The sequence below is a fragment of the Mchenga conophoros genome, linkage group LG6 (assembly GCF_057382185.1).
Source record: "Mchenga conophoros isolate Kocher_MC1m ecotype Shallow Benthic linkage group LG6, M_conophoros_male_GT1.1, whole genome shotgun sequence".
Classification (NCBI taxonomy): Eukaryota; Metazoa; Chordata; class Actinopteri; order Cichliformes; family Cichlidae; genus Mchenga; species Mchenga conophoros.
In genome coordinates, this window is record NC_140531.1 from 27,950,812 (window position 1) to 28,022,900 (window position 72,089).

At 39.4% G+C, this 72,089-nt stretch overlaps 4 protein-coding genes across 4 annotated transcripts in view; all 4 read right to left on the reverse strand.

Moving 5' to 3' along the window:
• Positions 1 to 1,769: 1,769 nt before the first annotated feature.
• Positions 1,770 to 6,300, reverse strand: LOC146572816 (uncharacterized). The gene is made up of 6 exons (XM_085278507.1): positions 6,234 to 6,300; positions 5,798 to 6,151; positions 5,127 to 5,519; positions 4,017 to 4,124; positions 3,425 to 3,457; positions 1,770 to 2,253 (listed from the first exon to the last, which is right to left on the reverse strand). The coding sequence occupies exons 1-6, from the start codon at positions 6,298 to 6,300 to the stop codon at positions 2,210 to 2,212; spliced, it is 999 nt and encodes a 332-aa protein (XP_085134633.1). The 3' UTR covers positions 1,770 to 2,209.
• A 15,049-nt stretch (positions 6,301 to 21,349) lies between these two features.
• On the reverse strand, positions 21,350 to 37,926 carry LOC146572817 (CD276 antigen homolog). The gene is made up of 6 exons (XM_085277232.1): positions 37,681 to 37,926; positions 31,990 to 32,063; positions 31,545 to 31,898; positions 30,495 to 30,815; positions 28,740 to 28,844; positions 21,350 to 25,511 (listed from the first exon to the last, which is right to left on the reverse strand). Exons 2-6 carry the CDS (start codon positions 32,051 to 32,053, stop codon positions 25,369 to 25,371), a joined length of 987 nt encoding a protein of 328 aa, XP_085133358.1. The 5' UTR covers positions 32,054 to 32,063; positions 37,681 to 37,926; the 3' UTR covers positions 21,350 to 25,368.
• Positions 37,927 to 60,592: 22,666 nt separating this feature from the next.
• Positions 60,593 to 62,193, reverse strand: LOC146572818 (cell surface A33 antigen-like). The gene is made up of 4 exons (XM_085278508.1): positions 62,142 to 62,193; positions 61,589 to 61,921; positions 61,034 to 61,173; positions 60,593 to 60,712 (listed from the first exon to the last, which is right to left on the reverse strand). Exons 1-4 carry the CDS (start codon positions 62,191 to 62,193, stop codon positions 60,593 to 60,595), a joined length of 645 nt encoding a protein of 214 aa, XP_085134634.1.
• Positions 62,194 to 69,845: 7,652 nt separating this feature from the next.
• The window catches only part of LOC146572819 (uncharacterized), a 2,431-nt gene continuing 187 nt past the window's right edge, over positions 69,846 to 72,089 (reverse strand). Inside the window, exons 2-4 of the mRNA XM_085278690.1 lie at positions 71,663 to 71,995; positions 70,554 to 70,669; positions 69,846 to 70,094 (exon numbers count right to left, since the gene is read on the reverse strand). Coding sequence (XP_085134816.1) covers positions 69,969 to 70,094; positions 70,554 to 70,669; positions 71,663 to 71,995 — 575 coding nt within the window. The 3' untranslated portion in view covers positions 69,846 to 69,968. The remainder of the gene's footprint in view (positions 70,095 to 70,553; positions 70,670 to 71,662; positions 71,996 to 72,089) is intronic.

The following is a 72,089-nucleotide window of genomic DNA, read 5'->3' on the forward strand; positions in this document are numbered from 1 at the left end:
ACTTAATAGTTACTATATACAGTAATGGACTTCTATTCCTTTTACATCAGATTAAAACTTTGGGTGTCAGATAATTATTTATTAAAAGCTCGACATTTTAAATGAGAATAAGAAAGAAAAGTATGTCTTTGTGCCCCCTTTTCCCTGTTAATGCCCTATCGGCCCCCCTGGCTAAACTTTGCTAGATCCGCCCCTGCACAGTTACCAGCCGTCAGCTACGTAGAAAAAGATCCTCGAGTAGAAAGTAATATTAAATACATTCTAACAACAGCTGATCAAGCTTAAACGTGCTGCTGTTGTTCAGCCGCTGGTTTCCTCTTTCTGGTGCAAAATGGGCCAAAAGCAAACTAGAGACACGGACTCGCGACAGAAAAGCCGATCAGCTGATCGTTAAGCAGTTTCATGATTGAAGTAGCAGCGAGAAGAGGCAGTCGCTTGTTAAGCTTAACGCAGGAATGCTTTACAAACATTCAGAGATGGACTTACACACTTGCTTTACTTCTCTCGGGGATAACTTTGTCGGAGATGAAATGCCGGGTTGCTAGCGAAGCTCCAAATGCTATCCAGACCACCGACAGGTCCCGCATGCCACAGCCGCTCTATCTCGTGATGCATACTGCGCCGACGTGCTAACGTTCTGAGGTGAGTTACGGCGTGTTGCAAGTTTTGTGAGGTGCTTTCGTGATATTTAATGGATCGGATTACATTTTTTTATTTTTCTCCGATATCCGATCCAGTAATTTAGGTCAGTATCGGACCGATACCGATACGTAATATCGGATCGGTCCATCTCTAGTTGACATCAGCTCACCGTACTCAGATTTGGGATTTTCCTCTGGCTTAATTTTGTTAGCCATGTTGCGCACCTGTTCCTCCTTTACGTATAAAACACAACAAGAAGCTAAAACTCATAACCAATAGCTGAAGAAATCTTTTTTTTCCCCAGGCTGCTGTAACCAGGGAATGACGCGGCATGCGCGCCTCCATGGTTGACCAAAGATTGTTTATTAATAAGAGGGCTCGCTCTGCATAGCTTATAGTAACCCGGTCTTTAAGTCTGACGACATTAGCCGATTCCGGGTCCAAACTCTGCTTCAGCTCCCAAAGTCAAACAAACACTGCGGTATCACTTAGCATTACAAACTGTCTAAATTATTTCATCTTTAATAAAATGGTCAGTGTGGCTGCTCTACCAGGTGTACCAATTAAGTTCAAAATCCAGGCATCCGTGAAAACAGAACTCATGAAATTTAACGTAATGGGAAGTTAGCCTGGCGTTAGCTTGCTAGCTTCCAGCTAAACATAATATACCATGTTCTGACTGATGGATTTCTGAAAAAATCATCAGAAAAGTTTGCAAAAAGACCCCAACACTTACCCGTACTTTCTGTTTAGTGCGCCAGCGTCAGGTAAATAACACCCCAATGTAATCACCTGAGGTGCAGGAAAATCTAAACACCTGTGCCACCAGAACAAATAAACAAAACATAAACATTCAATTTGGCTCTTACAATACTGGCCCCTAATTATTCTTCTTCAAATCATAATTACAAAATAATCAAGTCTTACAACTTTTGCTGGTTTATAAAGAATTCCAATTACCCTGTAGTGCAAAATTGACCAGTACCACTACTTATAACACCACGGTTCACCATCTGTGAAGTTAATAACCCATAAGTAAAAAAAGTAAGCCACTTGGAGATGATTAAGTAATTCAAGTTTGTTAAAGTTCTCTGCTTCCTGCAAAAGACAGACTTTATTTATAGCTCTATTTAAGAACAAATCCTTTTTTGTCCTGAATTGTCTCTTCAATTTTTCCAGTTATCCAGGAATTCCATTGTGCTGAACCATCAACAATGAACACAATGTGTCCTGGCATGAAGTTTCGTCTTGGATTGCACCATTTCTGTCTTTGTTGCAGTTGTGGAAGATATTCCTTAATCCACATTTCCAGAATAAATCCAACATATATTGGACTTATTTCCATGTGCGGTGAGCATATATGTCATCTTTCTGAAAACATCCTGGTGGTAGTAATGGTGCAGTCTTAAGAAGCAACAGGTGGTTCTGGGTAAGTGCTTCAAGGTCATTTGGATTTGTAGAAGCCTTTGTGGGACGAGCATTCAAAAAGCTTCAGCTTCACATAAAGCAGTCCTGAGACCCTCTTCATCAAGACTTTGTACATTTAAGGTGGAATTGAGAATTTTTCTCACAGATCCTGTCTTTCCCATACACCTCCATGAAGGGAGCGAGCTGGGGGATGGAAAGTCCATTTAATGCCCTTTTGGAGAAGTGTACATCATATAACAGTAAGGCCAACATTTCTTGACTGCTCTGTCAAGCCACAGTTCAAACATACAGTTCCATCAGTTATTCAGGCTTTAGACAGTTCTACGTATTCCGTATCATTGTCTAAGTGACGTTAATATATATTTTGTAAAGCATTATAAAACCATAAAAAGATCATTGTATGTCTGTATGTGTTGGGAACAACAGATTTACACACATACCACATAACAACGTGGTGCTATCCCCAAAATATATAATAAACATGAGAAGTGGAAGTGAGAATAAATGCTGTTTAACTGCAAATAAATGCTGTTTAACTGCAAAGCAATACAATTACTGTATGGACAACACATGATTGTGTTATATGTACACAAACATTTCCTCAGTCAACCAAGTGAAATCAGAAGTCTTCACTTTCTAGTCTGGTGTGATTGTTTGTAAATGACTTGGCTGTAACGGTTCCCTGCCTCGTTGATCTTGGCTTGATTCAAAGATGGGTTTTTTTAAGCTCAAGACTTTATTCTTTATATACAGAGTTTAAGTGAATAAAGGTCTTATGGGTTGTCTGCTAAATCGCAGTAATACAGGGTATGTTTGGTTATACACTGTGTTTGCAATAGGTAAATACAAATAGCGCAAATAGCGAATAAGGAAGTGTTGCATTAAATTGATACAGTATAATCATCTGGTGTGTGGTGCCTCCTGCTGAGAGACAAAGAAACAGCATTAGGGCATTAGACTTTTGATATGTATTTGTCTTATACATATTTTGATGCATGTTGGTATTCTTATCAGTATATGGTGGCCTGTAAACATGTGAGAAGTGCAATCTACAGAAAGATTTAACATCACAATCTGAATGATGTCTTAAAACCAAGTGTTAAATACAGACAGATTACTGTGATGTACATACCTGCCTACAGATTCACTTCAGGTCTGTAAACTGGAATGATTTAAAACACTGTTTAAGATTTTACTTATATAGACGTTCAGGACATACAAGCACAGACGGATATCCTGCTGTAAGTGTCTCAAACAGAAGTCTTGGCCTTTTGAAAACTGGAAATGTTCAGTGTGATACTGGAGGAAGGAAGTAGAAGAGCAGTAAATCCAGTATATCCAAAGATTTACGTACCCGTACGAGGTTCAGTAGAGCACTTCTGGACCTCTGTCAAAAAGAGAAAAAAAAAGTTACAAGACAGTATTTGGTAAAAAAAAAAAATTACTGTAGATATCTATACTTGTATTTTATCACCTGTATGAGACAGCTTATGATGCCTATTAAGAAAAATTATTGAAAAAGTAACCTGATTAAACTTGATTAAAGTTTACAGTAGCCTCATTTAATCCAATAAAATAACAAAAGGAGTGCATTTTCCCATCCTGAAAAAAAGGTGTTACAGGTTTTTCATCTTCACTTTAGCATTTGCCTGTAAGAATTTTCCTTCATGAGTAGCAACATTAACAGCTGAATAATGTGTTGATTAGTGGCATTTCTCAATGTTACAGTGGATACATCTAGCGAGCACCTTGTGGTAAGTTAAATTGTAAAGGAGTTTTTAAACAGTGGGTCTTGATTCTCAGAAAAACTAAAATATTAAATATGTTCAAACATCAACAATTCTGGATAGTTACATTTATTTTCTATATGTGATTCTTCTTAAAAAGACAGTTCATTTAAACAGGTGTAATCCATCAGATAAGAGAAACGAGGAACGCGTACTCACGTTGAGCTCTCCATCTGTAGAACAACAGCACACACAGCAATCCTACCATCAGTGAACCAGTTACCACCAGACGGACAACTATTTTGCAGATCTCTATTGGCTCTGGACCTTGTCCAACAACAGAAAAAAATAGTGAGCTAATCTCTAAAATTAGGAAACACAAGAATACATGATAATTGTTGGTCTTTTAGTTCTCCCTGTTATAATATACTAAACTACATTCAATGTCTCTTTACCTGTCAGAGGGGAATGTACAAATTGAGCATTTCCTTTATTTTGAAACAATAATCATGTAGAAGTAGAGAGTAAAGAAGAAACAAAATGGCAGGCATTACTTGCAGTATTGTGACGGATAATAGGATTGTGAGGAGAGTGCCTGGGATAGTTAATGAACGGGTGGGGGAATTTTCTATAAAACAACAAGCATTAGCCAGTCTGGTCTGGCCTTTAACACCAGACTGTTTTAAGTGTTCAATACGATGTTGGTCAGAAACATCTGTTTTATTTTTTTAGACGTAAAAAAGAGAATTGAAATACAATTTATATTTTTTTAAATGTGTAAACCCTTTACTGTTTTTCCCCCCTAGTTGTATATTGGTTTCTCTTCTTCTTACTTTTGCACCTTTGTGGTCCAGCTAGCCGATTTCACTGTGCAAGAAACTGCACAATGACAATAAAAAGCTCTAAGTCTATTAGAGTTTATTGTTCAATACAATCTGATGTGACACAAATACAAACTTATTCTACAGATGAATTCTCATATTTGATTGTATATCCCAGCAAATATCCCCTATCAGAGCCCTGGGCCATGCACTGGAGGCACTGTGGGGAGCCCCACAAGAACTCCTCACTGTAGCTACTCTTCATGAGCTCCCCATAGGTTTCTGTCATTAACTGTGGATGTCCACAGAATTCCCTCTTGGGAGCCCCAAAGGGCAAAACTGCTTTGGACCCTGTATGTGCACACTCACTTGAGATCCACATAGAATGTGTGGATTTGCCCTGCTCACACAGCTGAACACACCTACCAGCTGTGGGCATGGGCATCTTTGCTGGGAATATGATATAAAGTATCACGTGTGGTGCATAATTTTGTGTAATAAAGTATACCTGAAGGAGGTGTTAGTCTTGGTGGTGCTGGCATTTCAAATATGATCTCATCCTCTTTGACTCCACTGGCATTTAACACAACACAGGTATACCTCTGGAAAGTGGATCCTCTAAACAAATGGAGTCTGCCTGTGAGTTGAAACAAACCATCGTCTGACTGTGTCACCTCCATTTCAGAGCTTCCTGTCCAGTCATGTTTCTCTTCATCAAACCAGTGAATTGTTCCCTGTGGGTAGCCTCCACGAGACTCACAGATCAGGGTACTGTCTGTATTTGGGACAATTTTCTCAGGGATGGAGTATACAGTCAAGATACTGTATCTGGCTGCAGAGACAAAATGGGAAGCACAATCACTGAGCTGAACATTGCACCTTGACATTAATAAAATAACATCTTTAAAAGATGTGATTATTATAATAGCTGATATGTAAAAGCTGTCAGCAGTAATTTTCTCAGGTGTAGTGTGCTGTATTTGGCTAAAGAAATAAAAACGTAATTACAAAGATGAAGACTGCACTTTGTTTTTAATTAAATAAAATAAGAATAATAATAATAATAATATGTAATAGCCATAGTCCTTTATATGTGATAAAAAATGTAATTCAATTTCTTATTTAAAATCTTGATTGAATAAGTCTGTGCTAAAATGTTGTAATATATGTCAGTTTTACCTTGGACTTCAAGGTTAGTGACTATGCTGTCATCACCACTATCTGTAATCACCATGCACTTGTAATCTCCATCATCTGCCACTGCAGTGTTGGTGATGAGCAGAGATACATTCATGTTCTTCTCGTCCCATGATGGTTCAGCAAACCTGTAGCCTCTCTTTGGCTGGTCCAATTTCCCTCTATTAAAACCCAACACGAGATCACCTTCGTCTTCTGGAGAGGTCAGTTTTTTCCAAGCAACCATACGAATATTTGGATCAGTTACAAACTGTCCTGTTTTAACGACACACTCCAGCAGTGACTGTTGGCCATAGTGTCCTACATTTTTAGTTTTGCATTCCACTTTTATAAAATCTGTAGAAACAGAAAGTAAAATTAGATGTGACGTTACATGAGTAGAGAGCACACTAAGTTCTCAGATTATGAATAAACTTACCATCAATCTTAACTGCACTGATGCAGAGGACAATGAAAATGAATAAAGGAGTGCCACCGTAGGCCATGATTATTTACCTGAAATGACAGTTAAAATTAACAGGCTCAGTTTGCAACTGTTTTACATCAAAGGGATCTGCTTTTTTTTTTCCATCCATCCATTCGCTTATCCTTTTCAGGGTCGCGGGGGGCGCTGGAGCCTATCCCAGCTGTCATAGGGCGAGAGGCGGGGTACACCCTGGACAGGTCGCCAGTCTGTCGCAGGGCCAACACACAGGGACAGACAACCATTCACACTCACTCGCACATTCACACCTAGTGGCAATTTGGATTATCCAATTAACCTATCCCCACAAGGTGCATGTCTTTGGATGGTGGGAGGAAGCCGGAGTACCTGGAGGGAACCCACGCAAACACGGGGAGGACATGCAAACTCCACACAGAAAGACCCCGGCCTGATGGTGGAATTGAACTCAGGACCTTCTTGCTATGCGGCAACAGTGCTAACCACCGTGCCACCGTGACGTTTTTTTTTGGTTTTTTTTACAAATTAAACAACAGGGTGCAAACTGCATTTAAGTGATTCAAAGTAAAAGCTACTTTTCCTACTCTCTTATCCAAGAGAAGTGAGAGTGTGTAGCTCTACATATTGGATTTGGCAGAATTTTGTATCTAATGGTGCATCATGTCCTTCTTGATGTAATCCCCAAGTTATTTATGGGGCAGGGATAGCTCAGTAGGTAAAGTGGTCGCCCCATGATCGGAAGGTCGGCGGTTCGAATCCACTTAACGGCTACCCTGAGGTACCCCTGAGCAAGGTACCGTCCCTACACACTGCTCCCCGGGCGCCTGCTTAGTGGGCTGCCCACTGCTTCACTGAGTGAATGGGTCAAATGCAGAGAAAAACAAGTAATTTCCCCATGGGGATCAATAAAGTATCCATTATTATTATGTGTCCTCTTGCACTCAAACCAGGGAAAATTGTGTGTAAGCATACATTTAAACAATATTGATGCTTCTGGTGAAACAGAAAAACTGTTAAATGACTCTCTAACTATGCTAGCACTCCTCTTTATGCTTGTGTCACTTCCACACTTGCTCTTTCACTAACCTCACCTCCCATCTTGCCCATCTTTTAAGCAGAATGAGCAGATGTGGATAATTTCTTTGATTAAACCTGGTCAGGTCAAACCTGTCATCATAATATGTATGGACTCAGAAACAGAAACCTAAGAGTAAGTGAAAGTTCTCATAATGTTCCCCTGCCACTGAGAGTATACCTCTATTTCTCTGGTAAACTTTTTCAAGCGGCTAGCCAAGGCTGTGAGTCTTTGCTTTGCAGTTTCCAAGGCCTCAGGTATGGACAGCTTGCTGTACTTCTTTCTGCAGCTCCCATAGCTGGCTAACCTCCCTCTGTTCTACCTTGAGTTTGACCTCTGGTCTCCTTCTCCATGGAGGGTACTGCTCCTTGTGGCTGTTCAACTTGTAACCAAGCATCTCACTGTTCACTGCTGCCATAGTGTAGATCAGCTGGGTAGTCTTGGTATTGGTCGTGGTCCATAGTGCTGCATACACATCATCTAAGGCATAGGTGTCAAACTCTGGCCCGCGGGCCAAATTTGGCCCGCAGCCTAATTACATTTGGCCCGCGAAGCCATACCAAATTACTATTAGAGCTGGCCTACTGGTATTATACAGCTAATATATATATTGTTTAGTATTAAGCTTTGCTTGTTCCATATTCAGTTTTTCAGCAAAACGTGTTTGAGTCCATAAGAAAAGATTCATTCTTATATCTGGAGGAATAAATATATTTCAATAAATATTAACATTAGCCCGCGACTTTGTTCCAGTTTTGAATTTTGGCCCACTGTGTATTTGAGTTTGACACCCCTGATCTAAGGGTACTTCACGTAGCCTTGGTAACCAGCTACGAAGTATCCAGGTTTCAAGACCTGGATACTTCGTCCTGGCTCCCCCTTGCCATAGCATTTGTGTTGTACCTTGTCGATCTCTAGCCGTTCCTTCTTCTGAATTTTGGAACGCTGAGCTACTAGTTGTTTCAACGTCAGTAGTGTGGTATCGTGTCTACAGCAGTGACAACATATACTGACTTTTTTTTAAACCACAGAACACACACACACACACATATATATATATATACACACACACACACACACAGGAAAGACAGCGAGCACGGTTTCCTGAATGATTTAATATGAAGTGATGATGTGTTTATTAGAAAGAGCCCTTAATTTATATGTGTAGATAGTTTGTGTCTGTTTAATTTGTTTTTTGGGTTTTGTTTTTTTTTTCAGTTTTGCAAAATTCCAAACACCACAGAGTAGTGGTCATCCCCACACTAACAGGGTAAGTGGTGTGTATATGTTTTGTTTTGTTTTTAACAAAATCTATTAAATCATTAAATCTGTGAGCTTTAACATAGCACATTCAATCTCAGAGATTAAAAAAGGTAAACATGGAATCATGTAATAAACTACATGATTCCAGCTAAGTTGGAATCTAAAGACAAGGAACTGATGTTGTGCTGAAGTAAAGTAAGTAAAACCTTATGAGTTATTTTTTTCATGTGATTATCTCATAGAGTTGAGAACATGATGACACCTATGTTTAAATTCTGTAGAAAAGCATTTTCATAATTTTAAAGAAAATAGGTTTAGTGATAAGGATAACAGTGCCCATGCAGTTATATCCATTAGAGGGCACTATAAGTATGAACATGTCCTAAAACATGTACAAGAACATGTGCTTCACTTACTCTTACTCTTCACTTACTCTCTTAGGAATACCAAAGAGTAAGGCAAGACACAGAAAACAAGATCGTTGGCTATTTTAAGAAGGTGGTAGTGCAAGCTGGTATGAAAAAAGTTTCAGATTTACAGTGTTGTGCAAAGTTCTGAGGCAACTCATGAGTGACGTTTACACCTGACGGCATGTCCGTGTGGGTGCCGTCGGGTGCTGAAAGCAGACATCTCACATTATGAAGCAACAACTTTAGTCAGTTTCCAAAATTCACTGAACCAGAAAAAGAAGACCAGAAAAATCAATTCAAGATTTCATCAATCGTTATCGCATTATTCAAACTAAAATCAATGCAATTTTTAAAACCCACCCTTACTGACTAAATATCAGGTTTTTGGAAGTACTCTGTGAGACACATACCAAACATTAAAATTATATTAATTTAAACCACAGGGTCATTATGTAAACAAGGAAATCAAACACAAAATAAACTCTTAAATATATAAATATGAAAAGTACATGTAAGAAAAGTAAATGGACATACTACCTGAATGTCTGCAGCAGTGACAACATATACTGACTTGTTTTTTTAAACCACAGAGTATATAAATACACACAGAGACAGGAAAGACAGCGAGCACAGTTTCCTGAATGAACCCTTTAAGACCTACCATAGAACCAAGTTCGCCAGAGCTTATATTATATTTTTACATGCTGTGGAGCCATTTTTGGGAGCATTTCAAGTTGCTATACATCAATACAACCATTATAGCCCAAACTTTAATAATATGTCTGCATTAGGTGCATAGTAATTACATAAATTGCAAAAAAGTGCAATAAACTACAAAAAAATTGAAAATCGTTTTTGTTTTTTTAACATATATTTCTAGTTAGAGAAATTTAAGAGGCTTATCCCTCAAAACTGTAAATACAAAAAAGTTACACAAACTAGTTTCCCACCACAGGAAATTTATTTTGAGTGTCTTCATAGTTTTATTTTTGAAATACACCAATTTTTATATACTGCAGGAAAAACGAAAATAAATATTATAGTGCAAATTTGCAAAATAACAGCATATGCATCAAAATAAACTATTTCCAGCAGTGCAATATGAGTCCTAAGCATCCCAGAAACGACACAGAAAGTCATAAACTCAAACATAACTTTTTAAAACACATAACAAGTAAAACACAAGCTCATAAGGGCCCGATCGTAAAAAACTACATTTCCGCAAAATGACGTCACTTCCGGTTTCGGGCAGGTCATGCGGTCATGTGATAGTTCGCGCTGATGGACATAGGAAGTGTTACAAACAGCTGATGGATCGGCGAAGCGTGTTTCTGGAATATCATGTTTTTGTTGCTGCAAGTGATTTTTATGCAGTTTTTGCAAAGCTATATGTGGAAGGAAACTGTGACCTAGGACAAGCTGATGGCATAAGATGTAAGTACAACTCCTCCAGTTTCATATGCAAAAAAAAATTATTGTGCTAGCTTAAGTGGTTGCAGAGCTACCGGGATTTAAAAATAGTTACGCAAAACAGAGCGTGCCCGCTCCGATCGGCTGTAAAGGGTTAAAATGAAGTGATGATGTGTTTCATCATGCAAGACAAAAGAGTTATATTACTTTTGGCTGTAACCAAATGACACAAAGTTTAGCTGTAAGCACTGTGGAAGTCAGCATAAGCCGAGAAATCCTAAAAAGAACGGAAGGAATTTTATTAGAAAGAGCCAGAAAGGGACTTATTTACCTGGACGATTGAGCACGCATCAAGAAGTGCCCATGTAGTTATATCCATTAGAGGGCACTCTAAGTATGAACATGTCCTTAAGCAAGTACAAGAACATGTACTTCACTTACTCTTAGATAAGTGAAGGAAGAGAAAACAAGACTGTTGGCTATTTTAAAAAAGTGGTAGTGCAAGCTGGTATGAAAGGAGTTTATGTCTAATCATTGTCAGAGACAAGACAGATACAATGAAATGTGTAGATGAGGAAAAAAGATGATTAAATGATTTAAATTTTTTTTTAAAAAGGAAATGACTAAAATGTGTCAAACAATATAAAAGCAAAAACACAAGAATCAGATCACCATCAATTATTTTAATTCATGTCATTCATTCACATTATGAATTACGTAGAGTGCAACATGGATAATAATAAGGCCAAAGAAGTGAGGCTATTTTAGTTAATCTTTTAATTTACATAGCTTTAAGATCAGAGTTACAGTACTGTGCTGAGTTCTGCATCAGTCTTTTTTTATATTTTGCTAAGATACATATATATGTATATGGAAATACAGTAAACAAAGCAAAAAAAAATGTTTAAACATTTCTATCGATCTTGAAAGTTATTTTTGGTATGACCACTTTTACTCTTCAACACAGCCTGAAATCTCAGTAAGAAGTAGAATTGTTAAGTGATATCAATAATGGAATCGGAATTGCTAAATTCTTATTTATTCCCATCCCTTGATATAACAGTTCAGTATGTGCATCTGGAATCTGGTGCTTCCTGCAGAGGGGGGGGGGGGGCATTACAGAGAGATATTAAAAATGTATATGCCTACTATTACAAGTGTCTTACAGAGTAATAATGGAAACATTAATAAAACAAAATGTTATTTTTACACACCTGTTTCATCTTCTGATTCAGTTGTAGGAATCACACACTGATCAGTAGGGATGGGTATCGTTTAGGTTTTATCCGATACCAGTACCAAACCGGTACTTTTGAAACAGTGCCGGTGCTTAAACGGTGCTCGAACCGGTGCTTAAAGAATGGAGAGCACACACTTTGTCCAAAAACCTCTCATGTTTAGCTGTTCTTTTTGTAAAAAGATAACAATGTTAGCCTTTTCTGCAGCTATAGGGCATATATGGTATCACTCTTGGCTGGAAGCAGTGCTTAAACAATGGAGAAAAACCACAAACTTTAATCAAAAACCTCTCATGTTTAGCTGTTTCCCTCTTTTTCTTTGGTCATTTTAGCCTTTTTGGCCAGGGTGAAGGGAGCATCTGCCATCAAACAAGAAGACAGCCGCATGTAACTACGACGGTGTTTGCTAGTTCACCTTACATGCATTAATTTAATAACGTGGTTAGCCTACTCAATGTAAATTACACACAGACAACATTAAGCTAGTCACACAGAGAAGAACGGCTGCTAACTCCGGGTCCGATAACAGACACGACACACGAAGTAGATGTGCTCGGTGTGAGGTCTCGCAGCAAGCTATCAAATACGGCGCATTTCTCGGCTTTTAAAAAAACGCTATGCGTCGCCAGGTGTTTCATCAGATTCGAGGTGTTACCTCCTTTGCACAGTATCACCTTAAAGCACTTGTTGCAGGCTGCTGAGTTTGCATCTTTTGCTGTGGAGTACAGCCAGACTTTTGACCGCTTCGCCTTGGGCATTTTTAATCTGTAGCTCTGCTCTAAAAGAACGTACGTACCTGGGCCTGCCTACTACCCTTGGAAAGGTAAAATGATTGGCTAGAATTCAAAGTGTGTGACATCTCAGGGAAAAAAAGCACCGAAATGTGCACTGCTTTTCGGTCTGGTTACTACCGTTTATGTCAGAACCATAATGGCACCGGATACCGGTACCCATCCCTACTGATCAGCTTTAAAGATTTATAACACTATGTAAGTGTTTACCATAGGGAGATGTAAAAACCATGAAAAAACAAGTTCATGACATGCAAAGTGACTGGATACCCACTGTAAGTGTCTGAAATGGAGCCAGATGACCTTTAAGTGTTCATGATATGTGACCAAAACAAAATGTTTTCCCAAGATCAAGAAAGTGGATGTCCAGTGTGAAACTTTACTTTCTGAAAGGACAAATCAGAAGAAACAGTAAAGTTTGTTGCACAAATGGCTTGTTAGTCCATAGTGTCAATCGTTGGTAATGAGCAGCATGTAAAGCTGGTGAATTTAGGGGCTAAATTCCAAACACTTATTTCAAGAAGGTCAAAAAGATTTGAGATCATAAATCTTTCACTTGTGAGTTTAGCTATATATCTCAAAGTGTTACTGAACTAGTCAAACATTTCATGATGTAAAACTGTTCTGAAAATCAAATCAAGCAAAAGACTTTAAATAATTTAAATTACTTGTAGACGGATAAACCCAAACACTGGTGTTGAGATCTGTTTGTTTTTTGTTGTTATTCTATAGGTTTAGTTTTGTTTATTATTGTTGGCTTAATTTTGTTCATGCGTTTATCGTTCTGCGTTGAATAATAGTCATTTTCTGTCTTGAGCTCATTGCAGAGGTGGCTCTCGGGTGTTGTTGTGTATAACTGTATAATTGAAACCATGCTGGTCATGGCACCAACATGAGGAGCCATGGGTGAACACGGCTGGTGGGGAAAATCACCAGGCTGAAGAAAAAAGGAGAATTTCTGCAGGTTTGCTGCAGGTTTAGTCTTTGTGGAAGCAAAAACTCATGTGTGGCAGGAGTTCAGGGAGGGAGGGTAAAGGGCTTTAAGCCTTAAAGGAGTTCTCGGAATTTGTCTGGTGACTTCAAAAGGGAAAATCAGCGCTTGGCTCAGGCCTTGTTTGGTCAGGGAGGAGAAGTGCTGAGTGGGGATATTGCCCATTGTATATGGGAACACCTTGCTTAGCCTTATGCCAAAACAACCAGATTTCAGATAAGTGATGGATGGATGGATGAATTGTTAAAACATCAGTAGTTCTACATGTGGTTTTGTCTGTCAGTAGATGCAGTTCATTTAATGACATACAACGCATCAATTCATTTTAACCAAAACAAAGAACAAGTGATCTGTACTCACATTGAAATCACCTTCTATAGGAGGGTATAATGGACATACAACTGTTCTGAAATCAAGATTGACTTTGCTGTTGCTAACTTTGTATGTCATTGTTGAAATCAATAAAACAAAGTTGGAAAAAGAAAAAAAACAGAAATCACCTTCTATAGAACAGCAGTGCAACCAACCATTCTACGATCAACAATCCAAAGCCTGTTAGGATGCCTGGGTCGTTGACCCAGGGTTTTTGAGTTTATTATATTATTTATATTTTCTAGTCTTTGGTTTCTTTGAGTTCTGTCTTATGGTTTATGTCTCTGTCTTCTTTAGTTGCTCTGTCTCCCCTATCACCTGTATCCCCCTGTCTAGTTCACGTCTCTGTGTATCCTTAGTTCCTATATCCCTGTGTTCAGTCAGTGTTTGTGTCTGCCCTGGTCCCACATCTCTGTTCCCTCTGTAGTGCCTGCATGTGTCTGTGTTATGTTTCCTGTTTTACTTTGAAAGTCCATGTCTGATGTTAATGTGTCTGGTTTTGCTTCCCCTTGTCTCGTTAGGCCTGATTTGTCCCAGCTGTGTTTCCCTCCTGTTACCCATTCCCTGATTGCTCCCTCTGTGTATTTAAGCCCTGTGTTTCTTAGTGTCTGCGTCGCGATCTACCGTTTATTTTGCTGTGTGTTTTGTCAATCTGCCGGTGTTAGTTTATTTTTGACCTTTTTCTAGTTATGTTATGTTTGAGTTCAGCATTAAAGCTGTTTTGGTTTAAGTTTCTCTCTGGAGTCTGCATCTTGGGTCCTATCCCTGTCCGCACACAGCCGTCACCTAACAAAGCCAACCAGAAAAGCAACTACTCTGGGTGTGTCTGTGGGTTTTAAACATTTAAAGGAAAGACACATGGACTGCTAACTCTGAAAGGAAATAAAGTGTGATTTAAGTCACTCATTAACTCACAATAATACATGAACTCAGGAGACTCAACAGAAACTCACCTCAGCTGCCACCCCATGTGGGAGTGAAGGTAGGTAATGGAGCAGGGCTTGTCTCTGGCTGGATTTCTACCTCTTGGGCAAGATCCTGCAGCCCATCTGTGTCAATATGCTGGCATTCAGTTTGACTATCTCGAGATAAACCTTTTAACTCAACTTTAAAGCTATTCTACAGTTGAATTATGAATTATGGCATTTGATTGTTCAAATCCTTAACCAATACATGTCTATGCAACATGTTTCAAATTTAACTTAAAGCATGGTCTTGAATTTAACTGTGGCTGAAATTATTGAACAGTATTTCATTGTATTACTGAACATTGCGTTGTCTATTATATTGGACACAAAATCCCACTGTCTCTGAAATGTGTTATCAGTGCTGTTCTCCTGTAATGCTCGATTGTCAGAGACATTTGACGATGTCACGGTTTATTGCTGACACAGATCAAGCGCATGGAGTGGCCAGTGGAAAAATGGTTATGGAATACTGTATGTATAAGTAGAAAATATTTAAATGTTTCTTTCAACTATTTAGTAGCTCATAAACCTAAATATAAAGGCAAATAACACAAAAAAATCTGATCGTAACCCTGCACTGTAACAACATACCTTGCAGAAATAACTCTGATCAGAAATATAATGCTGAAATACTACATTGACACTACTAATATGAATAATATGAATACTAGCATGTAAATACCATTGAATACTAATGTGAAAACTAATATGAATACTAATACTGAAACACAGTACACACAAAGTTAACTTATAGTTCCATGCCAGCATCAGTCCGACTCTGCCGGAAAATCCAATAAACTTGCTGCAGCTCCGTTACCTACAGACTGAGCAATCAGTTGCCAAGCAGGGGAACATATGACAGCCAGGGCTTTATAGCAGTGTCAATAAACTGAACATGAAACCTTAAAAAGATGTGGGTTGGACTGGTAATCTGGGATACCCACTGGTGGACTGACGGGTCAATATCATTTGCCAGTAATCATACAGGCTTAAAGCCTGTTTGAAGAGGCACTCTGCACTGGTGGAGAATATGTGCAGATATTTAAATGGACTAAAAAATACCAGGACATGTCCCAGCCCAGACCTGGTGATAGCGATAGTAGCTGACATGTAATAAGAAGTTGTCACCAATCAAACTTCATTTCATCTGAAGTTGTTAAAAGGTTTAATTTCTTGTATAAATTATTCATTTAAAAAGATAATTAGTCTGTGCTAAAACCTTGTAAAATGTTTCAGTTTTACCTTGAACTTTAAGGGTGGTGACCGCTTTGTCATCACCGCTGTCTGTGATCACCATGCAATTGTAAAGTCCTTCGTCTGCTACTGAGGTTTTGGCGATGAGCAGAGATACATTCATGTTTTTCTCGTCCCAGGATGGATCAGCAAACCTGTAGCCTGGCTTTTTCTCTAATTTCCCTTTGACAAAAGCCACTAAGGGAAGGCCGTCTTCATCTTTTGGAGAGGCCAGTTTTTTCCAACTGACCACACGTATAATTGGATCATGTACGTCTTTTGTTGTCCGGATGATACACTCTAACAGTGACTGTTGGCCGTGGAATCCCACATTTTCAGTTTTGCATTCCACATTTATAAAACCTGTAGAAAAAGACAGATGGGGTGACATGAGCAGGACACACCTTTCATGCTTGTTCTCAAATAATGAAAGAACTTACAACCACTCTTGACTGCAGTGACACAGAGGGCAGTGAAACTGAAAACAAGGATGCCACTAGAAGCCATGTTTCTTTACCTGAAATAATAGTTTAAAAAGTAACAGTTATCATATGGTGATAAGTTCACATCTGTTTTGATGTACAGAGATCTGCCCCTATGAATCAAACTGAAGGGTGAAAAATTACTTTTGATGTTTTGTGTCCTGGGATTTGGAGAGATGGAGATAAATCTATTATAGTTAATTAATACTATCTTTTGAAGACTAGTAAAGGTCTAACAAATGCAAGTGCATAAACACACACACACGCACGCACGCACGCACGCGCACACACACACACACACACACACACACACACACACACACACACACACACACACACAAAGAATATAAGGAATTCTAACTTTATTCCTGGACTCTACCTGTTTGCTGCTACCTCAGATTTCCTGATCCCTTCTAAACATCACAGGTTTCATTGCAAGCTCTGAAAATATGTTTCAGTAACTTCATTCAGCTATTGCCTGAAATTTAGCTGATTCGCTTGGTTATCAGGAGCAAATGTTTTTATGCATGTAACACAATGTAAAACTTCGCTTTGAGGTTAGTGTGAATGCACCACCAGCCATTTTCACACCTTGAAACCATGAAATGTGCAAAATGAGTTTGTCTTTCATGAAAGAGAAAGACTGTTTGAACAGAGGGTGTAAATATATAATAAGATAGACATCTGTCCATCAGAAAGATGTCACTGATTAAATATCAGGTTATGGAGCTACTATGTGAGACACATGTCAAACATTAAAATGACATTAATTTAAACCACAGGGCCAGTATGTGAACAAGGAAGTCAAACAAAGAGGCACGCTTTAAAAAATCCCTGTTGGCTGGTCTTGTGAGGATTACAAGTACACTACATTTAAAAAGTACATGTAAGAAAAGTAAATGGACATACTACCAGAGAGATATCGTAGCTGCAGCAGTGTCAACATATACTGGCTCTTTTTTCAAACCACAGAGTATATATACACAGAGACAGGAAAGACAGCGAGCACGACTTCCTGTATGGTTTGTGTAATGGAAATGTCTTTTTGTTTTATAATATTGGTTACTTGTTTTGTAATATCTCTTTTGGGTCATTTAAAGGGTACACATGTGGAAGAGCATTGAATTTTAACTTTATTGCACACACAGCTACGCCTCTGAGAAAGCGGGTGACACCCCGTGTGGGGGAATCCCACAGGTTGTGAAGCCTCTTGATCATGTATATGAGGATGGGAGAAGAGGCAAGGAGCAGTCTCTAGATGACCCTGTAAGAGGAGACAGGGGACTGTAAAATCTCCCCTGTTTCTATAGAGGGTCAAAGGTGTAAAAAACAGGGGGCGCCAGTGAGCACCGAATAGAGTAGACGTGTTTCTGTGGAGCTCTTTATACTCTCTTTACATCTTGGACTTTTATTGCTTTATACTTCACTACTCCCAGTTTTACTGAAGAATACTTATGCCAAAATGTTTGTGCCTCTATTCTAAGCTCATGAAAAAAAACAACAACATTTGCAATGGGATGGCTGTAGCTCAGGAGGCAGGGTGCTCAAGTAGAGTAGAAAAGCACTATGTAAGAGTTAGTCTGTTTACCAACTACATTACTGCTAGATTGACCCCCGATAATCAAAGTCTTCAATATTTTTTAGCTTGAAGATAAGTATGACAAAGTCATTTAAATGTTTGATTCTGATATTCCCTCATGACAGAGAAGAGTCATCTATAAAAGATGCATTGAAACCATAGTTCTGTGTAAAGGTCTTGGTAGCAGTTGTTTAACTCGCTCTGTAGTCTGTTGGTATGAAACACAAGCAAGACGATGAACAAAATGGATTGTGACAAACATTTAGATGATTGGCTTTTAGTTGCTTTCTGAGTTTTGTGTTTGCTTTTTCCTCTGTCAGCTCGGCTCTATGGAGATCCAAGTCATCTTCTTCAGGCAAGAAACTCAACTGACTGGTTCGGTGGAGTCAACAGCTTGAATGCTAAGGACATCGCCACCCGAATCTTTGAAGAGTTAACATTGTCATATCCGTGGATCATCATGTGTGAACTTAAGCTCTGAAATACTTTATCACATGTTCTGTCTTAATAAGAAAACCAACAGAATACATTCACTGACAATCATTCTTCTTAACATGCGAATATATGAGTATTTTAGTATACTTGTCAGTGATTTCAGATAATGTGTTTGTTATCAAAAAGGTCCCAAGCTATTATCTAAAACATGTGGTTATCAGCATATATTTACCATCCTCTTCATAAGGAACACCTGCACAGTGTAATTAAATTCAATAAGAACCTTGACACGAATTCTGCTTTTACATGATCTCTGCATTTCCTTTTTGCCATGTAGGTTAATAATTTGGAGTAAATATTAAGAGCATTTTTCAGTGCAAATACTCTACTGCCCTCACAATAACCTCAGCAGCCAATATAAAATGTTACCTATTGGACAGTGCTAGCGAAAAAGTAAATGGTACCAGTAGAAATTGTGGCAGAGGCTTTGTATGAGATTGCATAAGTTGGATACATGTGAATGAATATAACATCTTTGTTATGGCTTCATTTTCTCTTTAAAATTGATGCTGTAATGTCTTATAAATGTCCTAACTGTCCCTCCATCCTGTCCACCTGTCCTGTCTCAGTGGTTTGGTGAAAGCCAAGCTTGTCAGTCTGTTGTATGCGCTGCTGTTGGGGTGCTTATCTTTGGAGTGTCGGCCGCTGGGGCTTATGGTAAATACTCACCTGGATACTCACATGTGTTTAAATCAGCCACACAGAGATGCAGGGATGTCTGGATGCAAAGAGGAACTAGTTATTTTATCTCTTGAAATATAAACTGTCATGGTCCTAGGTCTTTTAACCCAGTGTTTTGAGTTTCTTGTGTTTTTTGTCATTTTGTATTATGTTAGTTTACTGTGTTATTCTAGGGTTGATTCTGTAGTCCCTTGGTTATTCTGTTTAGCTTTTGTTTATTAGATTCCCTTTTGTGTCTTTGCTCTCTGTGTTTCCCTGTGGGCGTCTGTATTTATTTAATTGTGTGAGTTCTTGTGCCGTGTTTCTCCTTGTGTTTTATTACGTCATGTTTATCTATGTTCCCCAGCTCGTCATGTCCTCTCTCTCCCTCGTGCTCCTCCGTGTTCTCTCTCCCCCTCCAGTCAGCATCTCCGTGTACTTCCCGTATAACTATGATATTCTCCCATCAGTCACATGGCGTTTGCTCTTCCCCTTTCTCGTTATGACTATTTATATCAGCTGTGTTCCCCGTGTGCTCACATGTCCCTCGTTATCTTTCTGTGTATTTATGTCAGGGTCTCCCTCAGTTTGGTATCACGCCCTCCCTCATGGCTGTGTGTCTCTCTCTATGCTTCCACAAGTGTATTATTAGTAGAACTTTCCCAGTTTAGTTTTGTATCGCCTTTCATCCAGCAAATAAAGCTCAGATGTTTTGAGTTCATGTTCTGCCTCAGTGACTCTGCTTTTGTGTCCCATTCCTGCTTGCACACAGCAGATCATGACACAAAGTGAGTGGAGTTAAATGAAATAATTTTGTCTTCAGATTTTTTTTTTCCAGGAATATGGCACTGCTCTTGGGAATATCAAAACTACAAAGAAAACTCTGCTGCCATCGCTACAATTGGATTGACCACAATTTTCCAGAGTTATCTGGAAGTCCAAGAGACATTCTGTCAGTGCCATTATAATGCTATATAGTTCCAATCTTTGCTTGCTTTCTCAGTCTCGTCTTCTTAATGTACTCAGAGGTTGAGAGAGAGAGAGAGAGAGCTGTGTGTGCATTAATAAGCTAATTGGGTCAAATGCTGGATATAAAAGTAAATAATATAGATCTGGAAATGATATATCTACACTAGAAAATAAAGCTCCCTTCTTTATGCACAGCAGCTATACTGTGGTATTTTACAAATAGGAGTAAAGAGGAAATGAGATTTAGGAAATGGAAATAAACAAGAACCTTCACAGACAAATAAACAAGGACAATATTGGCACATATTGTGTGTACTGAAATCTCTGCATCTAAAACTAAATGCAATAAAACGATTGTTGGCATGTAGGAATTGCATGTCATGTTTACAACATCTCTTGATTAATGACATTGTAAAACAGAAGTAGTTACATAGATTAATAATACACATGATGAAATATTTAATAGCATAATAGCAGTTTTCACAGTTCCAAAACTGTTGGTTTTTAAACAACAATTAACTTTAAGGTCCTCCAGCTTGTAGAGATGTTGCATCCAAATAATCCGTTCCTGCATGACTACATTAGGTAATGCATCATCCCATCCAATCTTTCTTCGACATAGTTTTTGCAGAATCTTCTTAGCAATCAAATTACTGGTGCCAATAGGGGGTCATAATCAGAGCTGACCGCAGAGAGGATCCCAGAGAGAGGATCCCATGAGAGAAAGAAGATCCCATGTCAATGTCAAAGGTCAATCTTCCAAAGTGATTCTGAACTTTGGGCTCAACACACCATTGCACACCCAAAACTCTTTCCCTTGGAAGCCCATCACTGTTACGGGCAGGCATCAAGTCTAGACCCTTTATTTCGTTTGCTCTGTTAGTTCAGGTATTACAGCCAACACATTACGACTGTTACTTATCCACTTGTTGAGTAGAAAGCCAGCTTTCAAGCATATTGCACAGAATTCATGATAGGGAGCTATTGCATCCTCTTCTGTGGCAGCTGAGATAATCGTCGACGTAAAAGTTGTTCAAGATGGTATCCACAGCTTGAAGGTAAAACTGTAGTTTATGATCTTCAGCACATTTCCTTAGTGCAAAATGTGAGTTTTGCACTAAGATAAAAGATGATGTTGCTCCAAACACATGTACTGTCGTTCTATATTCAACCATTGTTTAAGTGAAGTCTCCAGCGGGCCACCAAAGGAACCTTAACACATCTCAATCCTCCTCTGGCACTTTAACCTGGTGAAACATTTAAACGTTTAATTGATTTAATGTCTGCTGCAATGACAATAGGTTCTCTATGGAATCTTGTTAGAACTCTGATCAATGTGCTGGTCAAGTCAAGACCTTCTAAAAGCTGGCTATTTAGTGACACTCCTCTGCTTCACAGTCAAACACCACTCTAATTTTTTGTGGATGCAGAACACCATGATGTGACAAATATCATTTCCTGCCATCATTGCGTTCCAAGTTTCTGTCTGAGACTTTTTCTCCATAATAATAATAATAATAATAATAATGGATTGGATTTATATAACGCTTTTCAAGGCACCCAAAGCGCTTTACAATACCACTATTCATTCACTCTCACATTCATAACCTTTACAGATTATATCTGACATGAAGCTTTTCTTCAGATTCTGAAGGCATTGTTCAGCAACACTTCTATTATCTGGCATGCAGACTTTTAAATCTTTAAATGGAAATCCAATGTAATACTGAACATTAAGTAGCTTGGCAGTACTGGAAACTTTAATCAAAAACTGCTGGTCTTCCTTAGAAAGTTCCTTTTCATCTCTGGCACACTCTGGAAATCAGTTTTAAACTGCTGATTCCACAGATTGTCAAGTTTCACCACAGATAGAGGCACAGAGCAAAGAAACAAGCTTGTAGACCACAATTTGACCTCTAAGAGCAGCAGTAACAATGAGCAACTTGTTTAGCTTAGTAAAAAGTAAACAGCTGGTCACTTAGGTGAATGTAAAAAAAAAAAAAAAACTGGAACAGGATATCATCACAAGTTTAAGCTCTAAGATAATTTTGAACAGTACCATATCACAATTATTCTGCATGCTGGCTAAAGACGTATGCTCCAATCATAAGAACTGAACAGGAATGCAGTGCTTTTTCAGATACCAGCTGCAAGAAGTATTTAAAACAGATGTGGAAACTTAAACCAGAGTAGAAACTGGTGGCCCTAGTTTTAAACTTAGTTATTAACTTTGAACAAGCATGTGAGCTTTACATTACAAAGGGTCCCCACACCTTCAATTACGCTTAAAATAAATTATATGGCACAATATACATATAATATGAAACAAAGCACAAGGGTTCAACAAATATTGGCAACACATTTTTGTTTTATTGTACAACTTTATAGTCATTACATTGCATTTTTTAATGTTCTGAATTGTTTTCTTATAAACTGTTTTGAAACATGACATTTTACAATTTTAATTTTATATACAAAAAACAAAACGAAAATAAACAAAAAACAAAGACACTTAAGGCTTAAAAAAAATAACAAATGCATTGCAATAAAAATCCAAAATAACAATTAAATGTTGATTTAAACAGAAAGTACAATAACAGCAAGGCCAACATTTCCTCACTGCTCTGCCAAACCACACATCAAACATAGTCTCAGACAGTTCTACATATCATTGTCTAAGTAAACGTATTATATTTTGTAAAGGATTATAAAACCATAAACAGATCATTAAGCTCCATTGGTAACATTTGAGAACAACACACACAGATTGACACACTGTTAATGGAAAATTGTATTTAGTAGTCAGTATAATCTTTTAGTGATATAAGTTTGCATATGGTAGAATACTGCATGTAGTTATTTGTATTAGGAAATATTCAACCATGTAGACTTAGAGGCATATAATCAATTGTGTGTGATCTCTAACAGGCTGCAGGCTTGGGGTGCACTCCAGGAATGCGCCCCCACACCCTGGGAGCATGGGAAAGTTCGTACCTTGTTTTATTGTTTTATGGTAGGATTAACGTAGTTACGTCTGTTTTAGTCTAAGTGCTTTAACTGTTTGACTTCCTCACCAATGTTATCTAGGGTGAGGGAGGTCTACCCTCTTCCTGACCAAGGATGTGCCTTTTATGACCCTTTGATCACACACACACACACACACACACACACACACACACACACACACACACACACACACACACACACACACACACACACACACACACACACCACTGAAGTATAAATAAAGACCAGGGCAAAGCTCAGCGCGAGTCTCAGTCTGGAGGCTGCCCTTGCTAGCAAGAAGTTCTGTGTGTTTCTCTTCTCTGAGTCTTTACTGAAGAAGTGTTTTAGAATATTGTCCCTAACACACACATACATAAACACATAACAATGTGGTGCTATCCCCAAGATATATTATAAACATGAGAAGCTAAAGTGAGAATGAATGCTGTTAAAGTGCCAAGAGTTACAATTACTGCATGGACTCAACACAACTGTGTTATATGTACACAAACATTTCCTCACTCAACCAAGTGAAATCAGAAGTCTTTCATTTCTAGTCTGGTGTGATTGTTTGTAAATGACTTGGCTGTAATGGTTCTCTCATTGATCTTGGCTTGATTCAAAGATGTTTTTTAGCTCAAGACTTTACTTTATTCTTTATTACAGAGTTTAAGTGAATAAAGGTCTTGTGGCCTGTCTGATAAATCACAGTAATACAGGGTATGCCTGGTTGTCTTATACATACAGACGCATGTTCTTATTCTTATCGTTATACGGTGGCCTACAAACACGAGAGATGTGCAATTTACAGAAAATTAAATTTGAGGGGAGAGAATGAGAGAAGAAGAGGCAGCTGACAGCATAAAGACGCAGAAAAATTCCAGCTTTGTGTTTTTTTCCATTCTAGCTGAAGTACGGGACAAACTGCATTCCTTTTCAGCTCAATACGAAACGCGTAATATTTTCTCTAATTACGGGACGATTCCGTCTTTTACGGGACGGTTGGCAACTCCCCCCCAGCTGTATAGAAACTCTGTCATGCTAGCTAGTACGCATTATTGTAACTGACTGTAAAAAGTCAACGCAACGAAAATAAACTCCACCTAAACTTGGTTTATATCTGACCCAGATAGACTGCAGGTCATAACTTTTTACCTGAAGTTCAATTCACCTGACACTCGGACCGGGGGCCGCCTCGGGTCTCTCCTCCTCCTGCCTCCCCTTTCCCTCATCCACCTGCTGGCCTCTGTGGAAGCTCTGCCATAGCCACCACCAAACAACTGAGTTATTTTTACACATCTCCCAGCATCTGGCCAATTCTCCACCTTTCATTGTTTATACCGTTACAAAAAATCCCAAAACAACAAACAAAAAACCAAACCATCGGCCCATAAATACGAAAAATCACATCGGCCCACTGGGCATTTGCCCGGTATGCACGATGCCTAGTCCAGCTATGGTCGCCGGGCATAAAGGCTGTGGTAACTGGACTCCACTTTCATACCTGACTGCTTTCTATCCATCAGCATCCCCTGAGTTAAAGGCAGAGGTCCGCACCTTGAGCTTAGCATGAATGTCTTACCCAGGGTTTCTGATTTGGCTATTTGCAGACGGTGGTTTTGGCGATGATATCATCTATGCATTTTCCAATATATCCATTGACAGAGTCTGTGAGTTCATTAATGTTGCCATCAGCTGCATCCTCAAATATCTGCCAGTCAGTGGTCTCAAAGCAGTCTTTAAGTATCTCATTAAAGTTTGAAAACAGTTTTCTGAATCTGACCACATAACAACTACAGCCACTCACCACTGATTATCCCACTTTCTTTGCTTTAAAATTACGAATGGCAATATTAACACTAGAATAACAGGTGAATAATGTGTTGATTAGTGGCATTTCTTAATGTTGCAGTGCATACATCTAGCAAGCACCTTAAGGTAAGTTAAATTGTAACTGAGTCTTTAAACAGCTGGTCAAACAAATAAAATGTCAAATATGTTCCAACATCAACTATTCTGGATAGTTACATTTATTTTTCTATTCAGTTCAATTCAATTTTATGTATATAGCGCCAAATCGCAACAACAGTCGCCTCAAGGCGCTTTATGTTGTACAGTAGATCGTACAATAATAGATATAGAGGAAAAACCCAACAATCATATGACCCCCTATGAGCAAGGACTTTGGCGACAGTGGGAACGAAAAACTCCCTTTAAACAGGAAGAAACCTCTGGCCGAACCAGACTAGGGGAGGTGTAGCCATCTGCTTTGACCGGTCGGGGGGAGAGATGGAAATTAATTGAAAGATCGTCTGTGGAAGAGAGACAGAGATTAATAACAGCTATGATTCAATGCAGAGAGGTCTATTAACACATAGTGAGTGAGAAAGGTGACTGGAAAGGAAAAACTCAATGCATCATGGGAATTCCCAGCAGCCTACGTCTATCCGGTTGTTCAGTGATGACACGACGAATCCTACTTCCGGGCCTAAAGTAGTCTGCGTTTAATATGGCTTTTGTGTTGTTAACATGTTTAATGTTTTGTACTTTCTTCTATTTAATCTCAAAAAGCTCCTAAAACAGTCAGTGATCACTGTTGACCTCCCTCGGCTTTTATTACCGCTAATCATTTATTTAAGCTCAGTTTTTAAAACCTTAGGATGTAACTACAGCACAGCCCATGCAGCAGTATATGAATGACTAACCTCGTATTATGGATGGATTATCTCAGTTGTTCTCCTGGCTGAAGTTTGGTCCTTTTACAGCATCCTGCCATGCAATTACATTTGTTCCTGACCACCGAGAACACTCACGTTAACTTTTATCGAGTGGAAAAAAAAGTTAGCTTGTTTATATTATGCTAACATAGAATAGAATAGAATAGAATAGAATTCAACTTTATTGTCATTGCACATGCACAGGTACAGGGCAACGAAATGCAGTTTGCATCCATCCAGAAGTGCTTTAGTGATATAGATATATTACAATATATATTAGCAATAGTATAGATATGTAAGTATATTCCAGAAATGGGTCTATTATGGTATGTTATAATGTACACGATATGAAGTATGTTGTGAATGTTCTATAACTATAAGTATGTACAGGCTGTAGTGAGTACAAGCTATGTACAGGCTATGAACAGGATATAAATATGAAAAACTATACAGAATATGAAATAAATAACTTTACAGAATCTGAGATATACAGCTATACAGAAATGGGAACTATGCAAGTTGTAAACAGTTGTAGGATTAAAAATTATCGAATGTACAGAATGATTATTTACACAGAGCTATACAGTAGTGCAGTTAAGATAAGTGAGGGTGTAGATAGTTTCTACAGAGGCTATATAAAGTGCTAGTGGTTGAGAGTGGTGGTTCAGTCCATGTTATTATTGTGTGTTTGAGGGTACAGTTGTCCATTGTGGGTGTGTGTATGTTCAGTCCGTGTGTTAACGTGGGTCAGATGTCAGGAGGCAGAGTTCAGGAGTCTGACAGCTGTGGGGAAGAAGCTGTTCCGGTACCTGGTGGTCTTAGTCCGGAGGCTCCTGTGGCGCCTCCCAGAGGGCAGGAGGGTGAAGAGTCCATGTGATGGGTGACTGGGGTCTTTGATGATTTTCCCAGCCCTTTTCAGACACCGCTTCCTGTAGATGTCTTTTATGGCAGGAAGTGGTGCTCCGGCGATGCACAGGGCAGTTTTCACGACCCTCTGCAACGCCTTCCGGTCCGAGGCAGAGCAGTTCTCGTACCAGACTGTTATACAGTTGGTCAGGATGCTCTCGATGGTGCAACGATAGAAGTTCACCAGGATGTCTGAGGACAGGTGGTTCTTCCTCAGAGTCCTCAAGAAGAAGAGGCGCTGGTGAGCCTTCTTGACCAGCTTGGAGCAGTTGGTCGTCCAGATGAGATCCTCGGAGATGTGGACTCCCAGGAACTTGAAGCTGCTCACACGCTCCACAGCCGTCCCCTTAATGTGGATGGGTGGATGTGGGTCAGCATTCCTCCTGTAGTCCACGATGAGCTCCTTGGTCTTCTCGGTGTTAAGCAGCAGGTTGTTCCTGTCGCACCACTCAGCCAGACGATCCACCTCCTCCCTGTAGGCGGCCTCATCGTTGTCACTGATGAGGCCGATCACCGTGGGGTAATCTGCAAATGTAATGATGGTGTTGGAACCATCAGCAGGTCTGCAGTCGTGGGTGAAGAGGGAGTAGAGGAAAGGGCTCATCACACAGCCTTGTGGTACACCGGTGTTCATCGTGATGGTAGATGAGCAGTGGTTATCCAGCCGGACATGTTGGGGGCGGTTGGTCAGGAAGTCCAGTAACCATTTGCAGATGAGGGAACTGATGCCCAGGTCTGTCAGTTTCCTGATGAGTTGTGAGGGGTGGATTGTATTGAACGCTGAACTGAAGTCTATAAACAGCATTCTGGTGTAGGTGTTGTTGTTGTCCAGGTGTGAGAGGACAGAGTGCAGTGCGATGGAGACTGCATCCTCTGTGCTCCTGTTCTGGCTCCTGTTCTCCTGAACATAGCTGTGTCGCTAGTGGTCATGTAGCACATCATTATATACCAGCTAGCCCAACTTCAGTAACCCTACAAACATCACTGCTGTTTAGTTTTCTGTCTTCATTTATGCTGGAAGTGATAACGGAGCTGTACGTTTTAATTTGTTTCCAAAACCCGGCAGTCAGGACATGCTATATTGTATTTAGATAGAAGCTAGCGAGCTAACTCCCTGCTAACTTCTAACTCCGTTAAATGTCATAAATTCCGTTTTCATGGATGCCTGGATGTTAAACTCAATTGTTACACCTGGTAGAGCAGAACGCTGATCATTTTATTAAAGATGAAAGACTTTAGACAGTTTTTCAACTCTCAGTAATGCCATAGTGATCGTTTGATATATGGACCTGCAGCGGAGTTTAGGTCCAGACACGGCTAGTGACGTCAGACTGAACAACCGGATTGCAGGATAACTAAGGGAGGATTCAGGGTCACCTGGTCCAGCCCTAACTATATGCTTTAGCAAAAAGGAAAGTTTTAAGCCTGATTTTAAAAGTAGAGATAGTGTCTGTCTCCCGAATCCAAACTTGAAGCTGGTTCCACAGAAGAGGGGCCTGAAAACTGAAGGCTCTCCCTCCCATTCTACTTTTAAATACTCTAGGAACAACAAGTAAGACTGCAGTGCGAGAGCGAAGTGCTCTAATAGGGTGATATGGTACTACAAGGCCATTAAGATAAAATGGGGCCTGATTATTTAAGACCTTGTATGTGAGGAGCAGGATTTTGAATTCAATTCTGGATTTAACAGGAAGCCAATGAAGGGAAGCCAAAACAGGAGAAATGTTAATCCAAAATGCTGCAGCATTTTGGATTAACTGAAGGCTTTTCAGGAAGTTTTTGGGACTTCCTGATAATAATGAATTACAGTAGTCCAGCCTAGAAGTAATAAATGCATGAACTAGTTTCTAAATGATGAAGACAGGATATTTAAAGAGGTATAATCCATCAGGTAGGAAACGAGGAGCATATACTCACCTCGAGATTGCCATCCGTAGATCAACAGCCCACATACGATCAGTGAACCAATGACCACCAGAGGGACAACTGTTTTGTAGATCTCTACCTTATTTGAGAATTGTCCTATAAAATAAATAAAAGAAAAAAATAGTGAGTTCATTTTTAAAATTAAGAAACACAGGAATACATGATAACTCTTTGTCTCCCTGTAATACTACAGTGAACTACATTCAATTTCTCCATTAATTTTAAAACAATAATCATGTAGAAGTAGAGTGTAAAAAAGACAAAGGGCAGGCAATACTTGCAGTATTGTGACAGATAATGAAATTATAGATTGTGAGGTGAGTGCCTGGGATAGTTACCAAGAGAACCTGAAATTCTTTTCATCAGAAACATTAAAACATGTATGTGTGGGGGGATTTTCCATAGCACAGCAAGCATTAACCAATCTGTTTTTTTTCTTGTTATTTACAGATGTAGAAAAAAAAAATAGGGCACACCTGTGGGACCCAGTATTGTGGGCCTGTTAGGGTTGAAAATTTTTCATTTTTGATTTCAATTATTAAATAAAGCTGTTTTAATTATTTTATTTATGCACAATGCAATTGTGCTTATAACAAGTTGGCGCTCCGTGTTTTGAGGGTCATGAGCTTCGTCTGGTGTTATGACTAGGCTGAAATATTGCAGGGACACGTAGATTTTTGCAGCAACGCTTACATACACACTGATAATGGTTTTCTACAAGTCTCTGTGTCAGAGAGGCCGAGCAAGATATACTGAACCAGACCGTAGAATCAGTAGAAGATAATATTATTATCAAGGTTCGGCAGGGGTTGTTTTTTGTTTTGTCTTTCAGGTTCCAGGAGGAGCAGATAGAGGCGAGGTCAGACTGAACAGAGGAAGATTTGCAGCAGACTGCCACCTCCGTGTGGGAGCAAGATAGCCATAATAATCTTTGTTATTGTCATAGTTCATGCTGTCAAAATCAATGTGTTAACGCAAATGAATGTGTGATTAAATTAGTGCATCTGGAGCGCAGAATGACTCAAAATCTCTGAAATGTCTCTGTCAACGCATTTCGGGCAGTTTGTCCAAGTAGAGTTACATTTGCACATGCGCAAATGGGCAGTAGATCTGGTAGTGACGAGCAGCTGAACCCATCAACTCAATTTGGAAGACGATAAATGCACAGTGGCCCTCTCGATGGGAAATTTGAGTATTAAAAAAATAACAAGACGGAACAATCAACCGATAGAAAGTATTATGCACATTGTGCAAGAAGGAATTTTCTTTTCACCAAAGCACTTCCAGCTTAAAATATCATATTGACACGACGTATGCGTTAGTCAGGGATGCTGCTAGGACGTTGGCTAGCGCGTCACCCAGCTTGCAACAAACTGCTCATGGAGCATTGGGGACTCAGTAAGTCTACCTCAGACATATTGACTGACACAACGCCAAGTGGATTGCAACAAACTTCAGGACTTTTAATATCGTTGAGAAAACGCGCTTTACATAGCATGGTTCCTCGTTTCAATTCAGCCCCCATTAAATCTCCCATATGCACAAACAAAGTGTTTAATGGTTACATAATATTTATGTAACTCTGACATCTTTTGGGGGTGGGGTGGTGGGGGGCTGGTTCAGATTTAAATTCTCTCTGATTCCACTTTGGCTGAAATTACTAAACAGTATTGTGAGCAGTAAGATGGTGCCTGCAGGCATAACAACTATCATGTGTGGTGCATAATAGCGTGTCATAAACTATACCTCCTTGGGATGATGGTGATGGTTTGTTGGTTTCAAATGTTTTCTCATCCTCTTTGCCTCCACTGGCATTGAACACAGCACAGATGTACTCTGAGAAAGTGGATCCTCCCAACAAAAACAGTCTGCTTGTGAGTTGAAACAAACCATCGTCTGACTGTTTTGCCTCCATTTTAGAGCTTGCTGTCCACTCATGTTTCTCTTCATCAAACCAGCGAATTGTTCCCTGTGGGTAGCCTCCACGAGACTCACAGACCAAGGTAATGTCTGTATTTGGGACAATTTTCTCAGGGATGGAGTATAGAGTCGAGATACTGTATTTGGCTGCAGAGACGAAATGGAAAGCACAATCACTGAGCTGAACATTGCACCTTGATGTCAAATAAAATTACCTCAATTAAGTATCTTAAGATGTGATAATCATAGTAGTTCACATGCATTAAGAAGTTACAAGTCAAACAGTACAAGCTGCTTAAGTAAATGGCTGCAAGTACTTGTACAACTAGTATTTAGAGACAGGACTCTTCCAGACACTAAACCAAGGCACAATGTACATTTCAATTCCTTTCAATTCCTTTAATTTTAAATATGTTTATATTGTCTATCCTGTAAAATAGTCAGATTCTATTCATATTAATGTACAGAATTCACCTGCTTGCTGCTACTACTGCACATTCACCCAATGTATATACTATATGTATGTATATATATATATATATATAATGTTCTTCCTCTACACCCCCCCCCCCCCCCCCCCCCCCCCCAATTTTTGCACATGTCGAGGAGCGTGTCAGGCTACATTTCACTGTGTGTTATACTTGTATAACTATGCATGTGACAAATAAAGAACCTTGAACCTTGAACCTTTCTAGATGTTACTGCTGTCACAATGAAGTGAAAGTAAGCAGACAAGCCTAGAGTTGCTCAAGGGGAATACCAATCTGATTGGCCTGGAAAGTCCCCACATCTCTAGGCAATCTTGATTGCTTACAAGGTGTTTAAAAAATGTAAAAACATTCTTGATTTAAAAATATAAAAATGTTTCAGTGTTACCTTGGACTTTAAGCGTAGTGACCATGTTGTCATCACCACTGTCTGTAATCACTATGCACTTGTAATCTCTATCGTCTGCCACTGCAGTGTTGGTGATGAGCAGAGATACATTCATGTTCTTCCTGTTCCATGATGGTTCAGCAAACCTGTAGCCTCGCTTTGGCCGGTCCAATTTCCCACTATTAAAACCCAACACGGGATCACCTTCGTCTTCTGGCGAGGTCAGTTTTTTCCAAGCGACCATAAGAATATTTGGATCATTTACATCTGATGATGTTTTGACGACACACTCCAGCAGTGACTGTTGGCCATATTGTCCCACATTTTCAGCTTTGCATTCCACTTTCACAAATCCTGTAGAAAAAGAAAGTAAAAATAGATTTGAGGTTACATGGTACCAAACACCATTCCATGCTTAAAGTTCTCAGATTATGAATAAACTTACCACTCTTGACTGCAGTAACACAGAGGGCAGTGAAAATGAATAAAAGAGTACCACCGGAGGCCATGATTATTTATCTGAAATGACAGTTAAAATGAGCAGGATCAGTTTGCAGCTGTTTTACATCAAAGGGATTTTTTTTGCTTTTTTACTAATCAAACAAGAGGGTGCAAAGTGCATTTAAGTATAACAAAGTGAAAGCTACTTTAGCTACTCCCTTAACCCAGAGGAGTCAGAGTATGTAACTCCACATATTGGATTTGACAGATTTTTGTAGCCAATGGTGCATCATGTCCTTGATGCACTCCCCAAGGGATTCAAAGCTGGACTCAAAACAGGGAAAACTGCGTATAAGGATATATTTAATCAATATTGATGCTCATTGGGGAAACAGCATCGGTCTTAAAAAACATTAGAGCCTCCTGTTATCGTAGCACAGAGGTCCAGTTGACATGAAGAAAGAAAATGCTCTCAGTTATGGAAACGGCCAGTGGGTTTATGTTCTGTTTGATGCATGGTGTACGTGTGTGTTTGCTGGCTGTTAATAAAGTTGCGCTCTCTCGGGGGGCGTGTTCATTCATCAAAAATGGCTGAAGGCTGATGTGTGTTTATTCCTCCTTAATCATTGTCAGTGCAGTTTACTATTGATGTCAGACTTCTCTGCCCATTTTCATACTTCTGCTGACGGGCTATGGGCCCAGATAACTACGACGTTTCTAAAGGAGTTAAAGTATTGCCACCGAGAGAAGCGTCGCAATGTACAGTGTACTCGTTGAGTATCAGTATACCATGCTAGCGCCATGAGTCGACGAGCCACTGAGTCAAACAGCTGCTGGTTTTGGCTAGTTTTTGATGGGGACGAAAAGAATTATGAACTGTGGGAGACAAAATTTGTGGGCCACCTGTGTTTGCAAGGACTAAGAGACATTATTTTGAAGCAGCCTACCAACATGGAGGGAGAAGAAGACACCAAAAAATGCAGAGGTATACGCGGAGCTGATCCAGTTTCTGGATGATAAAAGCCTCGTATAATTAGTCTGTATACAGAACTGACTTCGCTCCAAAAGTCCAGCAGTGAGAGTTTGACTATGTTATAGAGCAGAGACAGCTATCACTGCCCTGAAAAATGCTGGTGAAACACTGAGTGATGGGTTATTGGTTTTGAAGGTACTGCCAGAATCATTCAAACCACTTGCTATTCATATTACTGCTGAACGAAATTGGCGCACACTCTTTGATATGGCCAGGTGTATGCTAATGGAGAAAGAGTTACCAAAGGAGTTGTGGACCTATGCAGTGCAAACAGCAGCTGTAGTGAGGAAGAGATGTTTTAACAGATGCAAAAAACAGACATCATATTTAATGCTGACAGGAAGAAGGACAAATCTGCAAAGATCTGGGTCAGTGTGTTATGCCTACAAGCAGAACAAGAGAAAACTAAACTCACGGTGTGAGAAAGGAATCTTTGTTGGATATGACAAAAACAGTTCAGACTATATGGTCTGCTACCCAAACAGTGGACAAGTACAGAAGCATTGACTCATGAAGTTTGAGACCAAAACAAGAGCAGAGAGACAAACACAACCTGACATAATGCCAGATGATGACATTGACTTTGAGATACAAAACAGGTCCAGCAGGACCAGAGAAATGACTGATGTGAGTACAGAACACACAGATACTCAGGATCAGCTGAAAAAGTCACTATATGGGCTAAAACAGTCCGGTAGAAATTGGGACAATGTGTTACATGAATATCTGAGGGAGAACAACTTTGTGCAGAATCCACTGACCATTGTGTTTACGCAAAGATGACAGAAAATAAGGTGATTTTGATCAAATGGGTAGATGACTTTATCATTCCTGCCAGTGACGGAAGTGAACTGTTTTGAAGAAAATCCTTGCAGCAAAATTCAAAATGAAGGATTTGAGTAAACTTGGACATTTCATTGGTATATATTTTGACCATGATGCTTACACAGCATGATAACTGTGTAAAAATGTAACAAAACAAAATGTAGAAAAAATACTTCAAACGTTCAACATGCAGGATTGCCAAGCTAGACTGACACCTTGTGAACAAAAACTGAACTACACTGATGGTGCAGAAAAGATGAATGATGTCAAAAGGTACAGAGTGGCAGTGGGTAGTGTGATCTACCATGCACAAGACCAGACTTGAGTTTTATACTCAGTAAACTGTCGCAGTATTTTAGTGAGCCAACTGAAGACCAGTGGACTACAGTAAAACATGTACTGAGATATCTGAAAGGGGAATCTGAGAAAGAACTGTGTTACAGGAAATGTAACAATGAAGAACTGAGGTTGTGGGCATACAGGGATGCTGATTGGACAGGTAATGTAACAGACAGACTTAGTACAACTGGATATTGTATAAGTATGGCTGTAAATGGTTCTTTGATTTTGTGGAAAACCAAAAAGCAACCTACTGTTGCATTATCTACCTGTGAAGATGAGTTCATGGCTTTATCTACAACCTCACAGGAGTGCCTGTACTTAACTCAACTGTTACGAGGTATTGATGAACAGAAATATGCGCCGTGAAAAGTTTAAAAAGATACATTGATGCATTGGCTAAGAATCCTGTAACAGATGTAAACATGTTGACATAAGGTATCACTTTGTAAGGTCAAATGTGAGTTAAGGAAAAATAACTTCAGATTATTGTAAAACAGATGAGATGGTAGCAGATGTAATGACAAAACCTATAAGAAAACCTAAGTTCTGAAGGTTTGAAAAATGTATGTTTGGACATTGTATACGAACATGTATGTTCATTCATCCAAAATGGCCGAAAGGTGATGTGTGTTCATTCCTCCCCAATCCTCGTCTGTGCAGTTTACTATTGATGTTGGACTTCTCTGTGTATTTTCATACTTCTGCTAACAGGTCCAAGGGATCTTCTGCGAAATGGGGGCGCTATTTTGAAGATCACTTAAGTTCATTGAATGGCGATTTGGTATCTTTTCATCTTTAAACCCAACCTCAGTATAAGCCACAGTGATCCTTTATAGCAGTGGTGGAGCGGGGGGGGTGGCTTACTGGGCTTAAGCCCGGGTTGTTTTTTCAGAAGCCCGGGGTCTTTTGGAGTGTAATTTTTTCATAGTTAGATGCCTGGTTGACAACTGTATAAAACAAAAACTACACACAATATTCGAAGCACATAGTGCACACTGTGGGAATTTACAACTGTGCGTAAATCCCCCCTAATATTGGTATGATCTGAGCTCAGACACTAAGCGACTGAGTGAGGGGGCGGGGCAGCTGCTGCCTGCGAGAGCGCTGTTGGAGAAACGCAGCCAGGCAGACAGAGGAGAACTGAAGTTTGACCAGGTACCAAAGCAAATCATTCGTACCAGTGGCGGAGCGGGGGGGTGGTTTACAGGGCTTAAGCCTGGGTTGTTTTTTCAGAAACCCGGGGTCTTTTGTATGTAATTTTTTCATAGTTAGATGCCTGGTTGACAACTGTATAAAACAAAAAACGACACACAATATTCGAAGCACATAGTGCACACTGTGGGAATTTATGACTGTGTGTAAATCCCCCCTAATATTGGTATGATCCCTCAGGCACTAAGCAGGGCAGCTGCTGCCTACAAGTGCGCTGTTGGAGAAATGGAGCTAGGCAGACAGAGGAGAACTGAAGTTTGACTAGATACCAAAGCAAATCATTCGTAGTCGAAGGAGCTTGCAAAGAAAAGCGTCTGGACTTCTTTAAGTTGCTTGAAGACGTTTCACCTCTCTGGCTGATTGGGTCCCACACCTTGGCTCAGGCGATTAGAGGATCATCAGGGGGTCCTTTTGTCCCTCTGTGGGGGGTCACTCCCACTAGGTTTATATCTGGGACTCTCCACCATTTGACCTTAGAACTGAAGAAGCTTCTCGGATGAGAGGTGAAACGTCTTCAAGCAACTTAAAGAAGTCCAGACGCTTTTCTTTGCAAGCTCCTTTGACTACGATGACCTGGATGACTGAGAACCTTCACAGACAAATCATTCGTACTGTACAAATAATGTAAACATGACGGTGTATCACGAAAGATTGATATCAAACTGATCACTTGACCCATATTACGTTACCGTACTTGCTCTTCAAGTGAATCAACAAATGGTGAAATGAAAAGCCGAACAACAACAATGCTGTTTCTTTAGAGAGTCTTAGCTTACATGTATGTTTATTTCATATTTTCAGTTGTTACCCTCCACGGCTAAATAAATTGGTTTCAGTAATGCACTGATATACAAGAATGGACATAAGTGGCTTCTTTCAAAGAAAAAACTCTGGTAGATGTTATTTTATATATTATGCTTTGTATGTTGTTCAGTATATTTCTATGCAAAACAAGAGGAACTTCAATACACAGCAGTATATTCACAGTTGAAACCAGATATTTACATGCACTTTATGGAAAACACAAGAACATTTTTTTTACTGTACAACATCAATTTAGACTAAACTTGTTTTGTTTTGGATAAATAAATATTGAATTAAATTTGAATTAGTTAAATGTGAGAATAAAAAGAGGGAGCTGTCTATTTTAATCACTTTCATCAAATTTAGGAGTACATGTACACTAAGTTTATTGTTAATTAATAAGAAAACTCCAGACGATTCCATTCTGAGCTGAAGAAGCTTCTGATAGGTTAGTAGAGTCCATGTGAGTAAATTGGTGGCACAGCTGTGGATGCATATAGGGAAAAACACAGAGCCTGTTTTTTTGACATGGGAAAATCAAGAGATGTCAACCAAAACACCAGGAAAATAATTGTGGAGCTCCATAAGTGTGGCTCAATTTTGAATACAATTTGGTGCCATTTGCAATTAAGAAACACAGATAGGTTCTCTTTTTACTCTTAAAGTTAACAAATATGTTTTTTATATTTATCAATCTAAAAAAAAAACATTTAGTCTGATTTGATGTTAAAATTAAAAAAGTGTTTTTATCTGAAGAGTGTGTAAATATCTGGTTTCAAGTGTATATTTGATGATGTTGGTGTTTGGCTTTATTGTCAGCACAAAGAGGGAGAGAGGGGGACAGAGAGGGAGATGGAGAATGAGGACAGAACAGAGATGAACAAGAGCAGGTGAGACACACACGTTAGTCAAATGGTTGTTTACCAAAAGTATCACCGTATCATAGGTCCTCATGTATCTCGTACCTAGTGTTTCTTTTTAGGTTTGTTATTTTTCAAATTCTATATTTATTAAGTTATGCAGCTTGTTTGCACAACAAGGCTAAATAATTGTATAAACTTTTCTCAATCTAAATAGTGGACTTTGGTAGAATTAAAAAGTGTAGTGCAGGTCTATGATGATTTTTAGTGCTACTATCATCTAGTTCTGATTCTGGTTCTGTCTTGGTTAAGTCCTCAGTAGTCCTGATTTTGAACTGTTGCAGTCCTGTTTTAATTGCGGATCAGTTCTGGGTCTGGTTGAATTGGGGTTTAGTCCTCGTGTCTTGATACAGCCCCGACTTTGTTCTGCTGTGCTGCTTAATTAAAAAACTAGTTTAAAGTGTCCTGCATATGTGATATATATTTTTCCCTATATGAAGTCATTCTTTTTTGAACAAAACTCAAAACAGAGCCTATTAATCTTTCAGTCATTTCAGACCAAAAACAAATGTCCATTACAGAGGACATATATGAAAACCCAGAGTTAACCCTCAATTACCTGGATAAGACGAAATCCTGCTGCGCAATACAGGTCCCAGTGTGATCTCAGATGGCAGCGCAACTGACGCCTGTAGTTGGGAATTTTCTCTTTTTTGGTCCACTTCTTCACCCGCATGAAACTGATTGAACTGCCACGATCAACTCCCTGTTTTACATTTTCTGCCACTTCACCCGACTAAATCACGGATTTACACACACACAAGTCCCAAACACCTTTCCCGAGAGTAGGAATACGTTGGCGGCAGTCGATTATGGCGGCCAACCAAACCGGTTTGACAGGTTTCGTACCTGTATGCATGCGTGTTCAGATATCTCCGGGGTTATCTGAGGTCATGGCGTGTCTCAACATTCAGTTATGCAGACATATGTGTTCTTAAAAGCAATTCTTTGTTTTTGCGTGGAGGAGTGGAAGCTGTTTTGTTTCACTGTGCACCTTAACAAAGCTGGAATGCTTTTTATTTACATGTAGTCAAAAGTGTTACTAATTGTGTTTTAATCACACTAATTTTGTGATTCTCACAATGTCTCAGCATGCAGTGATGCATGCATTTTATTTTAAAAACAGCACAAATGGGAATTTCTTCTGTACGGGTAATTTCAGCCTGTTCATTTAATCAAACCACTAGTTTTAATTTAACTAGTTTGTACGCATCTACTGGGGTTTCTTTCGCGGGGTGATACGATCATTATATTTAAAAATTGGGATTTCGGAATGTTGAACTAAGAGGGAGACAGAGCCAGCTAGGTTTTTATTTAACACAGTAGATGGTCGCAAATAACATTCAGGCCCTTTAGAAAAAAATACTGCAGTGATAGTTCTAAAACCAGGCGCACAGGCCCATAATAAGTCCAACTGGTGTTGGGGCACCAACACCAGTTGGACTTATTAAAGCAACAGCAGCAGCACACAGGCAGCATCAACAACAGGCTCAGAATGAGTTGGACAAGGAGATGCTTCAAGTGTTACAAGAATCTGACATAGATGTGCATGAGAAAGCTAAAAAATATGGTGATATTCTCCAAAGATACCTTACGCATGTAAGACAAGGTACCCGTGAAAAGAATGTATTGTCTTTATCACTACCCGAATAATTTAACAGGGATGCGCAAACCCAGCCGGCGGACACTCTGCCTGTTTATGGTGATGCAGGGGTGAGGGATTTTGCTGCGGAGAATGTTTTGACACACATACCTAAAAGGAGTAGGAGGAATGCAGAACTTGCCGTGAGCAGTAAGCCGTTCGCCAGACTTCATTTCTTACAATGACAAAGGTGAAATTGTTGTTGATAAACACACCATCCCAGGTTCACATATTCATGATCTGATTAAAGCCATCACAACCACGCACACACCTTCTGAGGGTTTAAGATCTATGGGCTGGACAGAGTTTTTAAAGGCTGTTTCAGATTTAAACATACCGTTATCAGCCATATCCAACACTGGCATAAGTAAGACCATCGCCATGTATAAAACCAATCACACACTGCCTGAAGACCCTAGTTTTTTTAAAACACGCCAAAAAAGAACACCCCTGGCGGACCACTGTGACATAGTACATAAAAAAAAAAGAATAAAAAAAACAAATTAAAGGGGTGTCCTGTAGAGTGGTTAGATTTTTGAATTTAGACTTTTTTCTTATCACAGCTGAAATGTTTTTTTTTTAAATTTCTTTATTATATTTATATTTATATCTACTTGGGAAAATAATGTACAGCCGGGATAATTAACAAATCCTATGTCAGCTTCCCTGCTGTTTTTAGGTGGGGTTTGACTATGCTGACTCCGTTTTTAAACAGTGGTACTGTCATGGTCCGGAGTCTATGACTCTATGTTTATGTTAAGTTTATTATTATTCTGTGGTTTTGGTTATCTTGGGTTTTTGTACTCTCCTGTTTCACGTTTCATGTTCCTATGTCGGTGTCCCCCAGTCTGTGTTTAGTTGGTGTGTGTTGTGTTCAGTCGGTGTGTTTCCTGTTTTACTTTGAAGGTCTCTGTCTGATGTCAGTGTGTTCTGTTTACGTTTCCCCTGCCTTGTCAGCTGTGATGTCTTCTAGGTGTGTTCCCCTCCTGTTTCCCATCCCCTGATTACTGGTGTGTGTATTTATAGTGTGTGTTCCCTCGTCCTCGTTGCTGGTTCGTCTGCTTCTCTCCGTCCGTCTTCCCGTGTATTTTCCTGTGCCTCCCTGCATCTTCATTTCTGGTTAGTTTTGCCCAGTTTAGGTTTTCTTAGTTTCATGTTCACCCTCGCCATTTCTGTTTGTATCGACTTTTGTTTATTAAACTCACTTGCACCAGAGCTGCCGCTTCCTGGGTCCTAAATCATTCTCACACGGTACAGCAAATCTAAACATGCTGCGGAACAAGCCCCCCCAGCCCTGCCCCATATTGCATCCTGGTCCCGATATACCTTTCGAGCTCTCCTCCAGCCTGCGATACGTAGTATTTTACATATTTTGCTTCATCTGGGTTGTAGACGGCCATCCTTTTTAAAAAAATGCTGGGTTATTGGTCGGAAGTGGAGCTTGACAAACACCTTGCTGTATAAAAAGGGTATGTGTTGATTTTGGTGTCTTTCAAATCAATTTCTATGTCTATGTGTAGTGTGGGCGGTCATCGTCTGTAATATTTATAGCCCTTAATAGCCACGTGTGGGCGACGCCCACAAGCTGGTAACCAACGATATCTGCATAAATAAAGATGTTATATTTTCCACCGTATATGGATGCGGGGCGTATGTGTTTTTGTAATGAAGTACAAACGAGTCTCTTGTTTTGAATCCTAGGATTTCTACCAGCCTCCCTCTAAATGTGAGAATGGTCCCCCCAAGATGGGGGCAAGATGGCGGCGCGTGAATAACGCAAGGCTCAGTGTCTCTCCAGAATCTGCTATTTAGCGGTTTTTTTTTTTGTTTGTTTGTTTTTAATCTACTTTTATCTACTTTTAACCGGATTATTCATCCAGAATTGCTGTGCGTTGCTGACCTACAGCAGACAAGAGCTTCTGGACATCTGGACTCATAACTCCAACAGTTTTATCGCCGATCTCCGACTCATCCCAGAGATCTCCAGAACACCGGAGGCTACCCACTCTCCCCGGCCGGGCGGAAGTGCAGACGACGCCGAGAACGTAAACAAAGGCGAGGTAGGCACGGAGGGCTACTGGCTAAGCTAAAGCTAACACCACACCGGTTGCCTTTACCCAGTATTTTCCTCGCCAATGTCCGTTCTCTGGCAAACAAAATGAATGAGATACGGCTCTCCATCACTAACAACAGACAAATTATGGACTCAAATGTCATGTTTTTCACCGAAACATGGTTGAACAACAGCTGCCCGGACAATGCTATTGAGTTAGCAGAATGCTACACACACCGAGCCGACAGGCTAGCAGATGACTCCGGCAAGACCAGAGGTGGAGGTTTGTGCATTTATATTAACAATACTCACTGCAGTGTATATCCCCCCTGACACTAATGCTAGGTTGGCCATGAAAGAATTTTCTGCAGCCATTAAACAGCAGAATAAACACCCCGAGGCTGCTTTTATTGTTGCTGGCAACTTCAACCACACCAACTTAAAGACAGTCCTCCCCAGATTCCACCAACATGTCTCCTGCCACACCAGAGGAGACAAGACTTTAGACCATGTTTATTCCAACCTGGCTGGAGCCTACAAAGCAACACCCCTCCCCAACATTGGACAATCGGACCATCTCTCCCTGTTCCTCACACCTCGGTATTCTCTACTCATCCAACGTGTGAAACCTGCTGTGAGGACAATTAAAGTGTGGCCAGAGGGGACAGACGCAGTGCTCCAGGACAGATTTAAAAACACAGACTGGAATACGTTCACCCACACAGACCTGGACCAGTACGCCTCATCTGTACTGGATTACATCTCCAAAACCACAGACAGTGTCACCACCCTGAAATGGGTCACCATGTACCCCAACCAGAAGCCTTGGATGAACCGGGATGTTCATCTCCTCCTGAAGGCCCGCAACACCGCCTTTATGTCAGGAGATGCACACGCCTACAGTACAGCCAGGGCTAATCTAAAGAAGGTAAATAAATGGTAAATGGCCAGTATTTGTATAGCGCTTTACTAGTCCCTAATGACCCCAAAGCGCTTTACACATCCAGCCATCCACCCATTCACACACTGGTGATGGTAAGCTACATTGTAGCCACAGCCACCCTGGGGCGCACTGACAGAGGCCGGACACTGGCGCCACTGGGCCCTCTGACCACCACCAGTAGGCAACGGGTGAAGTGTCTTGCCCAAGGACACAACGACCGAGACTGTCCAAGCCAGGGTTCGAACCGGCAACCTTCCGATTACAAGGCGAACTCCCAACTCTTGAGCCACGGTATCAAAAAAGCCAAACACCATTACAAAAAGAAGGTAGAAGAACACTTCTCCAACCCCCGACGCATGTGGCAAGGACTCCAGACCATTACAGACTACAGGACCACCAACCCCTCCCCCGCATCCTCTGATGTCTCCTTCCTCAACGAGCTCAACAACTTTTATGCTTGTTTTGAGCGAGGGAACCCCCAACCACAACCAAAGCAGACATGACGCCAGACCACCAACCTCTGACTCTCTCCCCCACCGATGTAGGAGTGGTGCTGAGCAGGATCAATGTCCACAAGGCTGCAGGTCCTGATGGCATCCCCGGGCATGTTATCAGAGTGTGTTCTGGGGAGCTTACAGGAGTGCTGACAGACATATTCAACCTGTCCTTTGCCCACGCTGTGATACCGGCCTGCTTCAAATCCACCTCCATCATCCCAATACCCAAAAACTCCAACCCATCTAGCCTAAATGACTACGCCCAGTAGCACTGACCCCCATCATCACAAAGTACTTAGAGCAGCTGGTCCTAACACACTTCAAATCCTGTCTCCCCCCCACCTTGAAACCCCACCAATTCGCATACCGCCAGAACAGGAGCACAGAGGATGCAGTCTCCATCGCACTGCACTCTGTCCTCTCACACCTGGACAACAACAACACCTACGCCAGAATGCTGTTTATAGACTTCAGTTCAGCATTCAATACAATCCACCCCTCACAACTCATCAGGAAACTGACAGATCTGGGCATCAGTTCCCTCATGTGCAAATGGTTACTGGACTTCCTGACCAACCGCACCCAACATGTCCCCTGGATAACCACTGCTCATCTACAATCACAAGGCTGTGTGATGAGCCCTTTCCTCTACTCCCTCTTGACCCATGACTGCAGACCTGCTGATGGTTCTAACACCATCATTAAGTTTGCAGATGACACCACGGTGATTGGCCTCATCAGTGACAACGATGAAGCCGCCTACAGGGAGGAGGTGGCTCGTCTGGCTGAGTGGTGCGACAGAAACAACCTGCTGCTTTACACTGAGAAGACCAAGGAGCTCATCGTGGACTACAGGACTGGACATACACATACACATGGACTGGACATACACACACCCACAACCACCTACACCCACAACCACCTACACCCACAACCACCTACACACACACAACCACCTACACACACACACACACACACACACACACACACACACAATGGACAACTGTACCCTCATACACGCAATAATAACATAGACTGAACCACCACTCTCAACCACTAGCACTTTATATAGCCTCTGTAGAAATGATCCACATATCTCACTTATCTTAACTGCACTACTGTATAATTCTGTATAAATAATCATTCTGTAAAATACGATAATTTTTAATTCTACAACTGTTCATAACTTGCATAGTTAATATTTCTGTATAGCTGTATGTCTCATATTTCTGTATAGTTTTTTTTTATATTTCTGTATACAGGGAGTGCAGAATTATTAGGCAAGTTGCATTTTTGAGGAATAATTTTATTATTGAACAACAACCATGTTCTCAATGAACCCAAAAAACTCATTAATATCAAAGCTGAATGTTTTTGGAAGTAGTTTTTAGTTTGTTTTTAGTTTTAGCTATTTTAGGGGGATATCTGTGTGTGCAGGTGACTATTACTGTGCATAATTATTAGGCAACTTAACAAAAAACAAATATATACCCATTTCAATTATTCATTTTTACCAGTGAAACCAATATAACATCTCCACATTCACAAATATACATTTCTGACTTTCAAAAACAAAACAAAAACAAATCAGCGACCAATATAGCCACCTTTCTTTGCAAGGACACTCAAAAGCCTGCCATCCATGGATTCTGTCAGTGTTTTGATCTGTTCACCATCAACATTGCGTGCAGCAGCAACCACAGCCTCCCAGACACTGTTCAGAGAGGTGTACTGTTTTCCCTCCTTGTAAAGCTCACATTTGATGATGGACCACAGGTTCTCAATGGGGTTCAGATCAGGTGAACAAGGTGGCCATGTCATTAGTTTTTCTTCTTTTATACCCTTTCTTGCCAGCCACGCTGTGGAGTACTTGGACGCATGTGATGGAGCATTGTCCTGCATGAAAATCACGTTTTTCTTGAAGGATGCAGACTTCTTCCTGTACCACTGCTTGAAGAAGGTGTCTTCCAGAAACTGGCAGTAGGACTGGGAGTTGAGCTTGACTCCATCCTCAACCCGAAAAGGCCCCACAAGCTCATCTTTGATGATACCAGCCCAAACCAGTACTCCACCTCCACCTTGCTGACGTCTGAGTCGGACTGGAGCTCTCTGCCCATTACCAATCCAGCCACGGGCCCATCCATCTGGCCCATCAAGACTCACTCTCATTTCATCAGTCCATAAAACCTTAGAAAAACCAGTCTTGAGATATTTCTTGGCCCAGTCTTGACGTTTCAGCTTGTGTGTCTTGTTCAGTGGTGGTCGTTTTTCAGCCTTTCTTACCTTGGCCATGTCTCTGAGTATTGCACACCTTGTGCTTTTGGGCACTCCAGTGATGTTGCAGCTCTGAAATATGGCCAAACTGGTGGCAAGTGGCATCTTGGCAGCTGCACGCTTGACTTTTCTAAGTTCATGGGCAGTTATTTTGCGCCTTGGTTTTTCCACACGCTTCTTGCGACCCTGTTGACTATTTTGAATGAAACGCTTGATTGTTCGATGATCACGCTTCAGAAGCTTTGCAATTTTGAGACTGCTGCATCCCTCTGCAAGATATCTCACTATTTTTGACTTTTCTGAGCCTGTCAAGTCCTTCTTTTGACCCATTTTGCCAAAGGAAAGGAAGTTGCCTAATAATTATGCACACCTGATATAGGGTGTTGATGTCATTAGACCACACCCCTTCTCATTACAGAGATGCACATCACCTAATATGCTTAATTGGTAGTAGGCTTTCGAGCCTATACAGCTTGGAGTAAGACAACATGCATGAAGAGGATGATGTGGACAAAATACTCATTTGCCTAATAGTTCTGCACTCCCTGTAGTTTTTCATATTTATATCCTGTTCATAGCCTGTACATAGCTTGTACTCACTACAGCCTGTACATACTTCATACTGTGTACATTATAACATACCATAATAGACCCATTTCTGTAATATACTTACATATCTATATTATTGCTAATATATATTTGTAATATATCTATATCATGGCTAAAGCACTTCTGGATGGATGCAAACTGAATTTCGTTGCCTTGTACGTCTGACATGTGCAATGACAATAAAGTTGAATTCTATTCTATTCTATGGTTACTAACTGCGTTGTATTGCATTTTAATGTCACCTGTGGCTTGGAGCTGCTGACATTTAAAATTAAATTATTTTATTATCTGTTCCACAGATGCATAATGACCCACAGACAGCTCAATCACGGTCACGGTGATTGAGCTGGTGGTTTCATCTTTGACTGAGTCATAAATTTCCACTCGTGAATCTGATTGTGGAAAGGTAGCCATATGCGTGGGTACTGTATCTCCCATACGGCTGATTCAAAACAATAGGTTTTGCTAGCTCTGTTCTAAAATTAGATATCTTATTTCTGGAATCCACGAATTAAAGCTGTCGGGCCATCCTAGCCATTTCAGTAGCACCTGCTTTTTCCGACCCACTTTTTTTCTAGCCAATATGTTTTCAATTTTAAATGTTTTGTTTTTATCAACAACCACACGCTGTATCTCAGGCTCATAAAATGTCCCTTTCAATACCTCTCCTACTAGATCTGCTAGTCTGTACACGGGGGGCTGTCTCCCTATACGCTTATTGACTGTGAAAATCTCATCGGTGTAGGTCTGCTCATATCCTTTTCGAAACACTTCTCTCAGTTTTGATATTCGTATCACCAACATTAAATTCATAGCGCAGTTCCCTCTGAGGCCTCGTTTTGTACAACGCGTTGAAGACTGACTTCTCATTATCCTTATTCACCTCTGCCGGAGCCATTTGGATAGACCTGTGATAAGCATTGTTATATGCTTGTGTGAGATTGTGTATGACATCTACATATCTTCGGGAGTTGGTAGATGTTAAGTACTTCCACATTCTACCCTTGAAGCTACGATTGAATCTCTCGACAATACTGCATTTAACCTCGCTAGCTGCTGAGAAATGCTTGATATTATATCTCTTCATTAGCTTGTATTATAAAACTCTTTGCCTTCATTGTAGTTTGTAGTTTGTTTGTTGTTTCATAGGGATCCTTCCCTCACTAAGTATATCCTTGAAAGCGGCTGATACAGCGGTGCCTGTCTTGTTTGTGAGGCATCTAACCCATGCGTATTTTGAGAATACATCTATACATGTTAGCAGGTATCTCACATTATCGTTATCTGCCACATATTCAGACACGTCAACCAGATCGGCTTGAAACTGTTTGTCGAGCCCATTCACCAATACTCTATTTCTGGGGAAGTGGATCCTTGCTGGTTTATGGCGTGTGTAAGTGTTGTCTCGTTCTAAATAATGTTTGACCTGAGATAGTGGAGGCGTTACACCTGATGCCTCCCCTGCCGCTATACGTAGCTTATTTAAACTGGCCAACCCTTCAGGATGGGCAGGATCATGATATATTTAATGGAATGTGTTTTCCATGATTGGTGCAAGCCACAAATGACTAAGATGTTGATGTTAACACGTCTTTTTATTTAATTATCACACACACACCCACACACACAATGAATACTGAACAGCACACATTAAACCAGATGTAACCCAGCCCAGTAGTTTCCAATCATGCGAAGCATGGCTGGTTTAACACGGCAGGCACAACGACTTGATTCTAGCAGGTGCGCGATGTTGTCGTTAATGGCGCATACTATATGTCGCTCTGATCTCAGTTCATACATGATGTGTTCTGCAACCCTGCGGATTTGTGTTCCAGTCCCATCTATGGTGTATGAGCGTACAAACAGGCGAAAGAAATACGAAGAAATACTCAGGCAATTCCTGCAAGCAACTGTGTTGCACCTGACTGGGGTGTCCTGCTTCACATCCGTAACATGTCTCCTGTAGAAACTCATTCCGCGCCAACATCAGCAGGTGGAGAATTGCAAGCTTGATGTCGATTACTGTTTCCTCACACAGGTCTGATACGAGGGGGTCCTGCGAGCATTGTGGAGAGGGTGAAGGAGTCTGTGGGGTCTGGATTAGCAGCGCTGATGGTGGTGACTCTGAGAGGTCCCACGACTGCATGTCATGCTCTGTAAAATGAAAACCAAAAGCTCTTAATTTGTCACATAAATATATGCACAAATGCACACACCCTCACATTAAACCTACCAGTTCATTGTTTAGTTGTCGAACGGTCTTATGATTTTAGGTTTGCACAGGGTAGCAGGCAAACTAGTCTTCGGACAACTCGCCAGATCGTCAAAAACAAGGTGCTGTCTAATAACCTCATAAGCAGTGTTGAGTCTGTCCCTCTTGATTGCGTCATCAATCTGGCTAAACAGACGCGACAAACCTCTTCAGTCACACCACTGTATAAAAAAACAAGTCCTTAAACAATCTTGTGCGCTCTTCGAGGTTTAGAGGGTAAGGATTTAACCTCCATGGGCGATGTCCTGGCTGGGCGTCATGGTTGATACCGATGTCATCCTGAGCTCGTTAGGTTGAGGTATCGGGGCTCCTTAGGGCGATGTGTCGGTGCTCCAAGAATGTGAAAGGACCACTTTTATACCTATGCAACCTAGACCATCCCACTAGGAGGAGTCGTTACCATCCAATGGGTGTTTCCACACATGAACATGCATAACCCACACCTGAACGCGCATACGTACACGCACGAAACCTGTCAAACACATTGTCAAACCGGTTTGGTTGGCCGCCATCTTATTGCTACTCCTGAGGCCAATTATATCCATAGACCACAGATTTTAATATTTAGATGCGACATTTTCTCTTGTTGACGTGCACACTGAGAATCCCAGGACTTTTTCCCACGTAAGAATTTTGAGTTTTAATTAATTAATTTTAAACTGGTTATTTTCTGCACTTAGAGTGATGCTGCGTTTCACTTACAGTGGATGAAAGCGGTTGGAGCTGGGAGTTATGAGATATGAATTACGAGCATAATGAGATATTTTCTGGCATCCCGAGAATTATGAGCAACTCTGAGTTTTCTGTGCTCTGAAATTAGTTCTCTGGGATGATCGCTTTGGTAACTTATGGTATGCTCCAAACTTATCTCCCAGAGACGGAAGAATGAAATCACCGCCTACTGACCACAGTTCTCCGGAAAATAGTTGTCTTTGAGACCGTCACTTATTTTCAGTTCTTTCGCTTTTCACAGTTAAAGTCTAATTTGACACCTCAGGTGGAGCGCAGGATTCATCCAAAATGTGTTACAGCCTACCTGTGCAGTTTGTAGAAGAACGCAAAACACCGTCGGTTCTTGGACCATCTGTCATGACGGAAAAGGAAAAGGGAGGTCCTCTTCCATTGCTGGTAGCCAAGGAGTACAAAGCAGTCAATTTATTTACAACAACACAAGCATTAAAAAACAATAAAAACCAAAACCAAGCTAGAAATTCAATTTATATATTATATGCACAGGTGCAGCAGCCTTGAAACAGATGCTCTAACACCACAGAAATCATCTTTTTCTCCGAATGTCTCGTTGGAAATGATCTTGTTACTGGGTCTAACTCCTTCACCGCATCCAACAACAACCTTAGCATCTGTCTGGCCTGTCAGGCCTATCCATCCTGTTGGTCCTGTTACTCTGCTGAAGCTGTGCCCTCTTTATGCTTGTGTCTCTACTGTACATGATCTGTGACTGAACTCACCTCCCATCTTTTATGCAGAATGAGCAGGTGTGGATCATTTCTTTGATTAAGATGGGTAAGAGGCAAAAAAAAAAAAGGTAAATAAATAAAAATAAAAACATTCAAACTAAAGACAAATATGCATAGAATCATACTATACAGCAAACCAATAAAACACACAGACTAAATCAATAAAACAACTTCCAGCCCATAACACATCCAGGTAATGAAATTACAGTAACTGTCTTTCTCTCTTGTCTGTCTCTCTCTCTCTCTCTTGTCTGTTTGCCAGGCAGAGGTGTTGTCCTGTCAGACTGCAACGCCACAGTCCTTTTCTTTTCCCAAGAGATGAAATGAAGTAGTCACAGTCGTCGTAATTGGAAAAAAAAGTATGTTTATGCAAGAAAGTTCATAAAAGCAAAATGAGTGGTCAAACTGTCATCATAATGTGTATGGGCTCAGAAATCCCTACAAATACATATGTAATGAGGGCAACTACAAAACTTAGCCAGATGTACTAATAAAAAAATGTGTGTTTTATTTAATTAAATCGTTAAATCTATGAGATTTAACCTAGTACATTCAATCTCAGAGATTAAAAAAAAGTAAACATGGAATCATGTAGAACTACATGATTCCAGCTAAGTTGAAATGTAAAGACAACAAAGTGATGTTGTGCTGTCGTTAAGTAAATAAAACCTTATTATGAGTTTTTTTTTCATGTGATCATCTCATAGAGTTGAGAACATGATGACACCTATGTTTAAATTCTGTAGAAAACCGTGCTCTTAATTTTAAGGAAAGGAGGTTTAGTGATAAGGATAAAATGCACCAATGTCCATGTATATCCATTAGAGGGCACCATAAGTATGAACATGTACTTAAGCACGTACAAAAACATGTACTTCGGTAAGTGAAGACATAGAAAACAAGACTGTTGGCTATTTTAAAAAGTGCTATTGCAAGCTGGTATGAAAGGAGTTTATGACTCATCATTCTCGCAGACAGATACAATAAAATGTGTAGATGAGGAAAAAAGATGGTACAAAAGAATAAAAACAAATGTAAAAATGAAATGAATTACCTGTGTCATACAATACAAAAGCAAAAACACAACAATCAGATCACCATCAATTATTTTAATTCATGTCATGTCATCCATTCATGTTACTATGAATTATGTAGAGTGCAACATGGATATTGAGGCTAAAGAAGTAAGGCTTTTTTTAGTTAATCTCTTAATTTGTGTAGCTTTAAGATCAGATTTACAGTAATGTGCAAAGTTTTGAGCCAGCCTTCTTTTTTATATTTTGCTAAGAAATATACATAGAAATACAGTATATAAACACAAAGTTTAAAAACAGTGCTTAAACATATTATCAGTAGATGCAGTTAATATAATGAGATACAATGCATCAATTCATTTTAACCATAACAAAAAACAAAGTATCCGTACTCACATTGAAATCTCCTTCTATAGAACAGCAGTGCAGTCAACCATTCTAGGATCAACAATCTGATGCCAACCAGAAAAGCAGCTACTCTGGGGGTGTGGCCCAATCTTGGAGCTCCTCCAGCCTCTGAATAAAAAACAAAAAACATAATTATTGAGATGAATATTGCACCTCGGTGTTAGTAAAACATCTTAATCAGATGTCATAGCCATTATAACATGTAACAAGAAGTTTTCAGCAATCCAAACTTTCATACACGTTATTAAAAAAATAACATTTCTTAGCTAAATTTACCGTGCACTTTAAGGGTAGTGACACTGGTGTGATTGCCACTGTCTGTGATCACTGTGCACCTGTAAACTCCATTGTCTGCCGCTGCAGTGTTGGTGATGAGCAGAGATACGTTCATGTTCTTCTCATTCCAGGATGTTTCAGCAAACCTGCAGCCTGACTCTTGGTCTAATTCCCCTCTGGCATACGCAAACACGCTAAGGCCATCACTGTCTTCTGAAGTGGTCAGTTTTTTCCAAGTGACCATCCTAATGGTTGCATTCCACATTTATTAAACCTGGGAAAGCTATTTAAAAAACACATTTGTCTGTGAAAAAGTTCTAGAGTTAGGTCCAGAAAGTCAGCGACAATGAGGAAGTTCAAGGGTCTACAGGTGAAAGGTTCGTCACTCATCCAAGTGACTTCTTCAGTCTCAGCTGACTGAGACTGAGTACATTTGCATAAAGACTGAAACCAGCCCGCTGAATGAACAATAGGCTGCGAGGTCAGTTCCTTCATCGTGACTGTGCAAATTCTCTTGACCATTGATCAACAACCACTGATCAAAGACCACTGATCAATGGCCATGAGTACCATGAAAGATGTACCCTTAGGCCCCCTCCTCGATTCAGAGATGGTCTTTCCCTTTTCACGTAAATGGCCTCCTTGACTCCGCGCTCAAACCAGCGTTCCTCCCTGTGCAGATGTGTACATCCTCATCATTGAAAGAGTGTCCACTGGCCTGTAGGTGTAAATAGGCTGCAGAGTCCTGGCCTGACGAGGTAGCTCTTCTTGGAGTAATCCAAGTGACTTCTCTTCTGCTGATTCCAAGGCTAAGTTCAGGACATCTTGTTCGGGCGTCATGACCCAGAGCCTATTCTACTATGTGTGTGTCAGCATGCTGCACTCTACGTCATCCTGCAATATTTCAAATCGGACGAAGATTTTGACCCTAAAAATCCGTAGCGCCTACTCGTTTATGAGCCCATTTGAATTGTGTTTATATTATAATAATAAAACAGCTTTATTTAATGATTTTATTAACGATTTAATATTGTTTCAACCCTAACACAGTCAAGAAGAGAACAGCTATTTTTAGTTGTGAACAAAAAAGGAAGGAATTAGGAATTGCTGTGTTGCCACCTGACATCACATCAACTGCCTAGCCAGTTTGAACTCATACAGACTCAGTTTGACATCCCATTTTAACCAGTCGGGTCGGATATGATATCAGCCCTCGCTTTGCAGCTATAAAAGCTTCAACTCCTCTTGGAAGGGAATTAGGTATATGTTTATGGGAATTTTTGACCATTCTTTCAGAAGCTCATTGGTGAGTTCAGACACCAATGTTGGAACAGAAAGCCTGGCTTGCAGTCTCAGCTATAAATCATCCTGAAAGTGTTCTGTCTGGTTTAGGTCAGAACTCAGTGCATTGTAAAATGCTGCTCTCTTGTGGTTAAAAAGTGACACTGGCAGTAGCTGCTTCACTGGCTTTTTCTGGGCTGGAGACCAAAAAGAAAAAAGAAAATCAAAATGCAGTGAGTTCAAGTTGATTGAGGCCTTTGTTAGTCACAGTTATACTTCTTTTATTAGAATTTATACATTCCTAATCAATTTTACACACTGTATATCATAATAATCGGAAGTAGCACTCCAATAGGAAATATTAGAACATTATAGGTACTGAATATGAATAAGATAAACAAAAGGGTTTTCTGCTTGTGCTTTGCACATCCCCTGCTGCATGCTATGATTACACCATCGTGGTACAAACAGATCTGACAGTTAAAAGTATGTCAGGGCTTAAATGACTCAAACATGCTGTGGTTACATTTTTATATGAGTCATCAGCAGCAGCGTGTGAATGCTTAGAAGATGCTGAAGGTGTGCAATTGCCTTTAAAGACATGAAGTTTTAAAGTTCCAGGGGTTCTCACAGCTTTGATGACCGAAGGGCTGCATATCGGACACTTTTGTTACATTTGTTATCTGTTCAGAGAATGGTGCTTTATGTTGGCAACTTGTGAGCAAGATGAGATTCCTGGTTCTTGGAATTAGGAATAGGAAAAAAAAATTAAAGATCCCAAACACACTGTCAATGCAGTAAAAGCTTGTGTGGCTAGACAAACACACACTGTCATTATCAGTGAACACTATCAATCATGGATTAACCTCCCCAGAGCCTGGACCTAAACATTCTTGAAGCATCTTGAAGCCAGAATAACTTTTCTTCAACACTTTCTAAAGAAAGTAAAGAAAGCTTGTGTAACCCAGTTAAAAAGGTTGAAGTTAAAAACTTCTAAATGGGACAATGGCACCACCTTGTGTGAAATTGAGGGATGGATAAGGATTGTGGGCAATAATCAGAAGGATTACCCACAAAGCATTCCGTGAGGATTTGTGTACAGGTAACGCTTCTGTGAAGCTCTGGACAAAAAGTGTGTTACTAAACAGTAATAGATATAGAAGTTAAGATGACTATTCTTGGTTTAATGTTAACTGTTGTGGATAATGTTCTGCTTTGGTTTGATGTTCGTTTCCTTACCAGTAAAGAGTCTCTGAAGTGTTGCTTGCTAATTTTGATGATCTTCTCAGACAGAACTTGCACTGTTTCTCTGCAAGAGTTAGCTATCCCACTTTGTTATACATGCAGGTGAGTGACTGTGCACCACTCTTAATTGTGTGATATGCATAGTATTATGTGCAGTTATTAATCAAGTTATTAATTTGGCAAAGATTTTATGATTAAATTAAATTTTAGAAAATGTCAATGATGCCCATTAAACATTTTAATATTATAAATATTAAAGCAACCATAGGATTTAACTTCCTGGTATATTTTCAAAATAAATGCATCATTTTTACTTTTTAAACTTGTTATTGTGTAAGTATCTTCCGTGTCTTTTGTTTGTTTATATAGCCAGTGTTTGTGTGTGTACACACACACACACACACAAAAGAAAGAATCACACATTAAACATCTCATTCGACTGAATTCGATATTTATTACATAGCTCAAACATTATATAAACAACAATGACAAACATGATAAAAAAAACAGTTTTTCATTGCATTTCTAATATAACAGCTTAATCACTTATTATTATGTGTTCATTGTGCTTGTATTTTGTTAATCTTTTTTCCAAATATCAAAATAACTTTATATGAATATGTATATATCTTTTTCAAAGTACTTGTGCCTGTTTCCCAGTAAATAATAGATACACAAAAATACACTTGCCCTATCTTAGGTCTTAGTCTCTTTGTAATGTTGTCCGTTATCCATTATTGTTGCTTGTTGTTAAAAAGTTAAAAACACTATATGAATTCTATCAGCTCAGTATTTATATAGTGTGTGACATCAGAGTGGATCAGTTCTGTAACACTATATACATATGGACAGTATTAACAGAAAAAACATTTAACTCTTGCTGGCAACTACTGGCTCTGCTGCAGCAACTCCTGCAGCGGAGCAGTTTCACCTGTCAGTAGTAAAACATCACTGTAGAGGTTGTTTATATGTATAGGGCCTGACTTTGTTCAAATTTTAAAGTGCATCCCGTAAAGTTACAAAACTCTGTATTTTGCAAAAATATTAATAATAAAAGATGCTTTTCACAGTGACTTGGTAAAAAGCTACAAGATTTGAAGATAACTGTAGATACACATGCTAAATAAAGTTCAATGTTAAAGAAGAGAAAGAGTGTTGAATTATCATTAATCTTGGTTTATGTAACAAAGAGATATGCGGTGATGTGTGGTGAAACTGCTGATGCATATCACAGCTTGCAGAGCTAGGTTTTATTTTGAGAAATAATTGAACTCACCGTCTGTATGATCAGTAGGATGAAGATCACGATCAACAACATGCTGAGGAAACAGGTACTGATGTTTAACACTACTCTTCTCCACAGTGGTCTGGGGCTCTTGACTGGGACGTCATGCCAGTACTTTGTGAAAACAGAAAAACATTGGTTCCACTAAATGTGCTGTCTTCATGTAAACTTACCATAATCCAAGGAACAGCATTTAGCAATAGCATTTGTGGAGTGTCATTAACATATTTTTGTTTTGTGTACCAATAAATTGGAAATATGGTACAGAATTCTTCATAAACGTGAAGGAAACATAAGGAAAAAATAAAAAGAAGGCTGATATTCTCTCCGTATGTGTGATATACTGTAGACTCACATGTACATATACTGGAGGACTACAGTATGTCACCTGTGTGTCACCTTTTCTGGATATCATTTCTAGACATGCATATCAAAGGTTAATGTGACATTAACTTGAACCACAGTGTTTCTATGCAGGTAAGTAGTAAAAAGTACAAGAATCTTTATTCCAAGGAAACTTAAAAAGAATCAGAAAACAAAGATAAAAGCAAAATAAATGGAAATACCTGAATTAGAATAACAACAAATCAATAATACGGCCCAACACAGTGCCATTGTCACTGCAATTGTGGCCGTAAATACTGACTTTGTTTGCCAGCACTATATTTACACACAGACAGGAAAGACAACGAGCGGTGTTTCCTGTTTGGGTAAATGTGGGGTGATGGTATGTGTGATCCTGTGAAATAAGAGTGATTTTTATCTTTGGCTTGTAAAGCTCGATGGTGTGATGTTATGTGTGGGGTGCTATAGATGGCATGTGTTAGGATGGATTCCATCAGACAGGACTGCATTTGGGATGGCTGTAGCTCAGGAGGTAGAGTGCTCAAGTAGAGTAGACGAGTTAGTCTGTTTCACTCTAATGAGTTGGCTCAGTTCAACAAGAGTGAATGATAAACACTGTGAAAGTCAATATAGATCTGGAAAATGTAGAAAATGCAGAGATGCTAAACACACAACACGAGAATGGTTAGTGAAGTGTAGGACACGCATGCTTAAACGATAAAACAATGTAAAAAATATTTCTCCATCATCCACTGGAGCATAAACTGGGTGACATCAGGATGCTACAACACAGAGTAAACACCATCCCCACAGACACAGTGGCCAGGGAAGCAGAAGAACACCACATCAAGAAGGCCCTGAGTACATGTGGTTATCCCAGCTTGACTTTTGTGAAAGCTGGGACGGCGCCAAAAGAAACCTCCAGCCAATCCAGGAGAGAAGGACAACCGCTGCCAAGGTGAAAACCCGTAGTGATCCCATATGTGTCAGGAGTATGGGAACAGTTGAGACACATTTTTTCTAAACACCGGGTCTCTGTGGCTTTTAAACCCCAAAACAGGTGCCAGAATTTGGTCCACCCCAAAATGTGTTGGGTCCCCCGACACAAACAGAGTAACACAGTGTACGCTGTTAAGTGCCAGGAGGATTGCCAGGATTTATACATCGAGGAAACCAAACAATCTCTGGTGAAGCGGATGGCACAACACAGAAGAGCTGCCTCGTCAAGCCAGGACTCTGCAGTCTATTTACACCTACAGGCCAGTGGACACTCTTTCAAAGATGAGGATGTACACATCCTGGACAGGGAAGAACGCTGGTTTGAGCGCGGAGTCAAGGAGGCCATTTATGTGAAAAGGGAAAGACCATCTCTGAATCGAGGAGGGGGCCTAAGGGTATATCTTTCGCCATCTTACAATGCTGTGATTGCAGCCATTCCCCAACTCTCTGTGAATGGTACTCATGGCCATTGATCAGTGTTCTTTGATCAGTGGTTGTTGATCAATGGTCATGAGAATTTGCATAATCATGATGAAGGAACTGACCTCCCAGCCCATTGTTCCTTCAGCGGGCTGGTTTCAGTCATTATGCAAATGTACTGTTTATAAGATTTGGGGAAACCTGCAGTCAGCTGAGACTGAAGAAGTCACTTGGATGAGTGATGAAACGTTTCTCCCACAAAACGCTACGTCCAGATGAACAGAATCAACTTGGATTTACTTACCTGGATGATTGAGCGTGCATCAAGACTGTGATTGCTATTATTTTTATTATTATTATTATTGGTATTAACAATTTGCTCTTCTTTTGATATTTGTTGGCATGTTCAAATATAGTTGAAAATATAGTTCTGTGTAAATGTCTCGGTAGCAGTTGGCAACTGGCTTGCGATCTACTTGAGAAAAAAAATTTCAAAAGTTCAAATAGATCAAGACGTTTATTAGTCACGGTTATGATTCTGCCATTAGAATTTCTACATTACTGACCAGTTTTCCATGTAAAGTTGTTGAGTGACACACAAAACACGCTAACATGACTGAAGTCAAACAGGCAAAACCAATCCGAAACTAGAAAGGCACCTGGTAGCAAAAATCAGAACACAAAGTACTGGAGTTGTCACAAAGTAGGCCAATAGCAAACATCACAAAAGGAAACATAAGAATATTATAGGTCATACAAGATGAACAAGATAAACCTCCCTCCCTTGCCTTCCGGTGGTTTGCACATGCTATCATGGCACTATTATGGCACACACAGACCTGACAGTAAAAGGTTAGTACACTAGGGCTCAAATGATTCAAATGTTAGCATGTTTTATTTAGGTTTTCATAGTATATAAGCCATTAGCTTTAGGGTGTTAATGTCTTGGGCCTGTGAATGGTGTCTAAGTGTCATTATAGACGCATGAAACTGTAAAGTTTATACTATTTGTGCTGCTTAATACACCAATCAGGCATAAAATGATGGCCACCTAATGTTGTGTTGGTCCTCCACTAGACCCCTGAAGGTGTGATGTGGTATTTGGCACCAAGATGTTAGCAAAAGATCGTTTACTTTTAAAATGATCACCACTGATGAGGAGGGGCTGGTGCTGAATGCCACTAAGGAAATCACTGCAGACGTGAGAAGATCTGTACACACCACAAAATCCCCACTTTACATAAGTAATGAAAAGGCAGAGATTGTGTAGATTATCTGGTTGTTCACAATACTAAGAATTTTAAATGGTTACTGAATATATCACACATGGAAGGGAAGCACAAGCGAGATTGTTCTACAAGAGGAGATTGAAGTGGGCCATAATAGCAGCTAATAAGCAGCTGCTAGAAGCAGATACTTAACACAACCAGGTCACCAGCTGTTTAAACCCTTTGTGATCAGGGAAGAGATAACAAACCAAAAACAGACTAAAGGGCAGTTTCTTCCCCAGTGGTCCTGTTACAAACACGCATGCAAATAACTGTTGGGACAAATGCACAATATTGCAATATTTGCATTGATGGAAATACCAAATTCGTGATGTCTTCATTATACTTGCTGCCATAACAATCAACAACGGGGTTTATTATGGTATATTCCTGTTTTTTGTATGTTTTTATTGCAATTTTTATAGTTCTTTTCATTTTTACTATTTTAGTGTATTTTTAAAAAGCTGCCAAAATGTGTAGGTAACTTTCTACAACAAATAAAGATGGATTCATTAATAATGAGAGTCAGCTGGGTAGCTAAATGGCACTCCACTCACTCAAATGCCCCTATGTGGCTTGGTGGTCAGATGACTGCAGGAGAATCATAATTTAAAAAATCCCTTGCGATTGCAGAGTGAACTGCATAGTCTAGTTATTGTTCATGTTTCAGTGAGACTGTGTTTTTGCAATACCTGTGGTCTGGCATAAACTTCCTGTCTTTTACCGGAAATTTAGTTTAGTACCATGTTGAAAAGGAAAGTTTGACAGATAGGTCAGTTGATTGGAATCTCAAAAATACTTAATTTTTTCCATACTTTTGACAGCTTCACAGAAAAAAATCTAATAAAAAAGAAACACTGAAATAAACTAATGATGACAACTAGAGATCACAAGAAGAAACTGAAATCTTAGTAGTTTGATTGTTCCATAGTTTGCATGTTTACACATTTTATTAAAGTACATTTATTCATATAGATTATTGCTTAGAAAAAAAATTAACAACATGATAAAAACATTTTATTGCCTTTCTATTAACCAAATAGCTTTTTTTCCCTTCGAAATACCTAAAAAAAGAGTTTAAAAAACTGTAATAAAAATAAAAATGTATATATGAATTCTGTCAGCTTGTTAATATTATAGCGTGATATCTGTCATCTATTTGCACCCACTCATTCCTACATTCTTAGGTGATTTGTGCTCGCAGAGCTGGCAATGCATTCCTATTACAAATAATTAAGTCAAGTGAATTTTGTTTTCTTATCCTTCCCAATTCAAATGCGTAATATTAGCTAAAGTGGCTGCTATAGGACAAACAAATTGTAGTCAGCCAAGACTAAGGCTTATGTTTCTACTACTTTTTTCTAGGGGTGCAACAATACTCGTATCGAGTTCGATACAGGGCTTTCGGTTCAGTATGAATATGTATCGAACAATACAAAATTTTTTATTTATTTTATCAACTTTTCTTCTGACGATGCTGTCTGTGTTGAGCGCTCAGTGGATCTGCGTTCAAATACTCCGCCTAGGCTGCACCGTCGAGTGCAGATCCACTGAGCGCAGCGCAAGCTAGCAAGACAGAACCTAAGCTCGTTGCAACATGGCAACTGCCTCAATGCTACCCGAAATTGAACCGCCCCCACCCTCATTCAGATCTGGCGTTTGGAACTATCTTGGTTTTCATGTGAAGTATGACCCTGATGGTAAGCCCGTCATGGACAAAAGTAAAACAGTATGTCGGACGTGCCACGCAATGCTCAATTGGTGGGAACTAGTGCGTTAGCGCAGTTAGCTCATTAACGTGTTGACACCGTCCAGCCCTACACACGGGGCGATCCGCGGTAAATCAACGGAGATTTGCCGCGTTATGGCGTTAATGTCATTTTAACGAGATTAACGCTGACAGCACAACGATTATGACTGCACATTTACGCCGACATCATCCTAGTGCAAAGACAACTGGAAGCAGACAAAAACAACAAGCTACAGACTTTACCCGAGTCATTTAGACAGCCGTTAGCACATGATTCTCCTTATGGGACCTGATATGTTTAATATGCTGCTGAGAATATACTCCAGAAGAAGCGTATAGTATAGCTTTTATTTTGGAAAGAGCCATTTCTCTGTAATTAACTCTCTTTTCCAAAGATGAGTGATTTCTTGATCAAATTGATTTTTTTTCTTACTTTGTTGTTTCAGCAACATTGAATTTAAAAACTGTACTTTTGAGTTAAAATATATATTTATAATTTTAATGAATGACAAATTAAAAAGGCATGAACATTTTTTGTACCGAAAAAATTTCAAACCGTGACACCAACCGAACCGTGAATTTTGTGTATCGTTGCACCCCTACTTTTTTCCCCTGTCTGTGGCATCCTGTCAGGCCACTGTTTACCTCAGCTGTCAATGCAAAGTGAAAAGCATGCCCCTGTATTTACTGTAGAAGAGGCTGTAAAACTTTGTGAAAGGACTCTGACACTGGTCAATGAGTCAGAGAAGCTCACTTCTGACTGATATTAAGCTTAATATTAACAGTTCTGGGGCGACCGTGGCTCAGGGGATTGGGAAGCGCATCTTCCCCAGGCTCTCTGTCCTGGTCGTTGTGTCCTTGGGCAAGACACTTTTCCATATGTTACAGTCCTGACATTTTATTTAGATTTTCAGGGCATTGTCTCTTTCCTTTACCTTTTTGTTTCTTTGGTAACGGGGACCCCCTTATGCTTCATATCTTGAGCCTAAAGGTGCAGGCCCAAATTTAAATATCATAGCACACTAACACCGATGACTTCTCCTTGCCTCCATCTTTGACGTACTACGTATGAGGCCAGTCAAACACATAAAACGCTATGAGTTGGAATGTCCTTCCCAGCTACTATATTCAAATATGGCGGGGAACGTGGCAGCTTCCACAAACCTCAAATCTGGTCCTATGTATTTTGGCACCATTGTATTTATGTGTGCAGTATACTTTTTTCAATTTAAGAACTTCATAAATTACTGACTCTACCCTTAAACTTGTTACTGTTTGACATTTTTACTAACGTATTGAATTGCATGGTTGAATTTTGAATAAAGAGAAAAAAAACCATCCAACCAAAAAGGTTGGATGGTATTGCTAAGCAAAGTTATAGGGGCTTTGAGTTCATTGTTCTAAAGCTGCGACAGAGTAGAAGTTATTCTTCATCATAACTTCATACACACAATCATTTGATTCTTCCGGGGAACTGCTGGATAATCGCCTGCAGCTACTCCTTTGTTTCACCTGTCAATAGTAAAACAACAGTGTAAAGATTGTGTATTGTAACAGTAACAGATGTTTTCCACAGTGACCGTAAGAAGCTAAAGCATTTGAAGAGACTGCCAACAGTGAAAGTGTGAACACAGAAGATTCGTTTCCAAGAAGCAGCAGGCCTACCATAGCAGCACTTCAAAATGGAACCAGCTCATTTAGTGGTTTAGATCTAATCAGCATGTCAGTGAAAGAAAGCTTAGAGCAGTCATATCACAATATCTGCAGACAGTAAAGGTAACCACTGTTGCATAGATAGATAAGTTAGCCATAAGTAGAGAGGATTGAACTCACCTTCTGCATAATCAACAGAATGAAAATAATGATTAACAGTGTGCTGATCACACAGATACAGATGATCAACAGCATGACTAGAAATCTGTCCTCCACAGTGGTGGGGATCTGGGGCTCTTGGCTGGGACATGGTGCCAATCCTTTGAGAAATACAGAAAACAAGAGTTACAGCAGGTGTGCTGCTTCATGCACCTGCACAAGAAATTACTTGTATGTATGATATAGAGAAAAACATCAGTAAATGTACTAAAGGACTATATATGCCACCTGTGAGGTTCCCTTTTGAAATCATTTTACAAACTGGAAAAAGTAAAACAATGGAAAATTAAATATATACATAATTAAGTTTCAGTGATGCTGCTTTTCTCATATATTTCTGTAATTTATAACATATTCATCAAAGATAGAAGCAGATGGGGGCCAAAAAGTAAGGGTCAGATCTTGAATCTCTAATTAGCCAGTGCATGCAGTCCACTGTGCTAGGCTGATACTACAAGCACGTGAGCTGCAGGACGAGGTCGCAGAATCTTTAACGAGGAAAAAACAGAAACTCACCTCTCACGAAAACTGTGTAGACATTGCAATTGACACTTTTGTCAGCTGATTCTTTGTAGACACAAGTGTAGACACCAGAATCATCCACGGTCAAGTTGCTGATGGTGATGTTGTGGTTCATGGGAGCGCCGTTTGACTCAATCCTGCCTTCGTATCGTGGTCGCTCTATGATTTTGCTGTTGGCATAGTTACCATAGAAATACACCTCTTTCTGTTCAATAAAGTTATGATACAGATACATCCCAGCATATCCATCATTGTTTTGGGGGCATCCTTCTGATGAACACTTCAAAGTGATGCTCTCACCAGGCTCTCTGATGATTATAGTGCTCTCTGTTATAAAAGAGGCAAAATGTCTGATTACAGGGTGTAAAATATAACATAAGACATTTAAGTGGTTACAGATACATATCAGTGATAAATGATACAAAAATTTCTACAGGTACAGGTAAAAAAAAAAAAAAGTTTATTTTTTAAAAAATTCTCTCACCTAGTCTTGTTCCAAGTAGACTTGAAACTTTTAAATATTTTAAAAGAAAAAAAATGGACATACCTGAATGAGAATAACAACAAATCAATAATATGATCCAGCACAGTGGCATCATCTTTGCAGCAGTGACAGCATATACTGACTTTGTTTGCCACACACTGTATTGTACATAAACAAAGACAAGAGAGCTAGTAGGCGGTTTTTCCCTGTACGGTTTGACTGATGATGTGTGCATCCTGTGAGGTAAAATCTTTACATTCAGTCATTTCCTGATTGAAATCATGAAAAGACCTTTGAATTGTTAGCTGAAGATGGTACAAACATATACATGTTTACTTGTTCAGGTGGCACATCATAATAGAGGAAGGTGAAACTTGTGTCAATAAGATCAACTGTCTTCACTTTAATCCTTAGATTTCTTACTGTGGCAATTAATTTGTCTGCCAATCAGAAGGCCACAGGATTGTGACATTTCTTTCTTGCTTATTACCATGCAGTATTACGGTTTTGTTATATGTGTGGAAAAGTATGATGTTCAAATGTAAGCTGGAGTCTGGAAAACAAACTCAAAGAACTCAATACTGTACTTATGCAAGTAAAGATTCAAGACTTAGAGACTTCAGTCTTGTCAAAAAAGTGACATCTGGCGGCCGAGGCAAGTCAAGGCACCTGAAACCCTGACACGACGTACAGTTTCAATCTCATGTCACCAGGATTTCATTTCTAAAACGACTGTGTTCATTTCATGTTACTAACGTTGTTGCTCATTTATACTAACTAATGAATACATCATCAAACGTCTCTGAAACTGATGGTAATAATAAAATTATAAAAAGGCATCAATAAATTGACTGATTCACCAAGAACACTTTTAACACATTCCTGACTAAAATTAACACAAATACGTCAGAACACAAAGAGTAAAATCTCTGTGCGGGCTCATTTCAAATTTCCAGAATGTATAAAGTATTTAAAACACAAAAAAGAATCAGATAAAGTTCTTGCTGCAGCTTTACAAATGATGATCACATCGTCAGTTCACTCCTCTGGTTCACCAGCAGATATTTGGGAACCTCATCAGTAGCCACGCCACTAAACTTTTCAGCTTTTTCCTACTGATCATTAATTCAGCAGTAGCTCTTAATTTAGCAGTAATATATTACATGTCCAGCTCATTCCAGCCATAAGGCAGACTTTTCTTTAACTGTTTGCAGACAACAGCTGTTCTTCTGTAGCTTCTTCTTCGTTTCACCTGTTGGAAGTAAAAACGCTGCAGTGACTGACTTTACATTAAGTATTGAAAATTGTTCAAAAGTAATTTTTGGACTGAATTCTGAGCGGATTTAAAACACTTTTGAATCAGTACAGCTTTGAGAAAATGGGTTACCAACTGGAAACATTTATACAGTAAATAAGTCCAGATTTCTTAAAATAAAATTAGACTTCAGATGGGAAAGGGATAATGTTAAATTATCAATAATTTTGAGTTATGTATCAAAGAAACACTTTTTTAAAATCTTGAAATAACAATGAGAGAAATGTGGATACACTACAGTGTTTTTTAAGGAACCAGCAGCATCTCCACAGCTGCACTTCATGATAAAAAGCTCAGAGTGGTTTTTAAAAGTAATCAGTGTGTCAGGGCCATGAGGTTCATCATGTTTACAGCAGTTATATGTGGTTTTGGTAAGACTGATAAATGCAGATAAATAAATAACATGTCATAACTTGCAGAGCTAGGGTATTTTAACTTAGGTATAAAACCATAAGTCAAGAGGACTAAATAACTCACACTCAGTAGGATGAGGATGACGGGCAACAGCAGGCTTATGACATAGGAGCTGATGATCAGGACCTGTGGGAACTACAGGAAAACAAGAGTTACACCACACATGCACCATACAGTTTGTCATAATGAGAACAGGTTTGCACATCTTTAATAATGAATAAAAAGAAATGTACATTTTAAATAAAATTCTCTTTTTGTGATACAGACACAGAGCTGGATGCCCTTCACCTTCACAGCTGCATTAATGCTTTGTGGCACAGATTCAACAAGGAACTGGAAATATTCCTCAGAGATTTTGGTCCATATTAGAGCCTTCCATTAGAATATTTTTTAAACCCACTCCCACTGTCTTAATAAAATGTTTCTCGACACACGTTGATCTATTTTTTGGTTCCTGCTCAGCCCCGTGGCTGTGTCCTGTGAGATTTGTGTTTTGTCCCAATGCAAGGCTCTGGTCTATACTGACATGTTAGCATCACATGGTTGCTGCAGACGTGCCAGTCATACATCCATGATGTGAATCTCCCATTCCACCACACCCAAAGGTGCTGTGTTGGGTTGAGGTCTAGTTACTATTAAGTACAGTGAACTCAGTGTCATGTGAAGAAGTCAGTTTTAGATGATTTGAGCTTCATGACGTGGTGTGTTATCTCACTGCTCACAAAGTAATGGACACGATGAACAGCAAAACATGTAGGCTGTTAGGTTTCAACAATGTTCAGGTGGTACTAAAAAATATTCCCCACACCATTACACCACCAGCATTAGAAGTGTTGATACAAGACAGTATGTTGGTTGTAACCAGGGTATCCTGCTGCTCACTGGACAGTTTCTCTTTTTCAGACCATCCTTTGTTAACCCTACAGATAGCTGTGGTTCAGCCTATTCTGAAATAGTCTAATAAGGTCGTCTGGCATCAACAACCATGTCAAGTTCAAAGTCGCTTAAACCATCCTTCATCCCTATTCTGGTGCTCAGTTTAGATCTCAACAGGATCTAAATAAACTGAGTTTATTCCATGTAATTCGCTGATTAGATGTGTTAACAAGCAGTTAAATATTTATTTATACATTTATTTGCTGTCTGTTACTCTGTTGTTCTTTCTTAGATTTTTCTGTATTTTCTTGCTTTAACTCAATGTGAAAGCTCAGTTTGTTGTAAAGATAACACTTATCTCTCAACTACACCTTTCAATGGAAATTTTAACTCTTAAACGCTGCATTTCTGTTCTGAGTTACCGGATGAGACTGTGGAGTTTTGAGAATATAAAAGAAAAACATACCTCTCACAAAAACTGTGTAGACTTTGCACTCAACACTCTTGTCGACTGATATTTTGTAGACGCAGGTGTAGACATCAGAATCATCCACAGTCAAGCTGCTGATGGTGATGCTTGGTTCATGAGAGCTCCATTTGACTCAATCCTGCCTTTGTATCTCGATCGCACAATAACTTTGCTGTGCGATCATTCTGTTCAGTAAACCTATGATACAGATACATCCCAACATATCGACCATTGTTTTGGGGGCATTCTTCTGAGGAACACTTTAAAGTGATGCTCTCACCAGGCTCCGTGATGATTATAGTGCCTTCTGTTATAAAAGAGGCAAAATTACAGGGTGTAAAATATGACATAAAACAGAGCCATTCGCACTAGCAGTGACTAAACATCCTTATTTCTTTTTAGAATCTGTCAAGGGTACATATAGTAATACAGTAACAAGGCAAAATTTAAAAAGAAAATCCTCTAGTCTTGTTCCAAGCAGACTTAAAATCAAAACCTTTAAATATTTGGAGAAATAAGGAAAATAAATGGACATACCTGAATATGCGTCATAACAAATCAATAATAAGGTCAAACACAGCATCATCTTTGCAGCAGTGACAGCATATGATGCTTAATTAGTTTCTCACACTCTGTATATACACACACAGAAGAGACAGCAAGCAGTGTTTCCTGTATGTTTGATGTAGACTGAAGATGTGTGCATCCTGTCAGATAAAGCCATTACATTCAGTCAGTTACTGATTTAGATTACAACACGTAAAGACTGATATGGCTCAATGAAAACGCATGAAGAACAAGTGGGTGAACAAGTGAATAACACCTTCAAAATAAAATAACTCAAATTTGTCAAACATTAAAAAACAAAAACAAAAATATTGTATTCCACAGACCTATACACACAGACGAGTAAGATTACTGTAGCTAAGGAAAAGCTAAATTGATGCCCCGTACTTTGTTGACACACCTGTTCAGGTGGCCTGTCACAACAGAACAAGGTGGAACTGACATCAGAAAGAACAGCTGCCCTCCAATGAATGCTCTCATTGTTTACTATGATGGTGAATGGATCTAAGCCATATTTGTTGGCCAGTCTGAAAGGCGCAGGTACCTGAAATGTTTGTTCCCTTATCTTCATCCTGAATTTACTTTTTGCAACAAAATGTGATGTTCAAATGCAAGCTGCAGTCTGGACAACAAGTTCAAAGAATAAAGGATATACTTAACAAGAAGAAGAGAAATAATATCCCCATAACTGAATAATAAGCAGGAATCCACCTTTCTTTTCTTTTTTCTTTTTTTTCTTTTTTTTGCTCACAAACCTCCTTTTTTTGGTTTATTTATGATGAGAAAAACACCCAGAACATCTATATGTTATCCTATTGAAGTTACTTTACAGGTCATCTGTTTGATATAGGAAACATCCATAATAATGGCACAATATTACAAATCTTCACCTGAAATTGAGCAGAAAAAAAAAAACTTGTCCTGACAGCTGTGAGGAAGTTCAAATCTCAACTTGATGAAAGCTCTTGTGCAACAAACGGCTGTAAATACACAACTTTGTGGGACAGTTTGTTGCATGGTTATAAATCTGTGCAGCTCTGACATTTTTATTGCACTCACAGAGATCTTGTGTCCATATGCAGATTTCTGATGTCATAAGGTATTTAGGATTATCAGAAGAATAAATGATGACATGTTTTAGTCTAATTTAGTTTAAGTTGACATTTGGTTCACGTGTGTTTATTAAGAAAATGAGCAAAAACACTGACTGTTTTTGACCATTCACAAGAAAATTGGACATGACAGCAGCTATGAGGAGGTGAAAACAAGGTCTAATGGAAGCAAATATATCTGTGGGAAGAGATCAGGAGGTAATAACATCTATATTGAGTTAACTGAGTTTACATGTTGTAGACGGAGCTTCAGTCATGTCAGTGTGTGAAAGGGAAACAGATCCGTAAAGGTCTGTTTCATATTAAGGGGCTTTTTTCTGGATACAGTCACAAATGGAACCAGTAGCTGTTCATGTAACAGTGCATGTTATTTTTTACACAACAAATCCTGCCTGTCCTGGTTATTCTTGTTTTTAATCTATTTTTATTAAAGTAAAGTGAAAAAAAATCCTCAAATATGTACAAACAATAATACATTTTGTCCACAAGCTAATATTTTGTACACCACATGCATGTAAGTTACTAACCTTTATAAGTAAGGCTGTCCCATATATTGTTTTGTAATTGAGATTAATATATTTCATAAAAGCATAATAAATTATTTTTTACATTATAAATCCTTCTTTTTACTCTTTTGATTTGATTTGATTTGCTAACAGCAAGAATAATCTGCAATCTTTTAGCATGTCGACAGTTATTGGGAAAATCCCATGCTGTTACAGTTGAGAAGTTAAAAATGCAGCATCTGCAAGATCAGCTCAGTGGAACTTAATTAGTAGCATTTAATAGCAACACACAAAGTCTTACACACACATACACAAAGACACAACAACTTGCCACCATCCCAGAAATTCAAGGGATTTAATTTTTCTTTAAAACCTTGACCGACAACATAAAAGTAGAAGTAAGAAGATACATCTATACATATCAGATACTGCTTCAGCAAAGGGCATCAAGACAAACAAAGCGGTTCCCACTCCCACATCTTCCTGTGGTTTGAATATGCCCCACTGCTTGATGTTATTATGCACACACAGACCTCAGAGCAAAAGGTTAGTATACTGGGGCTTAAATTATTCTCTGCCTGTACTCTCTGAATGTGTGCAGTTGCTTTAACAAACACATGAAGTTTATACCACAGATTCTCTGCCGAGGTTCTAGGAACAGGCAGAACTCAAATGCAGGACTCAAATGTGGACTCCGGGTCAGAGTTCAATGCATTTACAGTGAATTTTCAATAACATCCAAATGAAAAACAGTGACAGTCCCAGTCTCCTTTTAGACTCTCCACAGTATCCAAAAAAATTCAAATCCAAATGCTCACTTCAAGACAAGAGGCTGCTCACAACTACGTGTCCATGGGTTTTAAGGTTTCAGGCAAACCCCTGCACCGCAAAAGCAGGTAAGAAACTCTTTCACAGGCAAGGGAACAACATTCACAGTGTCAAAGAGCTGGGAAACACTAGTGCAATGATCCAGTGAAGACTGACGCTCAGCCATTTCCTCAGCATCCTGAGCCATGATTTCCATCTCAGAATGATCTGTTTTTTTGTTGTTTGTTTGTTTTAAAATCCTGTCATGTCTGACAGCTTTTGCAATCAGAGTTATGATCTGAATGCACTGTTGTGCCATCATATTTTGTTTTTACAAGGGGAGCTCTATAAGTTTTCTACAGGCTCCTCTTGTGTGTGTTTCTTTTATCTGTTTATTTATGAATTTTTATTACTGTTAATTCAATTATGACATTATAGTTGTAGTATGACAATTTTTTTAAAAGGGAGGGGGAGAAAATATGAGAATTTATAAGCATTTGTAACACAAAAACATAAATACGAATACATGAATCAGCAACTGAACAACATTTACAGAAGCTGAAAGTCAGATCAGACCAAAATCTAAGTCTTTGAATGCCATAATACACACCAGGTTTGTAGGTCAATAGGCACTGCATATCACCCCAAAAATACTACACCAAGAGTGAGGTTTGAGGTGGGATTATCACAGTGTGGGGCTGTTTTCCAGCATGACGACACTGGCACACTTCATATAATTAAAGGAAGAATGAATGGAAAAATGTACCGAGACATTCTTGATAACAATCTGCTGCCATCAACCAGGATGACGAAGATGAAATGAGGGTGGATGTTTCAGCAAAACAATGATGAGAAACACACAGCCAAGGAAACTCTCAGGTGGTTTCAGAAAAAGAAAATAAAGTTTGCTAGAATAGCCGAGCCAATCACCTGACCTGAATCCAGCTGAAAATGTAAAGAACTAAAGCTCAGAGGGCCCACAAAACTTTTGTGTGGACAAATGAACCACAATCAAACCAGAGCAATGCGTGGTTCTCCATACAGCCAACAAGGTTTTTGTATGAAATGTTAAATACATTTCATTAAGCATTTTCAATACTTTTTCTCTGTGATTTCTCATTATTGCACATTAGTGGTTTGATTTCTTATTTTGTGGATTGTATGGATTGTTACTGAAACCTAGTGAGACTTTCACATCAATAGCACCTTTAGAAATATATATTTACTTGGAAAAAAAGCATGTTTTTTTATTGTACATTTATTTGTTTTATACACCTTTTTATGGTAAAAAAAAATAATTGTCTGTAATAATATATCGTGCAAAATCTGCAGTTAGTCATGTAAACCATTTACCCATCTGCTCCTGCCCGTCTTCTTAGTTGGTTTCTGCTCACATCTCATCCATCCCTCCCCCACAAACCTCAAAAATGTTTGCCCTATATTGCAGTAAAGAAGCCAGAAACACTCACCAATTGCATTCATGTTGGAATTGAACAAATCAGTAAGCTTTATTGTGCAAATGTTGTGCTCCACAGTAATATAAATTCTATAGATAAAGTAATAAATAGCTTTGGTGATCAGTTTGCATACTTCCTGTGGGACAGTCACTGTGCCTCCTGCATGGCTTTCATTCATTTCTGAGAGTTTAATAACTTTTAAACTTTAATTTTTAATGAGACTTTATGGAGCATGATTGATATGGTCCATGAGTCCAGGCAAACCATTAACCATTATTAACAAAATCAATAAGACACAATCAGATTCCTAAATTCTATTGTTAACCACAATAATTATACTGTAATTCTAAGAAAACTCATAAGGACTTTAAGATTGCTGCGGTGAAGTTGCCAAAGTGTAGAGGCTGTTCTTGGTCATAACTTCATACACATAATCATCTGGTTCTTGCTGCGAACTCCTGGATAATCTTCTGCAGCTCTTCCTTTGTTTCACCTGTCGGTAGTATGTATGTCAAAGGGGAAAGTAAGTCATAATGTTATTAATAATTCATCTGTTATATAACCTGTGCCAAAGTGTGAATAGTTTATAGTCTTCCAAGAAGCAACAGAACAAGGAGTATATATAAAGTGGTGGTTTTAGATGTTATCAGTCTCTCAGCACAACAACATCTATCACGGTCACAGCAGTTACATCAAAGTGTTGTGAAACTCTACAGACAGAAAGGCAGTGTGTCATAGCTTGCAGAACTGGAATAGATTATCTTGCATACTGTAAAAACATTTTAACTCCTTGAGACTCTGTGTTCTCTCATGGGGACATTACTTTTGTGACTTTTTTGCACCTTAAACTCTTTTCTGATGCAGTAAAAATAAACTCACTGTCCCCATATAAGGGCATGTTCTTGTTTTTTAAAATACAATATAGGACAGCTATGTAATCAAGTCAACTCACCCTGTGGACTATCAGTAGGATAAAGATTATGATTAACAGCACGCTAAGGTACGTGCAGGTAATGACAACTAACACCGAGGTGGGAAGGTCATCTTGTCCCAGGCATGGTGCCACTTCTGTGAGAATAAAGGAAAACAAATGTGTTGTTGTCTTGCAGCTGCACAAAAGATTTGCTATAATTATTACATTCGTGGAATTTCTTTAGCTTGCAGACCACTCATTAAGAGTAAATTTGCAATTCCTGATAAACCTAAAGGAGAGAGCATATAAACTAAAACTCCCTTGTATGTATCACATAGACAAGAAGAGATGTAAATGTACTTGTGTATGATGTTTCAGTTCATTTAAAATTTTGTAGAAAATTAACTATATTAAAAGCAAACAACTGTATTTTACATAAGTCAAAGAGCTAAATCTAGCCACTGTTGTGTTAATATAGTGATTAGGCTTTTTAATAAACAGTGTTTATATATAGTGCTACCTCTGCCAAAAACCAAAATACCCATTTAGCTGTAACATCATGACTGTATAGGTAAAAAAACAAAAACAAGTAGATTAATTAAATTGTTGCTTTTTCATACATGTTTCTGCATTTTCTCAAAAAGTCAAAAGGTAAGGGTTATCTATTAAATATGTAACAGGTACAGGGTATGCACTGCACTGCACTTGGCCAACTCTTTTGTGAGTCACTGGACAAGATTGTGGCGTTTTTAACAAGAAGAAAACACACGTATGAAAACGGTGTAGACGCTGCACGACTCTATGGTCAAATGATTTTTTGTAGACACAAGTGAAGACACCAGAATGATCCACAGTCAGACTGGTTATTGTGATGCTATGGTTCATAGAGGTTCCTTCAGTCTCAATCTTGCCTTCATATCTTGCCACTGATATGATTGCTATAAAAATACACCTCATTCTGTTCTCATATATTTCTGTAATTTATCATATATTCATCAAGATAGAAGCAGATTTGGGGCCAAAAAGTAAGGGTCAGATCTTGACTCTCTAAATACTGCATGCAGTCCACTGTCCTTGGCTGATTCTACAGGCTTGTGAGCTGCAGAACAAGGTCGCAGAATTTTTAACAAGGAAGAAAAGAAACTCACCTCTCACGAAAACTGTGTAGACATTGCAGTTGACACCTTTGTCAGCGGATTCTTTGTAGACACAAGTGTAGACACCAGAATCATCCACGGTCAAGTTGCTGATGGTGATGTTGTGGTTCATGGGAGCGCCGTTTGACTCAATCCTGCCTTCGTATCGTGGTCGCTCCATGATTTTGCTGTTGGCATAGTTACCATAGAAATACACCTCTTTCTGTTCAATAAAGTTATGATACAGATACATCCCAGCATATCCATCATTGTTTTGGGGGCATCCTTCTGATGAGCACTTCAAAGTGATGCTCTCACCAGGCTCTCTGATGATTATAGTGCTCTCTGTTATAGAAGAGGCAACATGTTTGATTAGATGATGGACAAATACAGAATAAAACAGAGACATCTGCACTAGAGACGCACAGCAAACATCAAC

Coding starts and splice junctions, on each gene's coding strand:
- LOC146572816 (XM_085278507.1), bottom strand. CDS start 6,300: ATGGCCTACGGTGGCACTCCTTTATTCATTTTCATTGTCCTCTGCATC. Junction 5,520..5,797: donor CACTAACCTTGAAGTCCAAG/GTAAAACTGACA, acceptor CATCTTTTAAAG/ATGTTATTTTATTAATGTCA. Junction 3,458..4,016: donor CTACAGATGGAGAGCTCAAC/GTGAGTACGCGT, acceptor TCTTTTTGACAG/AGGTCCAGAAGTGCTCTACT.
- LOC146572817 (XM_085277232.1), bottom strand. CDS start 32,053: ATGGCCTCCGGTGGTACTCTTTTATTCATTTTCACTGCCCTCTGTGTT. Junction 30,816..31,544: donor CACTACGCTTAAAGTCCAAG/GTAACACTGAAA, acceptor TCGTCTCTGCAG/CCAAATACAGTATCTCGACT. Junction 28,845..30,494: donor ATCACCATCATCCCAAGGAG/GTATAGTTTATG, acceptor TTTATTTTATAG/GACAATTCTCAAATAAGGTA.
- LOC146572818 (XM_085278508.1), bottom strand. CDS start 62,193: ATGATGCCACTGTGCTGGATCATATTATTGATTTGTTGTTATTCTCAT. Junction 61,174..61,588: donor CTACACAGTTTTCGTGAGAG/GTGAGTTTCTGT, acceptor TATTTCTCAAAG/GATTGGCACCATGTCCCAGC. Junction 60,713..61,033: donor TTCTGTTGATTATGCAGAAG/GTGAGTTCAATC, acceptor TACTATTGACAG/GTGAAACAAAGGAGTAGCTG.